The sequence below is a fragment of the Tripterygium wilfordii genome, chromosome 9 (genome assembly GCF_013401445.1).
Source record: "Tripterygium wilfordii isolate XIE 37 chromosome 9, ASM1340144v1, whole genome shotgun sequence".
Lineage (NCBI taxonomy): Eukaryota > Viridiplantae > Streptophyta > Magnoliopsida > Celastrales > Celastraceae > Tripterygium > Tripterygium wilfordii.
Genome location: NC_052240.1, coordinates 11,171,816 through 11,238,563, shown reverse-complemented (window position 1 = coordinate 11,238,563; position 66,748 = coordinate 11,171,816). Strand labels below are relative to the sequence as shown.

Sequence of the window (66,748 nt, the reverse complement as noted above, 5' to 3'; positions counted from 1 at the left end):
GTAATCTGATGCTCCTGTTGCAACATTTGTGCCTGAAAGGAACAGTAGAAGAAAGAAGTATGTTATAGTTTTTGTCTTTAAATAAAATAGAAAATTACTTTTATGGTAAGAATCGAACATTAGACACACATATGTTTAACAGTCGATTGCCAACCAAACCAACTCTTTTTCGTTACAAACGTTATAGCTTGTTATGCTATAATCGCACAAGTTCATTTACTTGGACACACCTATATAAACTCCTCCATCCTAGTGACAACAAAATTCTCCACACAATCTCTAATTCTAACAACACCCAATCAGAAAGCACCACGTAAATGCTATGCCTTTATTTAACAATATCAAGAGGAGTTGATTTTTTTATATAAATAATATGAAAAGTAGTTGGTGTACTATCGTACAGCTTTGCAAAGTTGGAATTAATAGGTCTGCACTTTGGAAAGTACTAGATTGAACGATTGCACCACGTAATTGTTGGCTCTCTTTGCGTTGGACAGGAGATGTGCATGTTCTCGTTCGCGGGAGCATGAATGTTTGATCTTAGACTGCGATGATATGTGTTGCGAGCGTGTTAGGACTTGTTATTAGTATAAAGATGTTTTTGATATGAGAATTTGCATACCAATCTGACCTGTCATCAAACGAACTGTGTGCAATTCGAAAATGCAAAACTATTGATTCAAGGATTGCCTTCCTGAATCCTGACTCACCATTGCCTGGAATGGCTAGACAAGCAAAACCCAACATCAGTTGTGTACATAAGTTTTGGGAGTGTAATACAACCCCCACCACAAGAGCTAGCAACACTCGCAAAAACACTTGAGACAACTGGTTGTCCATTTCTTTGGTCATTCAGAGGAAATCCGGACGAGAAAGTTACCGAAAGGGTAGCTCTGTTAAGAATTTTGAAATTTCCAGGTGGTAGCTCTGTTAAGAATTTTGAAACTTTGGTTGAAGTATTCAGCAGGATTAGCACTTCTTGAAGTCTTTGTAATTGTTAAATTAAGCCACGCCACAAATCTGTATTTTTGGTCTGACTAATCTCCTTAACAACGATGCAATTACTGCCCAACCAAATCCACAGTTTCAATTAAATAACAGCCTTTTAATTGTTGTACAAATCATCAAACAAACCAAACCTGCATATAATTCAATAGATGCATAAAGAACCCCATCCCAATATCTTCTACATTATTCCGGATAAATGTCAGCAAAAATTAATGCGACCAGAAAAAATAAAAAAACTTTTAAGTTAAAATCCGGGTCATTCTTCTACTTCATAAAATCTTGCAATGTAAAATGTTCATAAAATCTTGCAAGGCATTCAGGAATTTGAAATCATTCCTGTGTGATTCAATGCCTCTACTGTCATATATATCTCAAAGCAGCCAAAAAGATAATACAAGGTCCTTGCTTGCATAATTATCATATACACTTTGCATCTTGAAGAGCATAATCATCAAGTTTGTGGTATAAAGATGGAAGGAAAATGAATCAACAAAATAAAATATAAAGAATAATTTGGTTCCAAGTTCCACCAGAAATTCTATAGCATCATAGGACAAGTTGAATACACCAAAATAACACAACCCTATATACAGATCCCCCCCCAAAAAGACTGTCTGGCCTCTGATAATAATCAGCCATGACAGAGTTTCGTCAACATCAAAAACAGCAAGCTCCTGCAACCAGTTAAAATCTCCATTTCGATTAAATGAAGAAAAAAAAATCAGCAAATGGAGTACTAATGGCACAGAGTAACAAAACAAGAGAACTCACATTTTGATTACTCATCCATAGCCCTCGGTATATTCTGTAGCTTCAAGGTATATCTTAGTAGAATGCATTGAGCTACATTCAATAAAGAACAATGGCATCTCATGGCTTGAGGAGATAAAGCCAAGGCATAGTGTAAATTATTAGCCTTATTCTTCAAAACTAGCAATTGATTATAAACTGCTATATATCCTATGCTTCCTCTTATTTTTTCTCACATTTACCAAGGAAGATGCCAGCAAGGGTGAAACACCTGCTGCTGTGAACTAAAATCATTTCACATTGATTGCAGCAGCCATGTTCCTCAATTTTTGAGAAATTTCTGAAAATGATGGCCTCTCAGCTGGATCAGAGGCCCAACAACTTTCCATCAACGACTTCCATTCTGGATCACACCACGATGGAATTTGCGGACGTAATGTGTTATTCACAATTCCTCCTGCATATAAGGAAGGATACAAATACGTGGAGAAATTAACGTCATAATGAGCCCGGGTAAAAGGAATATTATCCACATTTATTTACCGTTTTCCCCTTTTAGACTCAATTAAGTATAATGGAATGCCTCCACTCATATAAAAATGGAAAGCGCATTTCACATCACAAATCAACACAATAGACAGTCTGCGAAATGTATTGTTTCTTACCAATTATGGAAGCACAATGCATATCAGCATAAGGTTCTTCTCCAGTGAGCAATTCCCACATAACAATCCCAAATGAGTAAACATCAATCTACAGCAATATAAACAATATAAGATGGTATCGTACGGGGAAATGTGAGAGAAAAACTTAGGGTGAACATTTGGAGTAAGAGCGTGTTACCTTCTCTGAAACCATGTGACTTTTTCCGCTCAGTAACTCAGGTGCCATCCAAGGTAAAGTTCCACGAACACCCCCGGACACTAAAGTGTGTTGTTTCACCTTCGATAAGCCCAAATCACCAATCTAAGAAAATGTGCAAAACTAGGTGAGTTGGCAAATCCATGCCCTTCACGAAGATGCTGTCATCAGTCATCATAACTCATAAGGCTGAACTTCAAATGTCACAAAAATCATTAGAAGAAAGAATATTGGCAGGATGGATCATAAGCCAAAATTCTTAAGAAGACACAATGAGACAACTGAGGTATGAACAGTTATGCTACCATTAACTCTTATTCAAAACACCAAAAAAAGGTCATCTGCTAACATTGTTGATTTTGAGAAAAGGAAATAAAGTTATAAAGGAAATACAAAATTCTTAAATACAAACAAAGCAAAAACGAAAAATATATATGGTCAAACACCTTTGTCAAATGGAAACCCAGAGGGGTACATGTCCCCCAGATTCGTTTAGCATAAAATCTTACAAAATAGCAGGATTTTCATTTCACAACAGAAAACAGAATAAAATTGAAAAACATAACTTCATTTAAAAGCATCAAATTCAACTTCAGTTACAGACAAGAAGTCTGTCTCGCTCTGCATATTTGCAGCCACTCCCCACCATCCCCTTTCAATCACCTGGTATACTTAACTCTGCGTAAAGCCTTTCAAAAAAGAACCTGCCCAAACCCTTTCTCCCAGTCATATGCAAAATAATCAGACTTATTCTCCTACTCTTTAATTACACTACAAGCATATTATGCAAATTGTGAGAGAGGAATGATGCATTCCCCCTTGTTTTGAGTCGTTACAGATCTTGAGATGAAAGACAATGATAATAAAATAATCCCAATGGCCATAATGTTTATGTCTTGGCAAAGAATATGGTTGTGGAGTCGGATGAAATAATCCTACTGGCCATAATGTTTATGTAAATGTATTGGCAAAGAATATGGTTGTGGCATTGAATCCCTTCCCATCCACCATCTAAATCTTCTTTTGAGTCTGAAACTTAAGTAGAAAAATTGTGGGGCCCTACCTGTGGGGAAAATGAAATCTTGTGGTCAGTACATTTGGAAAACGCAAGGCAAGAATGGAAGGATAAGTTCCTCTATCGACTTCATTGTGACGGGAAATGGGGAACTCGTAGAACTTCTAGCAAGATCTTTCATGTGGTCCAGGTCTTCTAAATATGCAATTTCTGATTCTTTCAAGTGGCAAGGAGTAGTTAGATGGATAATTTCAACAATTTATTTGACATTCAACTTAAGACATAATTTGAATGTAGGGACTTCTGAAGTCATAAATTACAAAAGTGTTTCTTTAGACAAATTACATGGAGGGTCGGGGGTGGCAGGCAGAAAGGATTTTCCTTCAAAAGCCAATATGAAAGCAAGAGTGCTTACAGAATTAGCCTCTTCACTTGCAAAGACTTAAAGAACTTTAACAATTGAAAAGCTCCAATGAAAAAGGAAAAAGTATGTCACAGAAAAAAAGATTTGGTATATCCCATTATCCTTCATCACAAATTGGTGAGGAGTGGGATTTAGCTTTAACATAACTAGTCGGGAGCCCGCGCAATGCGAATTGCTAACAAAAATACAAATTTTAAGTTGTAACAAATACCATATATAGGATTTCTTTTTTCAATAAATATATGTTATAGGAATATAATCATAATCAAGTTAGTATTACCATGTATAAAAAATTCTTACTGGCTACCGGCACTTTGCTCGACGTATAAGCTTTAAACGTTTCAGCTTTTAAATATTGTATATAGATGGGCATATTTAGATGGTGCGTTAGAGTAGATGGAGTTAAATCCTTCAGCATTCAATCCAGTATAAATGGAATGGAAAAGCATTGGTTTGATGATAAAGAGGGCAAGGACTAACAAAATATTTTTTGTAGAAGAATCCTTCATATGAATATAAAGAATAGACTTTTATAGTTTAGCATAGTTGCTTGAATTAAATGAAGTTTGTATGTTTCTTTTTTCCAGAAGGCACATTTCGTAGTTAGACGTAATAAATTCCTCAATCTTGTAAGTGTTTGTAATTAGGTAGGTGCTTTTGTTCAATAGATTTTGTTATCTTCAAAAAGGAAACTTATAACTGTGCAACTATTCTAGTAATGGTACATGTTTCAAGTCCTGGTTTCATTGTACTCCTGCCCTGAATGAAAACCTTTACTTCGATGTACTAGACTTTAATCTCACGTCGATAGTCCCTTAGTTCTCTAAAGTGTTGGCACCCCCCTTGGCGCTCTTCTCTTTTAATAAATTTATTTTTTTATCAGATTTTTTTTTTAATGAAATCGTAACAAGAACAAATTGCTAAGTTGCTTTTGTATAATTGAATCAAGCAATGCAACCACATGCTCTCTTAAAAAGTCCAGTAACTAGACAAACAAACTGCGGATCAAAATGCACTTAAGAAATTTCATGACCAAAAACTTATGTAACATATGATAAGGAGACAAAATATAAATGCAAAGTCAGATATGATCCCCAACTACATTTACAGCTAAGCATACCTTGCACACAGGGCGCTGTGGATCTCTCATATTAACCAACAGGTTCTCACATTTCAAATCAAAATGCACTATATTCTTTCCGTGAAGATACTCCATCCCAAATGCAGCGTCCATAGCAATGATAAGTCTCTTGCGGCGATCAATAGTTCTGTAGAGTAAAATTAAGTTGTGAACCAGAGCTTTTAAAACTGCTTTCTTTTCTATTCCTCATTAACCGGATACTCAAAGAATGCTCCCCATGTTCTTGATCAGAGAGGCAAACATTTAAAACAATCTAATCTAGAAAGGTCCAAGAAGCAATCAATTATTACACGCCATGAACTTCATTACCTGTCCTTTTTCTTCAGAAACTGTTTCAGAGATCCGTTGACCATAAATTCCGTCACTGTTGCTAAAGACCCATCTGGGCCATCCCGAACGATACCATAGAAAGAAACAACATTTGGGTGATGTAATGAACTCAATATCAAAGCCTCCTTCCAGAAATCTGCTATCTACAATGAAAAATTTACGGCTATTACAGTTACAGAAGGTATAATATCAATAACAACTTCTTGCAGATAACGTTAACAGAATCAAGTTGAAAGATTCCATATTGAAAGGACCTGATATAATATACCTATGGCCCTATCAAGTGAACATCAAATCTGTAAACATAGTATCATACACAGGTACTTACAACAAAACGGGATGCAATGAAATCATAAAGCAAGTGCAATAGTGTCATCTAAGAGATTCCACCATGAGAAACCACACAATAAAAATCTAAAAAATATAAACTCGCAGTAAGTTTGTATACTTCTAAGAGCTTACAACGCTAAGGGGGCTGAGATAAAAAAAAAAAATTGTCTCAATTGTCATTGTTTGACACATAATTAAAAAAAAAAACATATACAAAAAACATTATAAGCTAGGCAGCACCGACACGCGAAAATGTCGTCGGCAGAATACATATCGGACGCGGCAGAAGAACAATTTCCGTTGTATGGGATTTATCTGTCATCTCCAACAAAACCCAATAGCCATATGTTATCTCCAAAAAACCCAATTGCCATGTCATCTCCAGTAGAACAATTTCAATCGACTCATAAATATAAGACAACTTTATAGACAATTTGATTCTACTTAAAGTAAACTCCTTTAAAGACAGCAATTTAGGACACAAACTTTTAGAGCTTGAGCTTGGGCTTGAGCCTGCCTAAGGCCCAATACAACTAATAACTTGAAGTGGATTGGATTTGACCCACACCAATATTTGACTTCTTTTGAAGGTATTTTTGCGATTAATATAAAAAAAAACATTTTTTTTATTTGCCGAGTCCCCCACATCCGCATCTTGGATTTGCGAATAGTTGTGTCCCAGCACCCGCATCCCGTGTCACAGTATCCGAGTCGGTGCTGCCTAGATTATAAGTGATTATATGACCTGAAACCATATAGATTTTTCTCCACCACAAGGCAAGATGATATGATTGGTAAAAAATTGGAAAAGTAGACAGTACCAGCCGTTCTCTTTCTGAAGGTCGTCCAGCAAAGCAGCTGGCTTTTATTCTCTTTATTGCCACATCAGAACCCTTCCACTTCCCGTAGTAAACAGCTCCATATGTTCCAGAACCTAGTTCTCGTATCTCCTCCAGATCATCAGTTCTTATTGTCTGTAAAAACAGAATGACAGTGTCTAAGACCAAAAAAATGAAAGAACCACAGAAATGAAGAACTAAGATGATAAATAAAAGTGGCCACGGCACTTATATATATACAAGATAAGCATATAATTTATGTGGATAGGACAAGAAACTGGAACCTGTAGGCCCCTAGCAATAGCTTCTTCCTCGGCCTTTGTTGGCTCAATTTTGCAAGTCTTTGGGTTGTCAACATCAGAATCCAACTCCGCCTCAGCATAGGAATTCTATAAAACAAACACGTCATTAAAAAGTAGACTAAGTTAATATAAAATACTCACCCATAAAAAAATTCAAAATTTTTCCATACCACTGTTTCAGGTTCATTTACATGTGCTTCTTTTGTCACTGGAACAAGCTTTATCGAATCAGCATTTTCCTTAACTTTAGCTTTCACCTCCTCAGCATCTTCCAATGCTGCTTTCTTTACAGAAGCAATTAACTCAGGCAAGAAACTCATGCGGTCAACTGACAGCTTTGAATCTTCTGGAGCGGCAGACAGGTCTTTTTCAAGAAGTTTTGCAACATCACTATCTTCAGCAGGTCCTACAAAATTTAAATCTCTTGATTCATGCGATATCTCCCCATGTTGGTTATCAGCAATAGTTGGAAAACATCCGCTTGGCACAACCACGTTTTCAGCCTTTTCAGTATTGTTAGCTTCTCTCTCTTTTTCAGTAAAACTGATAATATTCTTCTGTCTTGGGCTATAACCAGAAAAAGTTGGAGAGACCACTTTATCATGAACTGAAGTGGAAGATGAGTCCTGTACCTGTACTGGATCTCTAGGGTTTGGAAAGCTTAGTATCTCAGGGGTGGAACGGATAGGGTCGGGATGAAGTGAGCTATGGTTTTCCAGTTGATGAGGTTTCTGGCGTACTCTAAGAGATTGTCTATAAGAATATTCTGGGCCAGCCGTCCCATCAAACATTATTTTCTGAGAGGAATCAACCCAAAGATGTTGATTATCTGCTCCAGTAACAAATCCTGGATTACCCTCCGCTGAACCCCTAAAAACGACTGGACTAATGGAACCATTCAGTGGCGGGGTTGCACTAGAGACTTCATAGGAGGGAACACCATGCACTGGGTTCTGAACATTTCTCCATGAAGTTTGCATGTGCATATGTCCATGTGAGACCGGGTAAACAGCATCTGTTCCAGAAGCATAGGGGAAATTTCCATGTTGGACCCCACGTTCTTCAGGGGGATGAATATGCAGGTGTGGGGCAGCATGCACAACCTGATCATGAAACACTTCACTTCCTATTTGAGACCCAGCTCGATGATAAATATAACTAGACGAGACATGATGACCTTCCCCTAAATTAGTATGGCCAATAGGAAAATTCATAGAAGGACCATCCATAATGTAGTGCTCATTTAATCTTCCAGCTCCAGAGATACGTGTTCTTGCTTCCTCAACTCGAGAATTCAATTGATGCTGCGTAATCCATCCTCTTTCATGACCATGTACATCATTATAAATTGATCGAGGATCATTTTGATCTTTAGGAAAAATTCCAGGTTGTAGCTTTGGCTCCACATTCAACATGAAAGTTTCCATATTGGCAGGGCACTCAACACAAGTGGTGCCAGCCTGAGGATGTCCATTTGCAATGTTGGGCTGCTCTAGATGCAGTTGATTTCTTGGGAAAGTCACACAGCAGTGCTCACAGAAACTGTTTCCTTCAGAAATATTGGCATCATGAAGTAAATTTCCTGGAAAACCACCCTTATCATTAGACATTGCTCCAGCCGGCATCCATGCTACATTATCAGAAAATTGGGGCTGGTGCTCATAAGTAGCATGATGATTGACTTGCTGCCTGGCATACTCTTCAGGCATTCTGTCCATACATTTATCAGGTAATTCCCCAAATGGCATACGGTAACGGGCCGAGGATGGAGAAGATGGAAACTCCCACAATGGTCTTGGATCATGGTGATGCCTAGGCGAATAGCATGCAGGACTCCATTGATCTTCCATTTCATTATACCTAACAGGTTGCTGGTGCTGTCCGGATCCCAAATGAGGAATGGTAAGGTGCGAATTATAATGTGGCGGTGGCATCTCCAAACCCCTCTGACCGTGAAGGCTAGCCTCAAGACTCATTGGATTAAAGTACCGCTCAGCCAAATAGATATCGTCTACTAGTCTAGGCACAGGGGACTCAGGTTGCTGCTGCCTCCTAAATTCATTACCATCATTCAAATTATTTAGTGCATCCACATACCGCCTCTCACTTTCCTGATCATCCCCATCAACATAATGCAATGAGCCATCTAGGTCAGGATGTGAAAAGAGGAAAATCCTGAGTCTAGTAAATCCATCACCAGAACCCAACTTTTCGTATTCCTCCATCATATTAGTAACATCATCGTCATTGACAACTGAGACCAGAGCATCAAGATCCTCATCAGGTTGTTGATACTTCAAAAAAGCTGCCTCTTCATAAAGTTCCCTCATTCTGCTCATCAACTCCTGATAACTGATATCCCTAGGGACACTCACAATCCTTGTCTCCCCACCAACATAACGCAATTTCCCATCTTGGGGACGAGGCATTATACGACCTAAAAAGCTACATAAGAACTTTACACGCGGAGTATCATCATTTGAACCCGGTGTCGAACCAGTTGCAGACCTAGAACCAAAAGTGGGGGACGTAGAAGGTGTATCCATCAAGTACACAGTTTGAAGGCCTTGCTGATTATGGATTGACGTAACACTACCAGACTGGTTCAAGCAAGCAATTCTTTTATTACACATGGGAGAATCAATGACACCATATGCCTCCCAAGCTTTTGAAAATCACATCAAACCCCAATACAATCCACTCCACCATTAAACTTTGCGGAACAAATAACAATACTCATCCAATAACTTATCAAAATCCCCGACAATACGAATCATTGCCAAAAAAAATTCCACACCAGCAACAAGAAACTCCAATCCTCAATCTATATTGTTAGAATTAAAACCAGAATCCGCAATGATCCAATAGAAAGAACAACAAGAATACCTCAAATGACGCTACGAAAGAAAACAGCAGACCCAAAATCGGGAATCTTCAGTCGTTAGGGTTGTTCTCTATATTCCCAATTTCGGTCCGAAAGGGGTCGATCTAGATTCTAGAAGAGCAGTACGTCAATAGAAGAAAAGATGATTCGATGAATGGAGAAGAAGGAGCGGCGTAGACGAAAAAGAACGAAAAGGCATTTGGTTATTTGATGCGGTGTCTACTTGCCAGAATGCCAGGTAGTGTCCCACGTGGCACTACCTGCTTCTGTGCTCTCCTCCTTCCCTGATCCCTCTCCTCCGGCATATTCTATTTTATTATCTCCTCTTCTCGTGGATATGCTCCTCCTCTTCCTTCACGCTCCTCCACTGCGCGTCCCGTCAATTCTAAATCTAGGCTTGTCTTTTTCGAGGTTTGATGTCAAAACATTCTGTAGTCTGGATTGAATTTGTCAGATCCTGATTAAATTAAAATTAAACATAAGTTATATGTTAAAAATTCATATCAAAAAAAATATTTTTGTCCGGTTTAAACCGGATTCGTATCCAAACATAAAAAATCTTATTCGATTTACTTGTTCAAACCTTAATCCGGATTAAGTTATTATCCAGTGTACTTGTTCAAATTTAAATTAATACTTGTTTAATCAATTAAATATGTCAAAAATTCAATTGGAATTAACATCCGGAAATGTACATATTTCATAAATACATGATACTATCCAATCAAAAACCGACTTGGAACCAAACTTTTGCAACCTCTAGTTTCAATTAGCGTTTGAGGTTAAGACACTCCAGGCGCGTCCACTCATCCATGGGACTGAAGTCTCATGACATTCACGTGGGCCAGCGGCACGTTCAACCGATGATAAGATGGCAGGTGGCCCGAGAGACTATTGATATCTTGGCCTTTTTGTCCTCTTTTGACTTTGACAATTAATTGGGCTAAAGTAAAGATAACTCGTTAAGGATTATTGATTAAGAACTGGTAACTAAGATGAAGCCCACATTTACAAAAACAAGCCCAATCCAGCGAATTCCAGCAACTTGGGCTCTTCATTACTTGAAGCCCATAATAACATTAAATACTCGAGATGGCCATCGATAGAAAGGTCAGTGTTTTTTGTTTGGATAATGCTTGATACCCCCAAAAAGTGATCTCAAAAGTCCCCCATTTAATGTGGAGTATTGGATGTGAAGTGGGCCCTACATGTGTGTTTTTAATTAATGGTTATTTTAATGCCACATAGATTTGGGGGACTTTTGGGGTTAAATTTTGGGGTCTCTAGTATTGTCCTTTTTGTTTTTTGTGTATATATATCTCCATGCTTGACAAATGATAATTTTGTTTGTACTACAAGTTTTGGAGTATTAATTCTCGCAACTAAAAAAGACAAACAAACAATAACAGGGGATTGAAGTCTGAAGAGATGAATTCTGATAATATTTTTATTAATTGTTGTACAACTTAACTTGCATGTACATGAGACATACTTTCTTTTATACAAGACATGTAACAAACTTTGAACGATGACAACTATACCATGTTAACAGATGACACTAAAGGAGATAGAGTTGGCTTTCCTAGATCACATTTGTTACTATATTGAATCCCTTTGTGGATGTACCGTGTGTGTATCATCATTGTTGATTTTGACGATCTTATCACTTAGTTGAGAGAGACTTGAGTGTGCTAATCCTTGTATCAACCCAAGAGAGTATTGAATAAATGTTATCCATAGATGAATCACTTTATTGATATGGAGCTATCCCTTGACATGATTGAATCTCACTTGAACCATATCTTTTACCAAGTTTGTTTGAACGGACCGTATGACCTCTTTATTTCTCTTAATCACCTTGTTACTCCTCTTATCTTCACACATTAGATGTAGAATAGCACAATTTGTCATGGCAGCTCGACCTTGTTGGCCATTACCCTTCCGCAAATTATGGCGAGGCTCGAGACATAGTTTGGGTAGAAAATATTTGAGGGTGGCCTTGGACATCGGTTTGGTGAAAATGTCTGCTACTTGGTCAATGGTCGGAACGTACTTAGTAATTAGTTGGCCAAGTGCTACTTGCTCACGTACAAATTAAGTGATAGTCCAGCTCAATGTGCTTCTTTCGTGCATGGAAAACTGGGTTGATACTCATGTAAAATGCACTCAAATTGTCACAGTGTGAGACTGGTGTAGAAAACACATGAACAACAAATCTTTCATGAGGAAAGTAAGTCAAGTGAGTTCTCCAGTAGCGTGTGTCATGGCTCTATATTCAGCTTTTGTACTTGATCAAGCAATAATTTTCTGTTTTTTTTTTTTGCACACCAAGAGATGAGGTTGTTGCCAAGAAATGTGCAATACCCAGTTGTTGAACGTCGTGTTTTTGGACATCCTACCTAGTCTGCATAAGAGAAAGCACAAAGATCAAGTGTAGCATTGGATGTAAAATGTAAGCCAAAATGCATCATGCCCTTTACATAGTGTAGAATTCGACGTGCCATTTTGAGATGTACTTTCGTTGGTGCATGTATAAATTGATAGATATAGTTAACACTATATGAAATGTCAGGACTAGTAAGTGTTAATATTGTAATGCACCTACAATGCTACGGAAAAAGGAAGGGTCAACGATGTCCATGTTGGTGAGTTCTGCAGTAGTGTGTAATGGCTCTATATTCAACTTTCGTACTTGATCGAGCAACAATTTTCATTTCTTTTTTTGCACACCAGGAGATAAGGTTGTTGCCAAGAAATGTGCAGTACCTAGTTGTTGAACGTCATGTTTTTGGACATCCTGCCCAGTCTGCATCAGATAAAACACAAGTGTAGTATTGGATGTAAAATGTAAGCCAAAATGTATCGTGCCCTTTACATAGCTTAGAATTCGACGCGCCATTTTGAGATGTACTTCCATTGGTGCATGCATAAATTGAGAGACGTAGTTAACACTATATGAAATGTCAAGACTAGTAAGTGTTAATATTGTAATGCACCTACAATGCTACAGAAAAAGGAAGGGTCAGCAATGTCCATGTTGGTAAGGACATCTTTGGTTTTGGCCTCAATTGGGGTATTCATTGGTTTGCACTCACTCATACGAGTTTTCCCCAAAATAGTTAGAGCATAATGAGTTTGAGAAAGATGTAACCCGTATATCGTTTGAGTGACCTCAACCCCTAGGAAGTGGTAAAGTGGACCAAGATCCTTCATGACAAATTCTTTGCTAAGAATGTGGATGAATCCATCAACAAGCTGAACATTGGAACTTGTAAGAGAAGTAGGATCAGGATATCATTGCCAGAGTCAAAAATAAAATAGTGAAGGATCGGCCAAGCTACAATGAAAGCCAAATTTACATAAAAAGGTGCTAAAACGATCAAACCAGGCCCTTGGCGTTTGTTTGAGTTCGTAGATTGCCTTTTGAAGTTTGCAGACATGTTGAGGGTGTTGAGGATCCTTCATTCCAAGAGGTTGGTCCATGTAAATATCCTCAGTGATATAGCCATGTAAGAATGCATTTTTTAACATCCGACTGCCGAATTGGCCAATTTCGAACAAGTGCAATAGTAATCACCGTTTGAATGGTCCTCGGTTTAATGACTGGTGAAATGTTTATGTGTAGTCAACACCATCAACTTGATGAAATCCTTTGGTAACTAGACGAGTCTTGAGTCTGTCTTGTGGACCATCAGCCTTTAGTTTGGCCTTAAAGACCCATTTCAAACCAATCACATGTATATTGGGTGTGCATGGGATTAATGTCCAGATACCATTATCGTTTAGTGCACGCAGTTTCCTCAGACATAGCTTGGCGCCAACCATCATGAGATAGTACATAGCGAATAGAGGTTGGTTCCCTTTGGGATAATGAGAGTTGTCATGCTCAAAGCATATTTGGGATTTGGTTTGACTATGTTATCATTGAGTGGTTGGGTTGGGTTGTGTTGATGGTGTTGTCAATGGACCTTCGAATAGCTGCAAAATAGAGGAGGTAGTATTAGTGGCTTCAACAGTTGATAATGGATTAGTTATTAGAGACATAAGTGGAGGACACTCCTGGACATGTAGTGTCGGCAAAGATATTGCATGTGGGCTTGAGCTTATGGATTCTGGAGGAGTGGGTGATTGAGCCGAGGGTATTGGACTGAGTAACTGGGCCACTAAGGCCACTATTCTGTTACGAATCCAACAAAATAAGGATAACTTCAATAATTGGTTTGGATTATTTGAGCATTTTTCTGGGTTCCCTGTTTTGTTGTGCCTTTCTTAATTTCTTGCACCCCATCTGGTTAATTCAGGAAGTGGCCAATGAAAATACGGGTTAGTGAAAAAAAGAAGGGAAAAAAAAACCCAGAACAGTAACAATAAAGTATGGTTGAATGGGCATCACAGTAGATGGAAGTGTGTTTGTGTGGGTGGACTAACTCAAAAGCACGGTTATTGTCCTTAATTGCCGAAAGATTGTCTGTCTAAGTCTTCAATGATTTGACTGACGTTGCACTACACAGAAGAAGACGAATGTGTTCCTTTCCAAGTGCCGTCCTCTCCTCCTTCGTGTCTTAGCCCTTATGATTTGCCCACTTTTTATTTTGTTAGTGTGCATGTAGCTTAGGGGAAAATTCATGCTTTAATCTTATAATTCTTTCTCAAAAATTTATTGTTTTAATATAGATTTTATTGTTTTTTATAGCACAATATATCATTCATTGTTTTAATTCCGAATCCATTATTTTTGAAATTCCATTGTAATAAAATAATAGAATTCAGATCCACCCGATAAAACTCATCGACAATGAATCTTGTTTGAAAGAGTCTTATGCGTTGATTCTGAATATGTAATTTTTTAAAAAATCTAATATATATTTTGAGAGTTAAAACATTTTAAAATTTCGTTTAACAAATTTTTACTCCCATGAACTATAATTATATGTACTGCCTAACATTACAGTAAATATATTGTTGAATATTCAATATTATATTTGTTAAAAAAAATTTGGCTACATTAACCCTTGCAACGTAATCCTCTGGGCTTTTGACACTTAATGGACAGATCACCAATGCATATTTGGTTTTAGAAACAATAAATTATCCCAAAAAAAAAAAAACAATTGTCAAGAGCCGAACAAAAGTGGAGTGGAGTTTATCCCAAACATTATTATCTGTTTTTACATTAGACATCACATGATAGCTTTTCAATTATTTTAAAGTTTGTCGGAAATGTTTCTGGATAAAAGACTTTGATTGGGAGTTCCCAAATCAATAGGATTGGCCGACCCACGGTCTGCCACATCTGATCTGGCACTCTCACAGTGCGGTTCTAGATTTCTGGGTCCGCAATCTCCTCTCATTTTATAATTCAAGGGCAATATTGTCCAATCATTTTTATTATATATAGCTATATTCTCACGCGCTTGATGACGTCGGGCCAAAACTAACCACCGCGATAGGGAGAGATCGAACTAACCACCGTGACGGAGCGTTGGCCTTTTTTTAACCCAATATTGTTGGACATATATGTATGTAAAAAGGCTGATAGCCACCAGTAAGCTACAATCAATGTCTTACACCTGTCCGCTAAGTCCGTGGGCCTGTGTAATCTTCATGCCCAGGCCGCGGGTCTGTCAGGCTCTTCTGGGCCATGAGCCTGTGTAAAGCATGGTCTGGAACGATGCGGATTCTGGCTGATACATGGTAAAAAGCCTTTTTGGGTACATGGAAGAGCAACCAAATTAAAATGGCTAAATTCAACTGAGATGAGAATTCCAATGAACTCCCTATCGTGGGACCGATGTCGGCACAGACCAATGACAACTAGTCAACTACTTCTCCTCAAAAACATTAAAATGTCAAAAATTAACCAAAAGCTAGTTGTCCATTCTGAACCCGTTTTGTGTGGCCAACGATCGTCCACGTATTCCTCTCCTACTCGTCAGCATCCAGATTTCCTTTCTCCTTCTCCATAAAAAAAGAAAATCAATATATCTTCTAAATCTTGAACCCAAACTCCCTACTCTTACTTACTCACAAGCTTCTCTTCTCCCCCGCACGAAGAATCCATACATAGCCTCTCATTAGAGTCTGGAGAGCCCGAACTAATGGGAATTGAAATCAAAGGGTTTTCCGTCGGGTGGAGCGTGGCGGCGAAGCGGTGCGATTATTGCAAAACAGCAGCTGCTGCTGCGTTTTGCGGATCCCACTCAGCTTTCCTGTGTCTGAACTGCGACACCAAGATTCACGGAGTGAACAAGCTGTCGTCGCGACACGAGCGCGTGTGGATGTGCCAGGTGTGCGAGCAAGAGCCTGCGGCTGTCACGTGCAAGGCAGACGCGGCCGCTCTGTGCGTCACTTGCGACGCTGACATACACTCCGCGAATACACTCGCGCGACGCCATGAGCGGGTCCCAGTGGAGCCGTTCTTCGACTCCGACGAGTCTATTGTGAAGTCATCCTCGCCGTTAAATTTTCTAGTTCCCCACGAAACTTATTTTATTGGTGCCACGTGTCAGAAAGACGACCCTGAAGAGACTTCCTGGCTTCTGCCAAATCAGAACCTGCCGTCAAAACTCGGCAGGGAAAATCATGACGTTAAGCCGTCAACGGACCTGTTCTTCTCGGGAATGGATCCGGATCCTTTTTTGGATTTCGAATACCCGAATTCCATGGATGCCAGGTTCCGCCAACAACATCACAGTGCAGGTACCGATAGCATGGTACCAGTACAGACCAAAGAAGCTCCCATTCCGGTAATGAACAACGAGAATTGTTTCGCCATCGATTTATGTAGATCGAATGTCTCTCCGTTCAACTACACAACTCATACACTCAGTCAAAGTGTAATTACTTCAATTCCTTGAAATTAACTCATCATTGCGACTGAAAATTAGTTGAAAAGAAATGCTAATTAATAATAAATTGAAATTGATTTTAAATTTTCAGGTTTCATCGTCGTCACTGGACGTTGGAGTGGTTCCAGACGGCAATTCCATGTCCGAAATATCATACAGTTTTAGCGGAAGCATGACAAACGGGGTTGACCCCAGCATAACAGTCTCGACGGCGACCCAATTGTGCGGAATCGATCGGGAAGCGAGGGTTTTGAGGTACAGAGAGAAGAGGAAGAAGAGGAAGTTTGAGAAAACTATTCGCTACGCTTCACGCAAAGCCTACGCTGAGAGCAGACCGAGAATAAGAGGCCGGTTCGCCAAACGAATCGAAGTCAATAACGACCGCCTCTATGGTTCTCAAGCCTCTGTACCGTTCATGTCCGATACTCAATACGGCATCGTTCCATCCTTTTGATGACGTGACGTGAGGCTCTGCATTGTTGTGATCCATTCCTGTACTCTCAGAACTATTACTATTATTTTGCAAGTAGAATAATCGTTTATGTATATATTAATGGGTTTTCAGCCGTTGACTTTCAAAGTTCATGTTGATCTTATATGTCAAAAAGCCGCTGATTACTCCATGCAGTTAGTCACAGTGGTAAGTTGTCCATGATAAAAAAAAAGAAAAAGTTGTCCATGATAAAACTACGTCACGAAAAACAACGAGAGTTATGTGTTCAAATTTTCGCTCACAAGACACCCGAGTCATTGGTTAGAGTGATAAAAATGATGTGTATCACTATAATGATCAAGTACGAATCCCCCTCTCCTGTTTTTTGATTGGATGACTTGAAGGATATTATTGTAACTTTATAATATTGATTGTCTGAAGACGCCAGAACTCCTTCCTTGATTTGAGAATTCAACAAAAAAAAATGTTGGGAGGGGTTGGATTCGCACATGCTACTTGCAAAAGGCAAGAAGTTGGCATTAGTTGGGTTTCTGGGGAACTCTCTTTTATTGACGAGACTCTCGTGTCTACCACAGCGAGGCTTCGGTGAAGTAGTACCATCTTGCCTACTTTTCCAAGCATGAAAGCATATATGACAATGAATTTCTTTGGTTTTTCCACATAAAGAAGAACATGCACATTAGGGAGTATTTATAGACAACTAATGCCCTTTTAAATGGACCAAACCCTTCTTTCCGATTTTGCACAGAAAAACGTTGTACCAGTTTGGATTCTGGTTCTCATGCTTCTCTCTTGGCCACTTAAATATTTGACAATACAAGAGATACATTATAGACCAGCAATAAACCTTGTTTCTTTTGGGAGTCACATTTTTAATTACATAGGATATTTAAACGTCCACAAATATGTTAAAAAGAAAAATGTTTGAGATCCCAATTTATGCTATCCATTTTACTCTCAATTCATACGGAGTGTAGGATGTTAAGCGAGCTTTACGTGTGTATATAAAATTCAACAGTAATAGGGATCCCAAAAATTAGTATCTCAATTGTTTCAAAAAAATGATCTCAAATTTTTGATGTCTCAAATACGTGTTGTGAATTTAACGACAAAACTAGAATATTGAAAATATGCGGAAACAAAAGAGAGAAACAAGACACAAGATTAAAGGGATTTTACACAACTTGCCTATGTCCTCGGGCGAAGAGCAACGAAAGATTCCACTAACATGAAGAAGATTTACAAAAGAGATGAGCTCTTGAACTCAAAAACTAACCAAAATCTCTCTCTCGGACTATCACACTCTCAAACCCCTCTCTTTGGTTCTAGATGGCATTCTTCCAGTGTTTGTGTTTGCAACTCAACACAACTATCACCCAACACCTACAAATAAAATCTATTTATAAGGAATTGTCCCATAACTCAAATTGAGACTCCTGTCCAAACAGCATGGGTCCTGTCCAGACAGGTCTTTAGCCATCCTCGAGCAGCTAGACCAAGAAGCATACTCCGCCTCCAATGTGCACACCTACTGTCAACACAATGACTTTTTATGTAACAATAAATATATTGTCTTTTTAATTAACGAGTGCCCTAAGGATATGTCATTTATCCAATGTCCTAAGGACACTGAATAGCATTTCTCATAATTAATTAATTATATGCTAAAGTTGTTTATAAACATTGAGTTAATCTAGTCCTTAGCAACTTGGGCTTTTGATGTTGTTGTCCAAGTCTATTATAGCAGACTTCAGTATATAATATCTCTTCATTTTGAAGTATTACTAGTAAAACACCAAAACATGAAATCCATTACTTGATTATATCAAAAGCAGGTATAATAATTGTATAGAAGAAACAAATAATTTAAGGAAATCTCTCATCACTCCATATTGACAATCAATGAGTGCAAATCAAAGCTGTCACACATGTTTCACCATTTTCTTGTCTCCATAGCGATTGTAAGGATCCTGCATTTTTTGCACCTCAAGCGCGCTGAAAATACCGTATTCACTCTCATCAGGAACACCAGTATAATCATCTACATAATCGTCGTCATCGTCGTCGTCGGTGGCTTGGTCAAGCGCCAGAAGTTCTTCCTTGTACTTAACACTTCTAATCCTCAAATTCATTTCTTTGCCTCTTGGATCATACCCTTTAAGCATATTGACAACTTCCTTCATGTTCGGTCGCTTCTCAGGCTCGCTTTGCACGCATAAGGCTGCAACATTGACGCCTTGCTTCAATTGATCTTCATTGAAATTCCCTCGAAGTTTAGGATCAACAAGTTCCTTGAATCTGCCTTCTGCGATCAAGGGCTCCGCCCATTCGGTTATAGTCCTCTTAACACCACCAGGTAGCTTGTCTATTGGCTTTCTTCCAGTTAGAATCTCTAACAGCAGAATCCCAAAACTGTAAACATCGCAACTCCCAGAAACCTTCCCCCACATAGCATATTCCGGCGCTAAGTAACCCAACGTTCCCTTGACGCGAGTAGTCATGTGGCTTACACCTTCGGGGATCAACTTAGCGAATCCAAAATCTGCTACCAGTGGCTCAAAATCTGAATCCAGAAGCACATTGCTTGCCTTTATGTCCCTATGAATGATGTGGGGTGCCACCTCATGATGCAAGTACCTAACATTGTTAGAAAGATTGACATTACATTACAATCTATATAAGGCCAGATAGCGTGCAGACGAGATTCAACATATAAATGGATACTCATCAGAACCAAAATATTTAAGCCTCAAGGTTTTCGACGTGTCAAAACTAAAAATCTTACATCGGTATGGTATAATCCGGCCGAATGTTTTAGTGGTTTATAAGTAAAACCCATCTACTCTTATTGAAAATGCATTTTTGAGCCTAAGAATCGTGACGGTTCATGAATAACAAATCCATGCGGGTCTGTGACCCAAACGGACAATTCTTTTTCATTTCAAACACCAACTACTTTAACTACTTAGTATCTACTTAACCCGATAGGAGTTCTAATCACGACAAGTATTACAAGAAGTAGTGAAACTTACAAAATTCCTTCTGCGGAGCCAATTGCAACTTTCATTCTCTTCTTCCAATCCAATCGAACCTCGCCGGCGAATTGACCGTGGAGATGAGACAGCAAGCTAAGATTAGGCATGTAATCATACACAATCAACCTCTGATCACTCCCAACACAATACCCTCTAAGCCCCAAAAGATTCTTGTGCCTGACTCTACCAAGAACTTCAACTTCCAAAGCAAATTCCATCTCTGCCTTTGAGTTCATAGCTTTCAATTTCTTCACTGCTATCTGGATTAATTCATTTCACAAATTCAAACCCCCCAAAAAAATTGAATTTAGACTTTAAGAACGGAATATAAAAAGGGGTTATTGTATAATTACCTGAAGACCATCACTAGTTTTCCCCCAATAGACACTCCCAAACCCACCTTCACCAAGCTTGTTATCCTCACTGAAACCATTAGTAGCTGTTTGTAGTTCTTTGTATGTAAATATTCTCCAAGAATTGTTGCCAGCGAGTGCAGAAATTGAGTTCACCCTACACAAAACATAAATTAGGGTCAAATGTAATTGAATCAAAAGTAATTAACTATGTTAATCACATAATTAATAAAGGGTTTAGGTTTAGTTTACTAACCTTTCATCCGGGTTTTCTGAACAACAGCAACTCATGGCTGATCCCATAGTTTTTTTGCACTAATGGGATGACTCAAAATTGATGATTTTGAGCTTGGACAATGGAGTTTGATGTTTCAATTTAAACATGAACAACAACGTGGATTGTGACATTTTCAATCCTTTTGTTTTTGTTTTTTGTTTCTAGCCGACCTTGGCCGGCTTGTATGTATTTTTTGTTGACCAAAATGAATACAACCAAGAAGAATATGTTAAAATAAAATTTTCATTTATAGATAAGGAAAAAATGATGTGCAAGGTACGTAGTAATTGTCTTATGGATGGAAAATAAATAAGTTTGTGAAGATCATGAAATGAAGTCTACACACTTTGAAACTCATGGAATTGTCCGTCATGGAAAACAAACTAGTTAATATCATTCTTTAATAGGGTTGAACCGAGCTTAAGCTTGGTTGAGCTGAGCCGGATTATTTTGACGTATCCAAGCTCAACTGGCCGCTTCTTTAATAGGGTTGAACCGAGCTTAAGTTTGGTAGAGTCTAATAAAGTTATAATAAAGTTAAGTTCGGGTTCGGCTCATTTTAATGTCAAAACCTAGCTCGACTTGTTAAAAGCTTGTGTTATGTCAAAATTTGAAAAATCAAATAATTTATCTAATATTTTGAAATAATATATATTGCAAAAAATAAAAATATTCAAAAAGGCAAAGTTCAACTTTCAAATACTTATATACGAAAAAAAATATATTTATATTAATATCTTATAAATAAGTAGACTCTCAAGCCCGTGTATGAATGATAGGATTTTATTTTTTGATGAACGTGAATTATAAATAACTCATGGTATATAGGAGATCCATTCCACGTGTACCTGTACCGTATAAACCCCTTGAAAATCTAATTGACATCTATCTATAACAAGATAATATGTGAGAACCACTGGTAATTCAGATGACACTCATGTTTATAATATTTCATAGAGGTTTCGAGTTTAAACATCTCATTCCTTTTCCCTGTATTAAAAAAAGAAGAAGATAATATGCAATAATTAGTTAATTTCAATTTCTAGAAGAATAAGTCCAAAGTGTTTAGACTGCATAAGGTAGCATTTGGGTCCACAAAAAGAGTCCCTAAAGATTTGATTAATTCATGAATAATATGAATTTAAAGTGGTGATCATTGTTTAATTATGCCAATTAATCCTGTTTATGATGATACTTTGGTGCATAGTCAACTTATGTCATTTTCTTTGACTTCAACGAATGCATTGTTTTTTATGTCCACCAAACGAATCCTCCAAAATCTTTGTCTGTTTGCAATTGGCTTCGGTTTAATGAATGCATCCTAATTGAGTTTTGGGCCGCATTGGGCTTGCTAAACATGGGCTAAGCCTTTACCAAGACTTTGGGCTTTTATTTTCAAATTTTATGGTTTTGGATGTATCATCCTACATTTTTTATTCTCCATAATACCTTTTTTTTATATACGATGAAATCCATATCTCAGTGGCAACTGAGCCATATCCAAATCTCGTGTCACTAGTTCACTCTGACAACGGACCTGACTGGGCTCATCTACCATTTTTGTAGTAGCCCTATGAGAATATGCCTTGAGGGAGCACTTAGTGGGAGTAGAACTTGTGACCTCTAGATTTGGTAGAATTACACACCTTATCTGACATGTACCACATCGGCTAAGACAGGTGTGGCAGTGTAGTATATAAGTGGGATGGTCTTCCTTCTCTAATAGCCAAGGTTTTCAAAAGGGCACTGGACCTTGGTTACAACCGACCCATGGGCAGGTGGTCTGCCCATGCGTGGGTAGGAGAGTGTCCCTTACTTTAGATGGGTATTGGTTGGGCCTTAGTTGTTAGTGGAGGGGTACAAGAGTCATAACATTATCACGAAGCTACACCTCTTCTCCAAATGACGTTTATGAATTTTTGAGCACCTTATTTTATGTCAGTTTCTTTCATTCTTGTTCTCAATGAACATTATTAATTGTGTAATGAGGCAGCACTTGAATAGGTAATTGTGACTAAATATAATATTGAGATCACTACAAAACATAAATAATTAGGAGAAAATATTTAGTGATCCTAGTATACTATATGTCATATGTTGATATTGTAGTGTTCGCACGAGAACCAACGGGATGGTGGCAAGTGACAACCATGTATTATGCATATAAGAACAAGAAGGCTAAGTAAGCATGCATTAATGCATATAATTTTCAAGGTCATGATCATATTTTTGTTGAATTAGTTTACCTAAAAGAGGCTATGGTTTGCATGCTATTTACATCAAGAGGAATTCTCCTATCTATAAATAATAAGATGGAGTTAATTTGTAAGTACATGATTGGTGATGGTGATGGTGATGGTGATGGTGTAGTAGGACCATTCAATATTTTCTGGAATATTAGTGGGTTAAGCTTCATCATCATGACTTGAAATGTCTCAGTTTATGGACAAATGATCTCAACTTGACCAGTATGCCACTTCCAATACATCCATTATTAGCTATTCAAACCTCAAAAAGCGAAGGCTGTAGCCTGTAGGAGCCACATTTACACATCAACTATGTATATATGGTGCAAGTGTGTGTGCCATATATATATGTGTGCGCGCCCGCGCACTAAAACAATAATACATTAGACATGGACTATTTATGGCCAGATACGCTTCTAGATATGATATCTATGCTATGCGTATAACATGAATTGCAAATTTCACAACTTCACGAAAGAATAAGAAACAAAATTAAGAATTGAACCTCTGCCACCTTTGTTGGAATGCTGTGATTTAACCACAAATTAGGGGTGGCAAAACTATGTTAAATTGGGAGATCGAATTTGTTTGACCCGGATTAAATCAAGTTTGCACATAAGTGATATGTCGGAAATTCGAGTTCAAACACAAATTTTTTGTTCGAATTAAAACTAAGTTTGACCACACAAGGAATCCTTTCTAGAACCTAACTCGGATTTTGTTATTGTTTGAATTTAAACCAATCCGGGTTTGGTTAATTAAGCACGTCTGAAACATGTAAATATTTCGTAAACACGTAAAGTTATCCGACCGGTAAACAATTTTTTTTCCACACTTAACCTCAAACTAGTATTTCTTAGTTACAAGACTATCATGAATATTCGTCTTCAACCACTATAAACGACAAATTAATGGGAATTTTCAAAGGGTCTCAATTCATATATATGGCAAGTAGGACCAATTTAGATTGCCAAGGTAAGGCTAGTGAGAAGTCCACAAGTTGGTCAAGTGACAAGTGGTATTCAATTTAAGCAACATTTATATGTGTGTGTGTGTATATATATATATATATATGTTGAGCTATATATATATATATCTGTATATGTTCAAAGTTTATGTGGATTTTGCTTGCGTTTTGTTTTCCTTACAATAATTTATACCTATTGTGGGAGTTGCATTCTTTCTTTTTAAGCCCTATAAAGAACATAATAAGTCTATGAATTGTACCAATCAATCCAGATTCACTTATCTTGCTCAACTTAAGCAATACACATCTATCATCCTGTAAAACTGGCAATGATTGCTCTTCACCATGGCTTGTCCTATATTCAAAGATACCTGGGTAGAGCTACTATATGGTATTGTTTTTTTCTAAAGTGGGAACCGGCCGCATCCACTACGTATCTTTCGGATGGGCATTAGATAAATTTATTAGTTCGTCAATAACTCACAAACTATACGTGTCAGACAAACACATGAAAATTTTGGCTACGAACTCAATAAGAATCGGACATGTAATGGTGACAAAAATTGCACATTAACCAAGTACAAAAATCTAAAGTGGCTTACATACATATCATGTCCTAATTGATCAATATCTTGAGTTAATATTTAATTTAATCCGACCACCTCGATCATTCATAATTTTTAACATATAGCAATGGAATAACTTGTCACCCCAAAAGTAGCATTATGTGGGTTATTATAATTATTAATTTTTTTCTTCTTAAGCTTTATGTCATTTTCTGTATCTAATAACTAGCATTTCAGCTCTACTTGACAAAACATTATGATAATACTTTATGTATATTCAATAAGCACTACGCACAATACACTAAACCACCCAGGGGTGGTTGAGTTGGTTTCTTCCATCTTGGGGCTCAAATTTAACTCTCCACACTAACATCATGCGACTTATCCAGTAATTGAGAAGAGTGTGAAGCGATCCAAGTATTGGGGTTTAGTTGTGTAGAAATAACCCAAAACGTTCATGATCAATATGATAAGCAACTAACTAATGCAGAAAAGAGAGAAATCGAAAATTAAGATCAATCTCACACAAGAGACAAACGATTTTTACGTGGTCTGATCAATCTTGCCTATATCCACGAACGGAGATGATAAATTTTATTTATGAAGCACTCTCTCACGAACTCTCTCTGAATACAAGAAACTATTTGTCCCTAGGATAGCCTCTGAACTTTCGTGAATGGATCAATTTAGCCCTTGAACTTCATTTAGAATCAATTTAGTCCCTGAACTTTCAAGACTGCAATTCGTTACAATTTTTGTTTATTTAGCTGATGTGGCAGCAAATGTGAAAACCACATGTCATAGAACTAACGGAAAACATCTGTCACGTCAACAAAAATAGACGGAATATACACGTAGGGGCTAATGGTATACGAAAGTGGAAGTTCATGAGGCAAATTGATCATTTCATGAAAGTTCAGGAGTCATTTCATAACTTCTCCCTTTATATAACGACCAATGATCAAAGATTTCCCATACATTGATACATAGGGCTTGTTTGGGAATGCTGTGAGGTGCTGTGAGTTATAAAACTGTGGTGCTATGAGGTGAGTTGGAACGCAAAAAACTGTTTGGCGCATCACTTTTAAAACTGTGGTGCGGTGCGGTGTGGTGCTGTGAGGTGCGTTTGGCGTATCTAAATTACTATTATATTAGATGACTAAGAGCATCTGCATCAGTTTCTCTTAACAGATTCCCTAAAATACAGACAAAATGTCACTTTCCCCTATTTTACAGATTCCCTATCCAATCAACACTGCATCAGATTACCTATCATATTCTCTATTGCATTAAAATAATATTTATTTCTCTTTCCTTTATTTATTCTATTCATATAAACTACTTCTATTTAAAATAATAAATTAATTACATTTAAAACAATATATTAATTAAAATAATAAATTAATGTTATTAAAAATTAGAAAAAAAAATTGAGGAGAGAGAAAGAAGAGAGAGAAAAAGTGAGGAGAGAAAGAGGAGAGAGAAAGAAAGGAGTGAGGAGAGAGAAAGAAGAGAGAGAGAGAAAAAGTGAGGATAGAGAAAGGAGTCAAAATGTGAGGAGAGGAGAGAGAAAGAGATGAGAGAGAAAGAAGAGAGAGAAAGAAAGGAGTGAGGAGAGAGAGGAGGGAAAAAATGAGGAGAGAGGAGAGAGGAGAAAATAAAGTAGTAAAAAATATTATTTTATGTTTAGGGAAGTGAATAGTGGTTCTCTAGATGTAGGGAACTACTGTTCATATTCTGTAAAATAGGGAACCTCTAGGTAATCTGATGCAGAGCTCTATTTTGACAAAATCTCTAAATTTTACAGACAGACTCATGTTTAGGTAATCTGATGTGGATGCTCTAATAATATTAATATAAAATCACTTAATGTTTATATTGTATATTAATCTAAAATAAAATAATTGACCTAATTTGATTACGTAGGACAATTCAATATACATTGTAAGCGTTTGGGAGTGCTGTGAGGTGTGGTGAGGTGCTGTGAGGTGAAAAGCTGTGGTGCTGTGAGGTGAGTTGGAACGCAAAAGTTGTTTGACGTGTCACAAAAAACTGTGGTGCTGTGAGGTGTGTTGCAATTGAACGCAATGCAAACGCACTGCCAAACACCCACATAGTTTCCAAAGGAAAATGTTTGGTCCCTCAATTCCTTACTCCATTTTAAACCTCATCCAGGTGACACGTTGGATGTTTGGAGGATTCTACATCTGTGTTCATCATCAATCAACGTCATATGAATTAAGGGTTTAAATGAGAAAAAATATTATAACATTACTCATCCCGAAAATCCACAAAAAATATTGTTCTTTTATACGTATCTCTCACCAAAAAAAAAAGAAAAAAAAACCTGCCCTATTTCTAGAATCCAAATTCCAAACCCGCCTTGATAGACAGGAAAAAATAAAAGAAAAACTAAAAAAAAGGGAGAGAAATTCAATGGCTTCGATCTGATGACTCATCATGGTTTACTGTACTCCTTATCCGTACCTGAACATCGCCCTCCTGGTTATTCAACTCACCCCACCCCCACCCCCACTCTCTGCTCTCTCATTCTGGTCACTCCCATCCTCAAACGACGACGTTCTGCTTGTCATTGGCGTAGCCAAATGAGTCGGCTTCACTTGTCCCGCCATAATCACCAATATCTTCATCTCCATCACCGCCGGCAACTTCTGGACGTTGTCGCCCTTACCAGCTCCTTCTCCGGCCTCCAAATCTCTCTCTCCGCCACTTCCATCGCCTCTTTCTAGGTGCCCGGACAGCTTCCAGTATGAACAAGTCAGAATCAATAGAGCAAACGCAATTGAACCAAGCATCGCCGCAAATCCGCCGAACAAGTACGGCACCGTCGAATGCCACGGGGAGTGTTGGGGAGCCGCCGCAGCCCTCTCCCTCACGTAGTACGGCTCTCTTGCCGCCATTTTTGCCAATTTACTGGGTGCGAGAGATTAATTATTTAATTTAATGAGATTAGAGAAACGATGTGTTTTGAGAGGTGAAAGATTGGAAACAGAAGGTATTTATAGAGACGGAGAAGAAGACTGGGTTTTTGGTTAATTTTCGGTGATTGATGTCATCATTTTAAATAGTAGACAACATAACATAGTAGCAACTCATAAAATAAAGAGGCATTTGCATTTGCATTTGCATTTGCGTTCCTTTTATTTAATTCATTATTCCTATCCACTCAGAGCCAACATAGTATATGTTACTCAAATGGGGTTATATTATGGGTTCTCAAATGTTATTCATTACAAAAATCATTAAGAAGTTTTTGGTTCAATAATTCTATTAGCGCCCACAGAATAATATTGTACTTGTGAAACGGTTTTAGTGGGTAGTTTCTTTAAATAACATGGAACTATAGCACTAGCTAAAGCCAAGTTTGGTGCATTTGGAATGGCATAATGTGATTCCTATAAGACAAAAGACCCCTATTGTAGAAATCTTTTGGATTCATCATAAACAAAGACTTTGATCCAATTTTATTTATTTGTTGAGTGATGTAATAGAGATTATGACACTCAATGGATCCACTAAAATAGGGCATGTAAAAGCATATAGGTAAGATCTAGGTCTTTTGATGGGTATATATTTATAAAGTCCCACCATTTAAGAGGAATAAACCCGTGAGGATAATCCGATGTATCTACGAGAACCGAAATCCCAAAACGGATAATATAGTTAGTTGTTTGGGTTATGAATTTATGATATCTCCATTGAAGAAATATTTCATGATTGCAAAGTGAGTAATATCACTATATCCGAATAGGCATTGCATTACCCAAAATTCAACCCTATATCACTTACACCAAATAAATCACAACACTCAATTAACAGTAGTGTTAGGTAGCTCATGAGAGCCCAAGTCTCTTAAACGAAATTTTAAAACGTTTTAACTCTCAAAATACATATAGGATTTTTAAAAAAAATACATATTCAGAATCAACACATAAAACTCTCTCTAACAAGATCCATTGTCGATGAGTTTTATCGGGTAAATCTTAATTTCATTGTTTTTTTCAATGAAATTTCAAAAATAAATGAATTCAGAGCTAAAACAATGAATTCTAAACTGTGTTTCAAAAAAAAATATAATCTATATTAAAACAATAAATTTTGGACAATGAATTCTGAGATAAAAGAGTAGAAATAAAACTATTTCATTGATTAAATCAATGGAATAAACATGTTGGACTACCAAACTGATGGGCTACATATCATTTTCGCTCAATTAAATAAAGCGAAGATGAATAATAATCTAATCCTTGATATGGAACTAATCAAATAATTTGGCAAAAATTTTGTTTAAAAATTTTTAAACACTAATTAAGGTCTTCGGTGGTGGAACGTGGGTCCCCCTCCCACGTACGTAAACGGGCAAGGACAAAACTGCATATCCTTTCCATCCAATACGTCCGCCTCCACATGATTACTTTTATTACCATTATATAAATATTATTTCTTAATTCTCCACTCAAAATTATCTTTATCTTCTAAATTACTAGTATTAAAAAAACTAAATGGATTCGTTAGGGAAAATAATGTTCCATAGTAAAAAAAAATAAAAAAAATTTAAGAAAGAGAATAAATGGAATCCCATTCTCTTGATTATTTTAATTGATTATTAAGCTAACTAAACGTATCTCTCTTTCTCTCAATAGCTTAAAACATCTTTTTCTTTTTCTTTATTATTTAATTCGAATTCCTTTAGAGGTATTGGATTATAAATTTGGCATCTTGAGTTGACAACTAGGGATGGCAAAAAAAACCGATCTGAGCACTATCCACAGGGTACCCGGTCCGTTTAAAACCCGAAAACCGATCCTATAGGTTTTGGAAACGGTTTTGGTTTTTGTTTTCAAACCCGTCATGTTTTAGGATCGAGTTTGGTTTTTGGTGCCGGGTTTAGGGTACCCGAACCGTTTAATAAAAAGATTCATTATAGTAATAATATTATAAATCATCTATAAAGATATACTATTAGGATATTAAATTATAACATGATAAAGCATATTAAAACGTATATATTTATAGAAGCATACTAATAAAACTATAAATTAGACTAATTTGAATTATAAAATCATAATTAATATAAATCATACTCAATATTAATTTATATTAATACAATCTTCAAATAAAAAATTAAAAAATTAAAAGTTAAATGGTAAATAGGTACCCGATGATAAACGGTTATGGAAGGGTTCCGGTTTTGGAAATTTAAATGGTTTTTTAAATGGTTTTGGAACGGTTTTGGTATAGAGTATATTAAATGGAAACGGTTTTGGTATTTTATAAATAGAAGGGTACCCGACCCTTCTATTTATAAAACAGGTCATGTTAGGTCATACTAAAACAAAAAAAAAGGGTCTTAATTAGTTGATATTATTATAGGGTTGTCAAAAAAATCGTCAAAATCGAAATTGACCGTAACCGAAATCGATTGGTCGAATTTTAATAATAAAAAATTGAAATTGGGATTGCCACCACCATTCATTATTTGTTAATGTTTAACCAATCGGGTAGGTCCGGTGCATTATACACTGAAGTATAAATCGGTGCACCATTTTGGTGAACCAAATCTTTATTATTATTTTTTTACAAAATTTATAGATAAAATATATTTACCATGATGAATTTAATGATGTAGTTTATTATTTGAAAAACCACTTAATTATTTTTTAAAAAATAAATATGAGCCGTAGAATGAGAGTTAGGTAACATATATATTTTAATTTTAATTTTACAAGATTTAAAGATAAATTTAAAATCAAACGGTTAAAATTATTTACATTTTGAATGTAATATATTTTTTGTAAAAAATAAAATAATGGTTTGGCACCAGTTAATAGATCGGACGTACCCCTTGATCGTCTTTTAGCTGTATACATTTATATATGCTAGCAACAGATATATTGAACAAGGCAATCACATCATTTCAAAACGCATATATGCTATCATTAAAACCAACAACATATATGTTAGCATATAGTTAATTATTACGGAGCCATGATTAAGCTCCGGCTGCTCCTCTTTTTTCAAGCAGGGCATTCGATTGCTTACAGGATTAGTTTCCTAAAGTTGATTAATTTTTTGTCACATTGATTGATAAAGAAAAGTTGGTCCTAATACATTACAATTAATTAATTAAAATATGGTGGGCTGAGGCACCTCAAACAGAGAGCTACAGGTTGGTCCACATGTTATATAATCTCACTTTTATCATGCAGGGCTGCATAAATTATAAACACATGCACATATAGTCACAAAGACAAAAAGAAGTAAAGATAAAATGGTTAAGGTTGCTTTAGTTTCTATTTCTTTTATAAGGAAGGTTGCTTTTGTTTCATACCGTAGTAATGTGTGATTAATTAATAAATACAATGTAGATAAGGCAAAGGCAAAGAGTTATGGTATCAGATTTGGCACAAAAGCACTTGAAGATTTAGTACCATTTGCGTTGTTTAGTGATACTGATACACGGACAAATGCATGTACGTACTAGGTTTCATGACAAATGCATGGTTGCTCAGAAACCAAACAATCAAAATGTTAGGTTAGCTTTCCTTCTCTAGGATCCATCAGTAAACATATTAGATTCCTAGACTTCTTAGGCTCCAGACTTGTGATGAGATCTCACATTGGTTAAGTAAGAAACGTGTGGTTAGTAGATAAAGAGTTCTCACAACCTAACACAGTATGACTGATTTTCTAAACTTACGTGAGAACGTTGGGCGTAGAAGAGCAAATCCATGAGGATTTCGACCCATAACGAACGATATCAAAATGTTGTTGGGCTCGTAAGCTACATCCACAACCCCACCCAACAAATGAAGACGAGAAGCCCAATAGTTGGAGAATGGTTATCTAATTCCTTGATTCCTTCTAAAGTCGTAAAAGGGCGAAATTTTACAAAAAATGACACCAACATTTTTCATTATTGGTCCGCGCAAAGCCAATCCTAGCACACGAGTAACAGCCAAGAGAATATCAGTGCAATAACATCGTTTATGTTACTGAAAGTTGGTGCCCTAATAACATTGTAAACACCCAACGGGACTACACTACATGATAACAGAGTTGTGGGGAGATATCCTCCTCTCACAAAGTGTTGGTATTTGAGAATAGGGGGAGAAATCCTATTGTTTGAGCAAATTGATAGTAGCTCATTTCACAAAGCTAATATGGAACAAAAGATCCAATTTGGATCAATGGTGTCACTAATTGGCTTGGAGAAGTTTCCATGGGCAGCCCCCTGGCTTAGATATCAGAATGCATAAACTTGCTATATAATACATGAGTACACACAATCACAACCAATACTAATTAGCATATAGAATTCGGGAAGCAAACCAATATAGCAGCAGCAAAAATACATCAATATCCAAGTGATTGACACAAGTCACTGTGCTTAGTGGAAATGATGGCAATTACGTTCCCCTGCACAGTATAGAAAAGAAACATCATTCTCTGATAGAGAGAGAGAGAGAGAGGTCTATTTCAGTGCACTCACGTGTTCATCATCAACGTTATGTTGTCTCCTTTGAGAAGAATCCTTCCTGAAGAAAGGAAACAAAAGAAACAACTTAGAGCACGAATGCCACAAGGGGAAGAATAGACATGAGGTTTTTGGACCATGCACGGCATGGGGATTAAGAAAGTTATTCACCTAAAGTCTTTCTGCTCTTTTTCTTAATGCTGACTTCTTCAGCATCATCCAGGACTAGATTCATGTACTCATCAAAACCCTGTAAGAACCACAGTAAAATGACCAAAGCGCTTAATGAAATAATAAAACATAATCCAGAGTCCAAACTGCCATTAAAAGATGAAGCGTAACCTTTTTTCATTGACAGTGGACCGAGAAAAGCTAGAAAATAGTAACTGAGAATTTGCAACATCATAAGCTAGCTGTCTAAAGCACAGATATCATACTGCTCACCAAGAATGCCTAGGTCCAAAATCACTATACTTTTTCTGTCGATTTTTTTTTGATCTCTAAGTTATTTCACGATACAGTGGAGAGGAGACTTCAAAGAATTGCGTACGCTTTTACATCTGTGCGACTGAACTGATATTTTAAATGGTTTTTCAACAAGACATGCAGCAGACTTCGGAATTGGTGTTTGATGATCAAACCCATAAATCATAACTAGTTCTCAGATTTCAAAATCTAAATAAACAAATTAATCAAATAATTCCACAAAAAATATAATAATACAAAGTTTTAGTTTGCTAGGTATTCTAATATGATAAATCTTTGCCACTATTCATTCAACTATGCCAATTATTTAGTGTGTACCTAAACTAAATTCTCACCAAGCAGATTTTTGCACAAACTCAAATCCATCTTATTATGTATTTCATTGAATTGATTTCATGAAATAAATATAATGATGTGAGGCTTCACCAATTAGAGAATTTTGAAACTGAATCACTCTAAAGTTGGTTAGATGAAGTTGACGAATCTGAAATTTGGGAGTGAATGGTGCCCTTAAGTCAAAAGCTAAATTACATGGGTCCTCTAGTGGTAAGGTTGGTGCACCACAACCTAGAGACTATGAGTATGGGATCAAATCCTAGAAGCAGCCTCTCCAAATTGTAATGATAAGGCTCCGTATATCTTGCTCTTCCCCAACCTTGATTCTATAATAGGAGCCTTGTGCATGGTAGTTGTTAGCCTTTATACCTACCTACTTCTATACAGCACGTAATGAGGCATCAATGGGAACACTGCTAAGGGGGATGCCTTCTTGGTATCTTCATTTCTATCCAAAAAGTCTAAAAAACAAAACTTCCTCTGACATCTATCTATAGTTCTGCATTGTTTAATGGCATTTTAAAACATCAGAGTTTTGGAAAGTTCAAAAGAACCCAAAGAAGTTTCGAATGAGTAATATTTTGAAATAAGACATTTGAATATTTGATCCCTCTATTTCCTAACTTCATCCCACATTCTCCCTTACTCTATCAAGGGGCAGGGTAGCCATCTCTGGCAGGAAATCTACTAATTTCTTTCTCTTCAGCAAACAGATTAGCTTAACATTACAATGGTATCAAAGCAGGATTCACGCTACACATCAACACCAATTGTCATCTTCTCTCTGCCAGATTCATGGTAAAAATAAAACCAGATTCAAATCCAAACACACACCAGATTCAACCTAGTTTCAGTAACTCCTCGTCCAACAATTGCATCACACAATGAAGTTGACGTCCCGACGCTGTCTTCTTTGCCTTCATACCTATTCACCAAACTGATTTTCCTCACATTAATACATTTAACCGTTTCAAGGTTCTCTAATGCGTTCTTTTACTACATTTTAAAAATCCACCACAATGAGATTTCATCCCAAATATAGATATATGAACGTCGCAGAAAAAGTGATAAATTGCCATATATGATACGAAAATAACAAGCACGAATATCACCTTTAACAAATAATAAAGCATGGGCAGAAGTCACAACTATTGTTTGCAGAAGTCATGGATACATATAGGTCACCAGCATATATTGCAACGTCACTGATAAATAATAATTCTCCCAAGAGTCGAACATTAACCTCATCACAATTCGACATTTCTAAGGAGAATTACAAAGAGCTAGCTTGAGCATGAAGTTAATTAGACAACACATAAACCCTAAAACCCACACAGCCGACTCAATCACCATCCACAGAAGACAACTATAATCTATGCACTTACATTAAAAGATGTAAGACAAACGTATGCAAGAAACTTACAATTATTCGGCCCTCAATTCTCAAATCTTTCTGCTCGAAGAGCCAAATCTGGATGCGAGCTTTCTGAGTCAAAATACCAAACAGAAAGAAAAATCAGCCGAAAAATCTCAAAACCTTTTGTAAGCAAAACTAAAACGGACCAAGAGAAATAAGTAAGAGGACTAAGATATGAGCTTACACTTTGTAGAAACCTGAAAATCAGGTTCTTGTGCCGCGCAAAAGCATAGAACAGACAGGAAAGTAGGAGAATTAGTGATCAGAGGATAAAACAACGAAAAACAAAAGAATAAAGCGGTAGAAAAGAAAATAACGTACAATGGGTTGGGTCATAATCCTTTGAACTTTAGTGCTCGCCATGGCTGTCAAGCTCCAAGTGTACCTTGGTCAGTGACGGTGTCTAGGTCGAATAGGAACTTCAGAAACCTAATTAGAAGCGCAAGGCACCAGAAACTCTCCGTAATTCTATTTCTATGAAGAACCACAAATGGGCCGGGCCGGATCGAGCCGGGTCAAGTGTCAACCCAACCTACTTCATTAATGTGATATAACCTCGTTAGCTATTGGGCTGCGCTAACTTTTTGAATTCTGTTTTGAGATAATGATATGCCGGTACTCACTATTGGACTTTTGAACATTTAGCTCCAATAAAAAAAACACATGAACATAAAATATTTATCGACTAATCATTTATCTTTGTATCCCTTATAAAAATAAAAGAGCAAGGAAGTTTATAATGTCTTTGCACAAAGTGATTTCTTCTCTTTCTAAATCTATTTTTTCACAATTTAACGTTAAAAAGTTTTAGATATGTTGTTTTTATTTTTCCTTCATTTCATTTAAGTGTAGATGTTGGGTACGTAATTTTTGTTCAGGATTTCTTGAGTTTTATGAATATTGGATCTGAAACAATCTGTCAAATCATTCAGACATGTTACTGTTTCAAACAATAACATAATGAACAAAACATTTGTCATATTTCTTACTGAAGTAAATGACCTTAAAAAAAATATTTGATCTATATTACATGATTCTGCATCACAATGACAATACATTAACATGATAATATAGGTAAATATTAGTATAATATTAATTTTTGCAACAATAACATGATGATGTTACTATTTCAAATTGTAACATATGATCTCATATTTGAACTGATACTATGATCTTGGATCTCATATTACATCTTAGATTTAACAAGATGAAAACGAAAACTAATAAAAATAATAAGAAGAAGAATAAGAAAATGAAGAAGATGATCGTGGAGATGCGATGGTGGTAGAGGAGCGACGGTGGCGGTGTTGGTATCTTAGATTTATGTATTTTTTAAATCCACGTCTATTGAAGAAAAAAAGGTAAATATGAGATTATGTAATTATTAATTTTTAAAAAATTTACTTATATCGAAAAAAGGTACTATATGGAAAAGAGAATTTTTGTTGAACCTATATGTTCAACATTTGTCAAGTGAGTATTCAAATGACATTTTCCGTTCTATTTTCTATTTCTAAAATTTCTAACACTTACGAACAAATGAAATTTAAGAAATTGATATTATGGATATTTGATGAATTCTCTATTTAACTCTGTTTTAATAAGGACAAAATTTTCTACAAGAAGTATAGTACATTATTTATTTAATATAATGAAACTGGGAAAAATTAAAGCATTGGTTCAGACGGCTGAGAAATCCATTAAATCACCGTAAGCAAAGTCTTCTTAACAACCACAACAGAAAAGCAGATTACCTAATAACTTGACCAATAAGGATTTTGATACAACAAAATATGCATTTACCTAATAACTTGACTGTATAAATTTACAAGCCCTCTGGGAGGAATAAGCCATTAAAAAAAATCAAAACTCAAGGTTATGGCTAGGGCAAAAGGAAAGCAGAACTATTCTCCATTTACCATGAGTGAGTGAAAAGGTACTTTCTTAATTTCTACAAATGTTGAGTAGTCCTTGTTCATGGGTTGCTTCCATGGTTCTCCGTCCATCTGCATATAGGCATCTTTCCATTCCCCACCCCTAAATTCTAATCGAATTGCGGCAGCCTGAACGACAACAGCAATGTACATAAATACACAACTGTAGCGTTTTGATAATTCCGTTCTGACAATAACCCAAAAATCATAACATTTCAGTACCTGAGCAATGTGCTTGGCAGAGATAAGCTCAACCATAACAAATGATGCATGCCAACCTTGCTTTAAGCCAAAGATTTCCAAAAGACCATCGTCAGCATGGGCCTCAACAAAGCCTCTCTGAAAAATAAGAGTTCATAGTAACCATACTTAGCTCGGGATGTCTAACATTATTGTTTTAAGCAAACATAAAGAAAAAAGTTTTGATCTTCAGCAAGAGGAAAGACATTCGCCTGCTGGTGAATCTCTCTATGGTCAAACCGTATAGACTCGGGAGGTCTTGGGAATTCCCATAGGGAATAATACCCTTGTGGTCACGCGCTGGGCTTTGGCCTGTCGTCATGTGTGAGACTTCTGTGCGTGCGGGCCTGATCGTCTAAGTTTTAGCTCATATTGGATGTCCAAAGGGCAAACTTGTATGGTGTAGTTCTAGGTTACCAATAAAAAAAAAGAAGACATTGGTCCATCAGTGGATATTTAGTACCTTTTCCAAATACCGTGGCTTCGGACTACCCCATGGATTTCTCCCACTTCCATAGCTATGGAGATTTAAAACAACAATCGCCCTCACACTAAAGAAAGATGACAAATGTTAGTGGGAAAAAAAAAACTGAATATTAGGGTAAAAGGACTACGAAGATGGCAGGGCACCAAGAAGAATGGAAGACCACTGTGACATCACATGAAATTCAGCAATTTAGATCACTAAGGAAAAGAAGAAAACAAGACAAAAGGTAAAGTTTGCATCTGCACGTTTATATATCACCACAAATAAAGAAAAAAATAAAGATAAAATCATAAAATCATGTGTTAAAACCTACCTTTTAGGGACTGGGACCTGCTCCCATTGCGAGCAGTTAACCTTTTTTACATGCATCCTCAGGATGTTCTTAAGTCCCCTACACGAATCAAAATGGTTTCATTCATGTTATTGTAGAGAAAATCATGACTAGAACTTCATCTAGAAAAACAATATTGAAGTTAATCAAAGCATAAACCATATTATAGAGAAAAATAACAAATTGGAAAGGAAATTAAGAACATGCAATAAAGATAGCCTTATCTATGATCCCTAATTTAATTGTAAATCATCAAAGATCCTGAGGAACCTATAAGTTCTGGGATTTTTGTGAAAATAAACAAGCATCACAACGAGATTATTTTTCAAATGGGTCCATCACAAAGACAATAACTTGTTCGATTATAAGATGTCTAACCTTAAACTTGGCTCACTTATGCAAGGTGTGAGGAACCAACCCTGAGTGCAACTGTAACCAGAGTATATTATCTGCAGCGGAAAGTAAAGTAATTGCAAGTTTCTGTCATTATTTACCCCAAAATCGCAGATTGTCTGATTGGGAAAGCAAAATTAACCAGCACATCACCCAACACAAATTTTTTTTTTGAATGAGAATAATAAAAAATATATTAAATTTCATGCAGATCATAATATAACAGGTTTTACTGTATTGACCAGAAATAAAATTTAAACTTCGAGTTCATACAATCTGCTAACTTAAACTCAACAAGATAAAACATCTTATGGTGATTCCAGCAATCCATGATAGGCAGCGAGAAACATAATTGTGAGCCATTATCAGTCATTTCTTTGCTACTGGAAAAACAGGTATTTCACAATGGAAGATGTAGTAAAATGTTGTTTCAACATCTTCACATTTTTATTCAAAGAAACAATGCTTCTCCAATCCCAAAAATAATAATAATAACAATAATAAAACCTTCATTAATCCTTAAATTTTAATAGTTTCCATTATTTAAAGTTAGAAGTCTCAATAAGAACAAATTGAAGTTCCTACTTGCTGCAGGGTATGACGCACGGAAGAACTAGTTAAATATATTTGAGAATTATCAGTTTATCTCTATGACTATAAAATTTTAACCTTCTGCTCTTTGTCCGCATATTCTTTTTTTCATGGGCAAAAAATGTGATTACCAAGAATGATCAATAGATTATCAGGATTCATGCAGAACAGATCCTGGACTAGCGTTAATAGAAGGTGATCTAGTTTTATTCAAGCTGACAAATTGTCAAGCCACCAGAATTATCTCGCTTTACTTTATGTGGAAATTATTATAGATCATATTCCACCCACTTTTGATTTCTATATTTTGGGTTTTGATCATCTGCTACAGCCTATAAAAGATTTCAATATGGCTGGTAAACTTAAAAAGCATATAACCACTCTATATAACAAAGAAGGTGATTAATAAGTGGTGAAATGAACTTTAATATCAAACTATAAGTCAATAGTCTGTGTCATGCACAGGAAATTAAAACATATGAACTTATAGGACTAAGACATTCCGTCAGACCTTATTTGATATTGGGCCTTGCGCAAGGTAAGGTTTTTCATTGCGTAAATGATGGAAGCCATATGCAACTTGAGCATCCATCCCTGTATGAGCAATTAACAAAATTTAGAAGCATATTTAAAAGAACTAGGAGTAGAGTATAAGTGAGTGTTTAAACAGTTATATGTTGGGACAAAATTGAAAGAATCTATACGACTGACAAACTTCTGACTAATTAAAGTTCACATATTCCGGACATAAATTTTCTTAAAGCATAGCACATTATTATGAATTAATAAAAGGAACAGAATTAGATCACATATGCTATATAGTCAGGATAAGAAAAGATAGGTTGTCCAAATCTGCCTTGGTGCAAAATTGTTCTTGCAAAATCTGCCAACAATTGGACCCAAGCATCTCTGACAAATGTCATAACTGCACAAAATTAAATAATATCTAAAACTTGAATGAGCATACCTATGCTAAAGTAATTGTAGAATACTCCATCATAGCCATTCATTTTGTCAGGCAATGCCCCCTCAATTTCTAGACCCTGTAGTCATGAAAAAGTTCTTTCCAATCATATAAATGACAATGAATCTGAGCACTATGCATCAAAAACAAAAGATAACTCCATCAAAAGAACATACTTTCAACAAACAGTAAGAATACGAAATATCTAAAAAATTTGCATCTAAACAATGTTCTTCAAGACATCTTTGTCAGCTTTTGCCATTCATAGTTTTCTAAAAGCATTCCTAACAGTTTCATCATAGTGTGAACTGTCAAGACTTACTATTGTGCAACAACACAATGTTCAAAATAACACAGGTTAAATTGTTTGCAAATAGGATCAGTAATTTACAAATCCTAGTAGAGTATAAAGGCCCAGGTTGTAGTTGAATGGAGGAAAAAATTCATCGAGCCCATGAAAAGCTCAAGGAGGCCTTTTGTTTGCAGTGTTAATATTCAAACCTGAATACGCTTGTAGAAATCCTTATTAATGCCACTAAATAGTTGAGCAACAATATGAACGATACCAACTGTCAGCCAGAATAAACCACAATACGTTTAGATACCAACAGGCAACATTAACAAACAATTGCATATATTCTGCATTCATAGCCAATGAATGATTGAAATATATGCCATTCACCACCAATTACAAGGGAACTAGAAATGAAATTTGTGAAGAAATGGATCTTTACATTAGTTACACATTATGCCAAGGATTGACTGGTGCCCAGACCAAGGTTGTGCTGGATATCTAGGGGATAAGCGTTTTTTCAGTGTGGACCCCTCTTTGTTCAAAAATAAATAATCATATTTAACGGTTAATTTAGTAGTTTGGAAAACCCATAAATCTAATCTACAAGAGCATCTGAGAGACACAATAAAATGTGAATTAGCAAGATAAACTAACCTGATCAAGTGAATACTCTTCTGTAGCTTTCAAAGAATGGGGTAGGTCCACAACTTCTCCAGATGGCATTGAGATCAGAATATGCCAGCTGCATGACAAACAACCATCAAACTAGTACCCAATTGTATAAGCAAGTCTAAATATATTTCTTAACAAGTGGGGTCCCATAACAAAAAAAACCCCTTAAGCTAAACGTATGCTAGTCAAGTTTAAAACATTAATTCTCTTGCAAAGGGTGAGTCTTGCAGTGTTAATGCCCTCAACAATTTGTCCCATGTGTGACAACAAACCCTCAGGAGGCAGAATCCACAAGGAATTGCCCCACAGCTATACCGTGGAAATAACCTAGAGGAATAGGCCTCAAGACACATGCTTCACACATCCTCAAAACTATGAACACTTTGGAAGTCTATCCATAGCAAGATCCAATGAGGATGATAAAATAACACTGCCAATCTCATACTTAAGAAGATGGCTTCAACCATTAACTATGAAGAGAATGCTTACCTATCTAGACGAGCAACTGGACCTGTGATAGCCCTGTGAAGACTCCTTTTGACAGCTGATTTCCAGGCAAAAGGAAATGAACCACCCTAAATAGAGCATTCAAAACAACAGCTCAACAAAGCAGGGTAAAGTATAAAGAAAGAAAACATTCAATATTTGCCACAACGTCATCTCACCCAGCCAAAACTCCGAGCCAGGTCGTTGCCTGTACCAAGTGGAATAATTGCTACTGGAGGGACGGACTCTCGACCCTGCTTGTTGAGTGTTCCAAGGCATCCAAGCACCCAACCAACTGTACCATCACCTCCTGCAACCTGCTCAAGCATCCTAGACTCTCATTATCTCATGAACGAAACCATGAGTAATTATGTACGCTAATTGGTCAACAAATTACTCTTGACATCCTCACAATGATCATTCTCAAATTAGGTGCAAGAAAGGTATCATATTTATACTTCAAAATCAGCTACAACATGTTTTGTGCTGCCATACGCTCTTTTAACGTACCACAACCCGGAGCTTTTCACGAGTTTCTTTGGCGCAATGGTCGCCAAGATTGGCCAACTTATCTAGGCAGGGCAGTCCATACAGGACGAATTCATGAGGCTTCACATCTTGTAGGTCAAAAACCTGTGTTACAAAAAATTGTCAAATTTCAAAATTCACTCACAACTCCGCGGGGAGACATGTGCATACAAGTAAATACCTGTTCTTCTCCCATTAATTGCTGGAGGCGCTCCTTGAGGACAGGTCCGTGGCGACCACCGCTCCGGGGATTAATGAAAACAACCATAGGGCCCTCGGGGGCAGTGTAGTCCTGGATCAATCCAGCGCCTCCATCGGCGCCTTTATAGTGAGTCTCGGCGGCGGCGACTGCGTCCTTGAGACGAATAGCATCGCGGATGGCTGAGCGAAGGTAAAGCGGCATGGACATCTTCCGCCTGAGTTCCTCCTTATCGATTCTTGTTCCCGTCAGGCCACACGCACGAATCGATTCAATCATCGACGATCGCGACGCGTTCCGCGTCGTCGAGGGCGAGTCCATTTCCTTCCTTGACCTCTCTTAACGGTGAATCGGAGAGGGCGGAGTTTTGGTATTACTATTAATGTACGCTCTCTCTCGCTCTGTTTCTCGTATTTGGAGTTCCAAAAAGTAGAATTCATTCACAATGAAGAATCAAAGGCAAAGGTAATCGATTTATAAGTAATTAAAAATATATTCGTTGTAAAACAGAAAGAGAGTTTTGAAATTAGATTTTTTGCCTCGCCGGACATTTTTCTGTTTCAAATGCCCTTGCTTTTGGTGTTAATTACTTAATTAGCAGAAACTGCCAGCTGGACTTAACGTATAAACTATTTATCTAATTTTCATAAACCGCCAGTGCCAGACCTCATGGGTTTTGGTCTTGTACTCTTGGGCCAACCCTTCGTTCCCGACCAATTTTATTGGCTCTTATGTGCACATGGTCGCTTGTGGATTGGGTTTGGTATTGCGTGATTTGCTGTAGTCGGGATTTCGGACCTTTTTGATCGGCTCGTTCTGTCTGTAATGGCATTACACGTGCGTTCCAAGAGGCCGGCAGCTTTCTTATTGGATGTTACAATATTCAAAAGATTCGAGCAACGTGCTTCACATGAGATTCTTGTCCTCCTCTACTCTTCCTACTTTGCTAAGGGAGGTTTCAGGACTCTTCTCTGTTTCTTAAGATGAAAAACAGACAAAAACAACACTTGAAGACCTAAGGAGCACGCCCTGTATGATGAACACTCTCGACAAAGTTTTTTAGAGTCCAATATAGTTTATTTTTGAGATTACAAAACACATTTATTTAATGCTACCAAATACTAGCATTTTTCAAGAAATTATTTATGTTGGGGTGTTGTGATAAATTTGTAGATAAATAGGGGTAGTTTTGGAATAGCAACTGATATCTCATTAGCGCGTAAAACTAATGGTCCACGTTGGAAATGGAGTCGACGCGGTGGATGTTGACAAAACGGGACCAAAATATTATGAACAGAGATGGCTGTCTCTGTCTGCCGCATACAAGTCGTTTCTTTGAATGGTTTCAATTCTGAATCTTCTATTGACGAATGTCCGATTTGGGTCTAGAATAACGTTTACTTGTCTACACAATAATGTGACACAAATCACCTACATATATTTGAATATTGTAGGTGTGTAAAGAGGATATACCGGTCCAGCCCACTAAAGCCCAGTCCAGTTAACCGTTATATATGTGAAGCCTAGTTTTTTTAGTCCATTAATTTAATTTGAATTGTATCTTCAACGAGCACCTGCACAGCTCTCTGTTACTCACAGTGGCGCATCCATAATTCCATATCCATAAAAAAGATTGAGGCAAAATTTGCCATTCCAAGCTAGATCATCAAGTCAACATAGCCCAAAGGCCCCCAACCTGAATCAACTACATATATTTGTTGCTGCGACTTTTCTGTAGAATTTGGGGCTGCAAAAGCGTTGCCTGCAAATTGCAATGCAAACATAACTAGCTACCAAAGAACAATTACAATGGTGGTTTTTTGCTTGGGGTATAAGTAATATATAAAAATTTATGTTTTGTTGATGTGATTGTATTATGAGACCTTTTTTGCTGATGTGGTTGGGAATTGAAATAAGATGGCCTTTTGTATTAGTATAATAATGTAAATTTGTTGGCTCGATTTTTATATAATATATGTAGAACCCTGAATTTATTAAGAAGTAAAAATGTGTGTGTTGAAGTGGGTCCATTTTAAAGTGAGCCAACATATGAACAAGGCAAACAACATGCTCCCCTCTCGACCCCAACAAAAATGGGTCAACAAAATCCAACTGTTGTACCATGAATAGTGTTTGCTGACCTAACAAAAACAACTTTTTGTCATCCATGAGCAAACAAAAATTGACCATTGTGAATGCTCTAATTACCGCATTGTGAATGCTCTAACTGATCTACGAAAAATTGGCCTTAGCACGCTTAGCTGTTGGCAGAGGAGGGATTGAAGAAGATCAGAGATGGGGGGACTGCAAATCCTTTTTCCCCAGTTCAAATCTGTTTGCCTAGACAAGATATACCTTATTTGCAAGATGGAAGACCTAAATTAAAAACATGAATGAAGGAGCACAAGAAATAAAGATGGCCGAACTACAGAAAGCTACGATCACCACGACAAACCATAGCAACAATGGTGATAATACCAAAATATACAAACAGTAATTCCCTAAAATTTATTGAACAATAGAGTCAGCATCAACAAGATTAGCTATTACATACGATAGCGCACATTGTACATTCATCAAGAGTACCAAGGGACGTAATCACACCAGACGAGCTGTAGTTTGCTATTCTTGTTATGGATCTCACAAACTTCCATGAAATTTTACTCTTTGGTTAGTTGCATGCTAACAATTAGCTTTCAGTGTCCTTCCGATAGGTCTTGCCTGCAAAAAAACGTAATCAAATTCATTGAAACGCATCAAAAGGTGTTCAGGAGCGGGGAGATAGAAAACACTGACCTGTTCACACTCGTTGATCTGCCACCTAATGATTTTGATTGCCATTTGGAATGTTTGAGGAAATTGTGACATCCTCTACCACCACGTTGCCATTGGAGTCGATTCGGTATGAGATATCCAACCCTTCCAAATTAAGGTGATAAACTAAGTCTTTGCAAGAACTACGAGCCTGCTCAGTTTCAGAGTCAGAAGCCTCTTCATCTTGGTAATCATCCAAATCTAAACTGTTCTGTGATGCTTCGTAATTTCCTGTTACAAGGGAACCATGGGGTCGGTTTCTTTGAGAGACAGATCGAATATCCCAGGAAAGGACCTGCTTGATCAAGCTCAGGAGTTCATCAGGTGATTCATAAAGTGTCTTGTTTTCCTGTAAAAGAAAAATTAAATAAAAAGTGAAAATCATACTGTCATGCATATTGATGAAATATTTAACAGAGTTTGTTTTATTCTGTTCATTTATACATCACTTTTTGACAGATAAAACAATGAAACTAAATAAGACAGCAAAACAGTATAAATATCTGGGTTAGAAGGAACTTCGTCCAACAAACGCGAAATCTGCCTTTGCCAACGCACATGTATGAAACATATCTGATACTATAATGCAATGCAATAGGTGTACTGACTCGAAATCTGCCTTTGCCAACGCGCATTATATGAAACATATCAGATATCATAACTTTTTAACAATTACCAAAAATCTTCTTGGGTCAAGCCAACAAGCTTGGAAAGAACTTCATCATTCTCAAGTAGTGAAGTTTGATTTGGTTTGAGTTATTATGAACTCCGCAAAATTACACCAGTCTAAGTGGAATTCAGGCTGGTAAACCCCTGAAGAACTCCATTACATCAAGAGAAAATATCAAGTAAAGCCCTATAGAAATTCGAAAAGTACCCCATTAGAATGTACTAAAATCTCTCCATTTATCTTCAATAAAGATCCATTTGTGAGTTCACCACATGAACTTCACCAATCTCATGTTGGCCACTGAGACTCAGATTAAGTTTTATCAAAAGAAAAGGATACTACTCTTTAAAGAATATTTTCCAGAGATTATGCCCACAAGTCGATCTGATAAATAGAGTCTGTCTCATTCTTTCTAGCTAGTATGACAGTTGCTTGATAAATTCTAGAAGAATGGTTTGAATCAGTCAATATGGCAAATTCAGTTGTAAATGAACTTCAAAATTTCCAATCTAAAAGGGACAAATTAATTGAGAATTGGTTGGAGATAGTTCACTGTAACGTGTGTAAATTCTCAAAGGTAAAAATGTAATTTTTCAGGTGATGCACTAAAGAAAAGAATGGTGGCATAGTCATCTAACACCCGGGGATACCAACATCTCAGTGAGGCTAACCCTTTTACTTGTGTTTGCCCCACCCCTGCTATCTACGCATGCACACAAAGAGAAAGGAAAAGCAACATCAACAATCCAGAAAATGCCTCTCGACTTCTGGGTCTCTTTTGCTCTAATCGCAATGTATTCCCTTTTATAAGCCCTTTAACCACTTCATAATACAAGGCAAGTGAATCAGCAAAGTGGTGAATATAGCAGATTGAAAATTATGAAAAAAAAAAAAAGCAAAGACGAATGGGTTATATACGAAACATGAATAAATAAAGAACAACACAATGATAACATGCTTATTCAGGAAAAGAAATCATTGTTGCTTTACTATCGAGTTGGGATGGCAACTCACTCTTGTTTGCCAACAATCAGACAGTGCAGAAGAGAATCCATCAGAGAAGCTAACAGAAGTCACAGTCAGCATATTGTCAACCTGTGCAAGCATTTGGTATTATATCACAACAGGAGAACAAAATATTAACAAACATGACAACAAAAAAGAGAACCTAACATTACCTATAAATATTCAATTTCTATCACATGAACATTGGTTGATCCCATGATTTATTTTGAGGGCACGGCACAGAAGATTGATTGCATAAACAATCTTATAGGCTATAGCATATCCTTCAACCGGAATTTCTTTTAAAGTTGTTCATAAATGATAGTTAACATCCCTACTTGTAACTTCATAATAATCAGAATCATACAAGTACCTTTTCTGTTTGTCACTTATAATCTCCATCGCCAATAAAGGCCTTTATCCAACTTAATCCCACTAAAGCTATACTTTCCACTAATCTTAGAGATTACATACTTTCTTATTACTTCCACACATGTTATTTTGGGTCTCCCCTTTCCCCTCTTTTTTTTTAATCATTTCCTACTTGAATTTTCTCAATCTCATCACTGCCACGACAATATCTATACATTGTACATGTCTATCATAACCAAATCATCTTAAACGGCCCTACCCCTACCCCTACCCTAGACCGATAATCTCGTTTCTCATCTTATCCTTGTGTTGTATATCTCCAATGCAAAATCTCATTCTGCTACATAAATATTATATAAAGCACAGTATATGGCTATGGGTGAAATATAAATAATTAAGAAACTGAATTATCTTTATCAATTAAAGCTGTGCACAGATACTTCTGCAGGCAGGCCACTTGGCGAATTCTCTGGTGTTTCGTCTATGTGTGGGAGGAGGGTGAAAGAAGGGAGGGGACAGAATTATAAATATATAAAATAACATAAACCCCAGTTAATATCTTTCTTTCTATTGTGTTTCTATATTGGTGACTTCTCTTAGCGCATTATTTCTTCATACTCTTGATTTTAGCACTGCCCATTTAACGCCAGTCTTCTTTTGATAGTTTGAAATAAAAAATATCAGAAACATCATGGCATGCCCCAGCTACTGAAAACACATATATTCCTCCCTCTTAACTGCATGGCAGCTACCCCAGACAAAATTACGTCACGAGTTTCACTGAAGGTGATTTGCAATAACTAATTTGTGCATGCTCTAATCTAGTTGAAACATATCTTATCATGTAGAACAAAATAAGTCTGTGGTATATTGCCAACATGTCACAGTGCCTGCACTAGCAAACAAATCAGATGAATTGCAGTATATTTTGCCTTTAAACCAAAGTAACATAACTTCGGACCAAGAACTAGAGCATTCTCCCTTATAATGCTTGATCTAAAAACTCACAGTTTAGCAACAATGCTTATTCAAGAAGAAAGCAAACATGAAATATACTCTAGCTTCTTTAAAACAACATAGAAAAGTTACAGTTTGCCAAAGAATTATGGAAGTAATACCATTACCCACTTTGGCACCGTTGCTTCTTGAACGCTGTCGCAATATGGGAGATAAGGTTTGATATCAAGTACTGGCTGTTCATGAAACATGAATAGTGAGGGAAAGTTCAAGAAAAACTCAAAGTAACATGTTTTTGCATATGGCACATTGCAATGCCATACGAGCGTGGACGGGTGATGGGGGGAAGAGGGAAAGACGGATCACGATCAACAGTGGCAAAATATAATGGAATTTGAAAAACTTACTGTTCCATCAACCAAATCCACACCAGATAGTAGAATCTTGTTTCCCTGGACTGCCTCCACCTAGATTGCAGAGGGCAAGACTTTAATGAAAAACATTTTACTAGCTATATGCGTGTACAATTTCTTTCCACGACTGTGATTGAAAATAGGAGCAAAAAAATATGGGATTAATTCAATACTGGCCATGAACACAGAGGTCAAGGAACAGTCCGGAAGTCAACTATTGATAGATAAATCCAAAGTCAAATCTCTATGTGATGCAGAGAAGTGAGAAGGGAGAAAGATAATGTTCTATCAACTTTTTTTATCCAGGTTGAGCCATAAAGGGGACACTAGGATCTCAGAAACCCAGAACATTAGAAGATCATGCTGCTTTGAAGGAAAGATGCAACCTGCCATTTATAAAAAAAATATTTCTTGAACCAATATTTTCCTAGAATTGTTTGAGATCGTAAAAATGAACCTGAAACACATCAAATGAAAAAAAACATCAACTTGTATACATTTCATAAAAAGTGTATTAGAAGTTTCTCCACCGATTTTAGGTAAAAAAAAGTCTTCCCCATTTGCAATAAGTAAATTAAATTAATACCCATCTGGGGAAATCCTTCGAGCAATTGTTTTACTTTGCTAGTATACCAGGCACATCTAAAGGCAAGTAAATTTTATCCTACCTTTGCAACAGTTAGCCCAATGGGGCATGGTCGATGTGGTGATCGTGTGGCAAAGACTCCCATCCGTCCACCTTTAAGTCTTGGGACTCTCACCTATCCATCGAGCCTTAGGAAATAATTATCAATAGCAGTCAAACAAGATGACATAAAATATAGAATAACACGTACCTTAGCCTTGAACTTTGAATTAAAATGTGGATTCCATAATTTATCCAAATCCGTATTTAGATGAAACACATATAGAATCCAGCAATGAGAATATTCTTCAAGACCCTCAAGGGAAGCTACAGGTACCCGAGATGGATCAAAAACCAAAGATGCCTTTGCAAGTGGGACAAGTAAAGGTTGCCTTGGAGTGCCATTTCTGCACAAGTGATATGTACTAAATTCAAGGGTCCTCACAGAGTCGATTATGTTGCACAAAGAACATACAGATGCATATGATTCTTCTGCAGATTTCATTGTATACAACTAGACAATATTAAGACCTAGCGGATCCCACTGAAAGGAACAATTAATTTTTTAACATAAACTGTCATGATTCTTGTTACTTGAACTGATATTTTCTCTTGATTGTGCTCAAATAGCTGCAAATAGTTCAATACAAAAACAGCCAAAAGGAAAGTGAAGAGGATTGTGCTCACATAAACTCATCTCATAAATCACAAATGTTGCTTTAAGAAATAAGAAGCTTCAAATCAACCAAATTTACCTACATAGCAAACCCAGAAACCTGACATCAACCTTGTTAACCTATTAACCATCATCATCATCAAAGCTAGTCGCAGATAATTGGGTCAGTGACATGACGCCAAAAGAAAAATTAGTTGAAATTCACAAAGGGAATCCTCCTTTTTTCCATTTATTTCAATCTAAGGCCACTTTCTCTGTTATCCTATATATTATAACTCCATTTTTATCACTTCCATTGAATTAACCAGTCAATTAAAGGAAAGAAAGACTAAATGACTCGTTAATCCCTCGACCTAAAATCAAGGTAAAGTCACTTTTTTGGGTTATGGGGTGAGTGAGGGATCAAGACAGGGCATGTGTGAGAAAGAATAGCTTTGATCTGTTTTTCTGTTTCCCTCTTTTCTGAGTCTTCACCTTATTTTTTTTGCAGGTAAGTTATTTGCATTCTTATCATGTTATGTACTCAAAAGTTTGGCCTCTCTCTTATATTAGATTGTGATTTTCTTTAGAGAATTCTACCGTTAGTATCAAACAAAAATTGAGGTAACAAAGAGAGCAAGCGTTTCCTAAACTTGACTACATGTCTTCTTCACTGCTGCAGAATAGGATTTCCTGATGTTACCAATAATTAAATCCCAATTCCTCCTCCGCTTGCAGCCAAGCTCGGATTGAGGAAGATGGTTGAGGTAGGTCGGAGCCAGCGCAAAATTTTGTCAAACCTATGAGCATGAGTCAAAATGAGAAATTTGTTGGACGTTCCTTGCACGTGACACGTTGCATTCGAACCCAAATGCAACGATAAATGAGAAAGGGCTAGCATGGGCGAACCTCAATAGCAACATGCTGCATTGGACCCCAGGTGTAGAAATAAATGAGCAAAGTCATGCTAAGGCATCCCTCGCAAGCGATGTGCTGCATCGGCGCCCGGATGCGGTGAGACATAGGCAAGGGTTCCCCTGCTATGGACAGGTGGGGGTAAAGAAACTAGTACATCTGTACATGTCTACATGATTATAGGATTATGATAGATACTCGGAATATAGGGTCACTCACAGATAAATTAACTAAACTAGTTAACACCATGATTAGACGTTGTGTTAACATAATGTGTTTACCGGAGACAAAATGGGTGGATGAAAAATCTAGAGAAATTGAAAACACAGGTTATAAATTATGGTACATCGGAATGGATAGAAATAGAAATGGTATTAGCTATAGTAATGATAGAGAGCTAAAAAAAAGAATGGTGGAAACGAATACACGTAATGGATTCCCGTTGATTTTCTCATAAACTCATGTAGCATACCCAAAATTTTGGGATAAAGGTTCATATGATGATGATGACGATCAATAATTGAATCCCACAAACAACAAAATATTTCCAAGCACATTCCATTTGGTTGTTAGAAATCCTATGGCATTATCCATATTCCATAACTCCTCACCCCTACGGCCATACCAATTATCTATCCTCCACAATTAATTTCATGGTAATCTAAAACTACTTAACTACCAGTCAACAACTTTTAAAAAAGTTTAGTTATTCACAGCTAAATATGTAATCTAAAACTACCTGGTAGAGAAGCAAGAGTGAACAATACCAATAGGAGTCAGAGGATAAGAAGTCCGCTGTAAATTCTCAGACTTGGATTGCGTCAGAGCTTTCCGCAAACCCTACGTGCACAAAATCATTCAGAGAACACGGAACCAGGCGATCCCAAAGGGAAGAGAAGAGGACGAAAGTGAAGGAATGTTACCTGTTGAGCCCTAATTCGACCTTTTCTTTCAGCAGCGCACTTTTTGACGGAGGAATTAAGAGCAGTCTTAAGTTCTCCAACCTTCGTTTCCAAATCTTTTGATTTCTTCTTCCAAAAGTAAACTGAAAGAAGCAGAGATCAATCAATCACGTATAATACAATCTGACCTTTCATAAGAGAGAAACAGAGATTGCACTGTACGAGAAATGGTCGTGGAAGCAGAGATAGCAGCAACTACAAGGGTCAAGGCTGTTGTCAACCATTTGGGGTTTCCATTGCAGGTCATCACGCCATCCACTTCCTCAACTCAATCATGTAATCTCAATTTCGACACACATCGTATTCCATTGTGAGCTTATTTTAACTTGGAAAATGAGAATTAGGGTTTTGGAAGGAGGATTTGGGTGTCTGCTAGGCTTTACAGAATACGCAATTGGGAGAAGAAACGACGTCGTGTAGTAAATTCGACCGCGTGCCAAACACGGCCTAATTAGATATCGCTGTAGTTGAGAAACTGTTAAAAGAGAGGTAGCAGAAGTGCGAGTATAGCAGCAGCAGTAGAAGATAATAATGGTGATAACGGTCAGAGGAGATTTGTCGCCTTGCTTCAACCTCTCAACGCTATCTCATCTCAATCACAAACCCTGTACAAGGCTGAAGAACTCGACTTGCAAAGCCTCCTTCTCTGTCCAGAGAAAATACAGTAGTAGCAGTACCAAACCATCTAATCTTGGTCTTTTCTCCAACAGGTACCCGTACTGCATTTCTATTATTAATATTTTTACTTCTCTCTTCAATTCGCATTCATTTCTCTGCTTACTATTCAAAATTGAGATTCACGGCCTTCTCTGTAATGGGTCTCGCTAGTGAATTAGGTTGTTAAAACCTCCTTTCTGGGGAAACAGATAGCGTACTTGGTTTAGAACTGGAGGTTTTTTTTTTTCCTGCTAAGGCCATGCTGATTAGTCTTGTCTTATTTTCTTTCAAAAACGAATTAAAGGACAACTGGAAAATGCCTGAGGATGGAAAAACAAGTAGTAAGAGTAACTGGTTCAAATGACTGAGTAGGATTAAACCCAGAACCTATATGAGGAATTTTTTTAGATTGGAGCCTTGATTGATAGGCATTTTGGTTTAATGATATTTAATATGGTTTCTGGCAATATCTTGCATCAATTTTGTAACAATACTTATTTGCTTTTGTTTTTGATTCACGGTTAAAGGTTAATTGTGTCTCCTATATTTCATTAGTTTTACCAACGTTATGTCTCCCTTTATTTCCCCCTTGATTGTGTGTGAGGCTCTCCTTCAGGATAGCCATTTGTTTTTGGGACATTTATTTGATATCTTGGGCTGGATTTCAAGTTAACACGACCTGTTTCATGATGTCCGAAACCTGAGAAAGTTCTTGACAAGAAAAATATAGGTTTGCAAATGTGTTGTCAAAAGGACTTGGGACTTAAGTATGCCAAGATTAGTGGATGTCCCCAAAGTGATTCTTCCAGTGAAAAACTGGCCTATATTGTTCCACATTTTAAGTAACAAGATGTTCCTCAGTTCTCTTGCTTCCCCACAGTTTAGAACAATTGCTTAAATTGTGTAAGTTTTATTTCGGGGATGTAATATTCACCATCTTGCTTATCGAGTTCATTTTCAGCTGTGAAGGCTCGGTATTTGATCCTTTGGGCGTCAATCCGGATCTATCCTGTGGTCTGAATTTTGCATGGGAAGGTTTCTTAGCCTTGTTATCACCAACATTTGAGAGTGCCTCAAGTACAAAAAAAGATAAATCTTCTTCAACTCGAGGAGTGGCAGGTTTTGTTTCTGGGCTTGTAATATGTTGCTTAAAGGTTTCAAAGTTGCGAATGATGTCCTCAGAAATTTATTAGGATACTTTTGACATTGGCAGCTGCAATTGAGGACAGTTCCATTGATTTTGGAGACTTCTTCAAAGGCCCATTACCAGGGAAGTTTCTCAAGCTCTTGGGGTATTTGGCCCTTTCTCGACTAGGAGTATATGTGCCTCTTGGAGGGGTAAATCGAGAGGCTTTCACTGGAAATTTGGATCAAAATAGTTTATTGAGCACTTTGGACTCATTTTCTGGGGGTGGAATTGGTAGACTTGGAATATGCTCCCTTGGTATAGTTCCCTTTATCAATGCGCAGATTGTGTTTCAGCTTCTTGCCCAAATCTATCCCAAGTTGCAAGACCTTCAGAAAAGAGAAGGTGAAGCAGGAAGAAAAAAGATTCTTCAGTATACGCGATATGCATCAGTTGGGTTTGCCATAGTGCAGGTAAAGAATTCTACATGTCACTAAATAGCTAGGTGCAGTGATTGAGTCAAGATTTTTTTATTGTCCCAAGAAATTATTAATGGTTTTTTTGGGTAACATGGCACGGTGCAAATATCTTAGTATGTACACAAGAATCCAAAGTTATTCAAGGAATCATTTATCAGGCAAAAAGGAAAACCTTATGATGCAGGAAGCCGTTAATTCTAGCTGATTTTATCTAATTTTATGTTTTTATGAGTTAGTCTAATATAGGGTCCTCTTAGTTTTCGTAGTAAGAGTATTGTCAGAATTTCCAGCTGTGTTATTAGTTATTTGTTTTATGAGTCTTTTATTAGGTTATTTTGTTAAGTCAACTCATTGTTAGAATTGGGGTCTTATTAGTTTACTTTTTTAGGAATCCTAGTTTTATTTGAAGGAAGTTTTTATGTTATACTTATTAGGATTACTAGGAGTCTATATATGTGGATGTAATTTTGGAATGAATATTATTGAGAGTTTTTATGCAAATCTGCTATAGGAGAGATTCCTTGCACACACTAGGTGAGAGTTTGAGAGGGGAAGGTGAGTTTATCCAACCCTACCTGAGAAATTCAGGATTTCAACCCAGAAGTTTAAGTTTATATTCTTCTTGTTTGTCGAAAATTCTGTTTCAGTTTTAAGAAATCAAGGAATTGGGAATTTCTGCCCTAGGGTTCTTCATTTTGGGATTCATTTGGGGGTTAGGATTTTTGGTTTACTCAATCCTAAACAAATCCTACATCAGTAGTTTAAAAACTACATCACCTTATGCTTACATTTATGTGGAATTTTTTCCCTAATCATTATGTGGAAGATTTTAGTTGTAGCCTTGTAGGCGCCTATTAATTATCAGAATTTTGACCTAAAAATTAAAGCTTATGTTTAGGCAGTTTCAGCAAGCTGATTTCGATAGCCTGGGTAGGAAAAGAGGAAAAGAGAAATTATATTGGATGTATCCTGGATATGATCCTATGTCCCAACTTATGTGGTATTTATATGAAGAAGCCATTCTCAAAGACAGACTGAGCACTTTTTTTTCTGGAAGAAAAGAAATTCATATATTATGATGAGTCTGGTCAAAATCATGCGAACTGTTACAATGTCTCCATGACATGCTGAGGAATTTCACCTATAATTTTCTCTCATGCTGTTTCCATTTCCCATGGCAGGCAATTGGCCAAGTACTTTACCTCCGACCCTATGTCAATGACTTTAGTACAGAATGGGTTCTCTCATCTGTTACTCTATTGACTTTTGGTGCTGTATTCACTACATTCATTGGTGAACGGATCTCTGATCTAAAACTTGGAAATGGAACATCTCTTTTGATATTTACAAACATTCTCTCGTACTTTCCTGCGTCCATTGGTAGGACAGTTGCACAGGCATTTCAGGAGGGTAACTACATCGGGCTTGCTACCATTATTATCTCATTCTTCCTATTGGTCCTCTGCATTGTATATGTCCAGGTAATTGTTATTTCTTAGGTTAATATGATGTAGGTCACTTGAAATGTTAACACATTTATCAAACGAAGGGTTTCAGGAGGCAGAGAGGAAAATTCCACTCAACTATGCTTCCAGGTACACGAGCCAATCAGGAGGGCTTCAAAAGTCTGCTTACCTACCCTTTAAGGTTTGTATTCAAGGTTTTTGCTTTGTTCTTTTGAAATTTGAATTGATGTTCTAATGATTTTCTGAGCTCATATTTAATACTAGTTGCTTTTTAGTGAAAATATAGGAAAATTGAAAATGCTATTAACTTTTTTCTGTCTATGAGTAGTCATTCGCTTGGTATCTCACAATTAAGATCATTGTAGATATCTGTTTTTTTTTCTTTGATTCCGGAATTCATCAGAGAGCCTATTGTTAACAGACCAACAGTCCAAGCCCAGAATCACCGGATAGGTGAGTAATACCCTTATCGTACCTATATCCAGTCTGGATTTGATCTTTCTCCGATCAAACTTGACATCGACTTGGCTTCTACTGTACGCGAAGGTTTCCATTATGTTTTTTTATCGGAACCACATGAAACCTCATGTACTTATGGATGATACATGCTATGTATAATTGATATTTGAATTGAATGCATCCAGAGGGAAAAATCTTATCTGGTTCACTTAAAGGTCTAGGAAACTTAGCCAACTGTCATCCAAGTGATGCAGTTGGATGGCAGTCCAGGGAAACAAGGTTTGTAGTGCAAGTTAACACAATAGGTTGTGAGGTGGAAATTATGTCATCACTTTGTTTGCTCAGTGCTGTCATGGAACAACCTTTTTCACTTGGAGGCATCACTTGGGCCTTTGCAAAAGATGATTCTTCTATGTTGTCGAGGTTTTAGCTTGGATGGCTTCATTACTTTGTTTGGGATGGAAGCACTGGATCTATTTTTACATCATTGTACTTGAATATCATTATTTTTTTTATTTTTTTCATAGTTATATACAAACACATATCCAAATTCTTTCGATTGCCCAGGTTAATAGTTCTGGAGTGATGCCAATCATATTTTCAACATCATCTTTGGCTCTTCCCGGCACTCTAGCACGATTTACAGGTATAGCTGCACTGAAGAAGGCTGCAGTGTCTCTAAACCCAGGAGGTAAGACTTCTAGATGTAATTGACATAAGTTTTAAATAAAACTGTGAGTTCTGAAACATTTCCAAATTTTTTCAGTGTGTTATAGGGACATAAGTTTCAGTTTATTGGTGAATCTTAGTGCTGTTTCTTTTCCCCTCGCACTGCTCCAGAAAGATATAAGAATCTTATTGCGCTGCTTTAGAGGCTTTAACATGCCCCTTGAAATGACAACAAATCTTTGATATCACTTAAACTCTCCTCACTGTTCTATTTGGTTTGTACGCCAGCCTTTACTCTTTGTTTTGGTCTTGTTATGGTAGACTGGTAGTTAATGCATCATCTTCTTATAAGCCCTGTTGTCAGGTAACTGCTGTGGTTTTCCTCTGTGGTAACAAAACCATTTGCAGTACAGATGAAAATAATAAAAATGACATGAAATGTAGGATTTTTTTTATGAACATATATTGATTTTAATATTTGTTAAATTTAGAATGTGGGAGGATTCGGACCTTCAACCTATTCAAAAATGTAGGATCTATTATCTCTGCATGCACGCTGTTTGCCTTTTTCTGCACATGATGGAGTACACGAAATATAGGATATAGCTCAATTTTTGCAAATCAATTCTCTGTAGGTCCTTTTTATCTCCCTACCAACATTCTATTGATAGCCTTCTTCAACTACTACTACACTTTCCTACAATTGGACCCTGATGATGTGAGTGAACAGTTGAAGCGCCAAGGTGCATCAATTCCACTAGTTCGGCCTGGAAAAAGTACAGCTGCATTTATTAAAGCGGTAACTTCATTTCCTCTAGTATTGCTATTATTCTTGTTATTTTGATCATTCAATCTGTCATCTTTACTGGATCGAGTTTTTTATTTTGTTGTTTTTTGGCTACCAAAAAAATTTCTCAATGGAAAAATGGAATCTGGGCCATGCTATCCTGACAGCTGCAGATTTAACTGTTTTTGCTACCAACTATATTTTTGCTCACTGCACTCTATATGATACAAAAAGTAGAATTTGGCATAAGAATCATCAAATTTGCGCCATTAATTAGTTTTCATGGTTTTTCCATCAGTCACAAACATCATTTTGAATGTAGGTGCTCAGTCGGATATCTGTTCTGGGTTCAGCGTTTTTGGCAATTCTGGCTGCTGGACCTGCTGTAATTGAACAAACTACCCACCTGACAGCATTCCGAGGTTTTGCTGGAACATCTGTTCTCATTCTTGTTGGATGTGCGACTGACACAGCAAGAAAAGTTCAAGCAGAAATAATCTCCCAAAAGTACAAGAGCATTGAGCTTTATGACATCGATCGATATGGCCCTTGAACATGCTTTGGATGATGAAGAGAGAGACCGCAGCAACGGCTGTACTTTTACCTTATTGTAAACTCAAGTTTCATGCATTTGTTATGTTGGTTGCTAGAAGAACTTGTACATAACATCGCTATGCGCACGAACTTTCTACACTTCAATGTCTATGAAGATACCTGGAAAACATATTATTCTCCGACTCTGTAGATCATTTGTGCAGTTGAATGGAAAATTCTGGGGACAGGTTTTTGTTCATACTGTATTCATATTCTTCATTGGAAAAGGGTTAGTGACACAAAGGAGGAGATACACAAGAAAAGAAGAGAGGAAAGTGGAATTTTGTAGCAACAATGGTTTTTATGATTATAATTATAATTTCAAATTTTCAATAAAAATATATTATCATTACAAAGTTATATTTATTGGAGTGTATGTATGATTAAATTTGTTTGTATAAAACAAATGAACACATTAAAATGACAAACAAATAAGTTTATAATGTTGTTACAAGGAATAAGTTATTATTAGCACACAAACAAAAACAACAAAATAAGTTAATATAAGGTTGTGATAAAGAATTAGTTATTATTAACAAACAAACAAAAATACGAACGAATCGTTCGTTGGTTGAACAACAAGAACTATGCATATGAAGGACAGTTCATCCTTAGGGTGTGAGTTCGAGTCATGCCCCCTCTCCATCCCCTTCTGTCAAAAAAAAAAATAAATACAATCCCCAATTAAACAGATTTAACATAATTTTACGATGCTCTTATAAAAAATTATTATTAACATAAACAAAAATGTCAACCCTTCCTAAAGGCTCATTTAATTATAATTTAACTAACTATAGTCGGTTTAGGAATTATTTCAGTAGTTCTTAACCGTTGTGGGTTTCCGAATCCGAATGTGTAAAGGAATAACAGAGCACCTCCTACATCTATATAACTCGCAGACTCGCAACACAAATTCTTCACAATCAACAACACCAATTGATTAGTTTCTTGCGAATTTTATTCATGGCGTTCTACAGAGGCGATAAGGTTGAAGTTTGTAGCAAAGAAGAAGGCTTTGTGGGTTCATTCTATGAAGCAAAAATCTTGAGGAAAGAGGACATAAACTCATATTCAGTGCAGTACAGGAATTTGGTGACTGAAGAAGACTCTTCAATTCAATTGATAGAGAAGGTATCTGCTGGTGAGGTTCGTCCTAAGCCTCCGAGAGCTCCAATGCCGACAAAGTTATGTTTGCACGACGTAGTTGATGCTTTTGACAATGATGGTTGGTGGGTTGGGAGGATTACTGGGAAGAAAGGGACTGATTATTATGTCTTCTTTGATTCAACTGGTGATGAGATAGCTTATCCTATTCATAGGCTGAGGTTTCATCTTGCTTGGGTTGATGGGAAGTGGGTTTCTTGCAAGAACAGAGGGTTTTGATCCATCTTGTCTTTAGAGTATTGTGTTAATGCCAGTTTTTATGTTCTTTGCATGATAGTTTGTTCATTAATTTCTAATGAACAAGACATTCTTGTAACTCTCTGTTGCTTATAATGTCCTGATAGGGTTTTCATGACCCACTAATTTTTGTTCTATTTTGATTACCAAAACCCATTGTATCAAGTTCCATTTATTCATGTAGTGAACTTAATTATACTACTTAATGGTCGTCTTTTTTATTGAACCAGCTGGAATCAGCCTTCATTCTTGAACTTGAATCAGATTTTCTGATAATCTCTCAAAGGGCTTCTTTTCTGCTTTGACAACTTTTGACAACATGATTTCCCGTTCGAACCCATGCGTACACAATGAAGAATGAAGTGTTTACCGTCATTGGAAACAAAATATCATGTTCCAGAATAGGGAAAGAATATCAATCAGGCCATGCCCACAATGTCTTGTGTATTGAATTTTGAGATGAAACTGTAAAAAACTTGATATACAAGGCTATTTCTATCATTAGCCCTAAACCATTACCTCCTCCTCATCACCAAGGATGAGATAATGGAGCAACAATACCGTTGCAAAATCAAGGTTCACTGTCTTTCACTATTGTTTTTTCCTCATGTTGGTGCCTAATTTCATTTACAACGGTTTCCTGAAAACTCACAGGCTTCAGTCCTACGGAATTATTGGCTAGACTATCAAGAATCTTCAGGACGACATCAGTATCATCGACAAAGTATTTTGCCTTGCTTGGTTTCTGACCAATAGTGCAAGCATACACTTCAGCATTGGCTGGCAAGGAATGGGTTGTGACTGAATTATCAATGGTCTCGAACATCTCTTCATCAGAACGATCATCTCCTATGCACAACAGAAAATTAGGTGTCTTGCCCTTACTTTTCATAGCTGAAATAAGTTTTTCCACTACCAATCCTTTACTGACCCCCTGCAGTTAAGCAGAACAAAAGATCATTAGAGTCCAAGCTTTCTACTCCAGTATATGATTTGGGAATTTCAGTAGAGCATTGATAACAGCACACACTATGATTTTGTTCACAGATATTTGGTTCATTGTAAATAAGTAGGAAGGTGATTGTACTACCTGTGGTTTCACCTCCACTATTTCTTTGCCACTCTTGACAACAACAGGTTCATTGGCAAGGACATTCTCCAAATGATTGAGAAGTTCATTCGCCTGCCAAGAGCCAAAGTCACTGTCTGCATCTTGAATGTGCCATACAATTGCACTCTCTTTCTCCTCTATGAAAGAGCCATCAGTTCTCTCTGTGTAAATCTGCATCACAGGTTCTGCAACCTTCTTCCACTGCAAATCCGTCGACAAAGAGCTGGTTTCCCATGGAGAATGCTTCTTCCATCTATAAAAAGGAATCAAGAACCACCATAAAATAATATAAAAATCAAATGCTATCGACATCTCATTACATTTTAATGTTTTTTTTTAAAGAAAAAAACAGTTACCTTGTGAAGTAGCCATGCTCAGCAGAAATACCCAATCCCTCGCATTGAGAAAACCACTTGCTTAGAGTATCCTTACCTCTGCCACTCACAATAAAAACAAGGTTCTTGGGATCGCTACATAAACGATTCAAGACCGAAATAACGCCCTTGCCTGGTGTTTTGTCTACAAAATCCCCTGCCGTCATAGTGCCATCATAATCTAAAAGAATCAACCGGCTATCTGTCTTCTTATAAGCCTCGACAATGGTACACTCCTTGAGCCTTCTAAATTCAGGTGGCAAAGAAATAACCCGGAATGAAAGGCCAAGCCCCATGCTCCAACACCTCTTGCTGTCATGCTCCGCACAAGCTTTCTCAAGGTCTTGATGGAAACTTCTAGTCCAATAAGTTATATCATGAGAGCTAATATACTTATAATGCTTCTCATGGCGTAATTGTTTCTCATTGTCCTTCATTGTGACAGCTTGATGCATAGCATCAGCCACAGCTTCAATGTCCCATGGATTCACTCGAATAGCCCCGCTAAGAGAAGGGGAGCAACCGACAAATTCAGACACGATGAGAACACTTTTCCTCGAAGCTGTGGATTCCTCATCGATGCCCAATGCCTTGTCCAAAGCAGGGCTACCCTGCCTGCAAACTGTATACTTGTAAGGCACCAAATTCATTCCATCCCTTATAGCATTGAGCACACAACAGTCAGCAATAGCATAATAAGCAGCCTTCTCTATTGTGCTGTAAGCTCTATTAATGAACACAATAGGTTCGTAACCCGCTTTTCCATACTTGCCATTGATCTGTTTCGCAATACTGAATGCCTCAGTTCTCATATCATCCACATCCTGTCCTGCACACCTAGCTGGATTCACAATCTGGACTAAAACCACTTTCCCTCTCAATTTCGGAAATCGGTCCAAAAGAGTTCCCATTGCTTCAAACTTCAAAGTAATCCCCTTAAATATATCCAAATCATCCACACTCACCATCACAATCTTTCCTTCAAATCTCTTCTTCAATTGCCTTGCCAATTCCACCGTAATCTCCGAGGACAAGGCTGATTGAAGCTGCCCCATATGAATCCCCGCAGCCAGAATCTTAATGCTCACATTCCTACCATAGTAATCTAAACCAATGTAACCCCTCTTAGACTCATAATCAATCCCCAATATCCTCCTACAACAAGACAAGAAGTGCCTAGCATAGTCATATGTCTGAAATCCTATCAGATCACAATTCAATAACCCCCTCAATATATACTCACGCACCGGAATCGTCTTGTAGATTTCAGAGGACGGAAATGGACTATGAAGAAAAAACCCAAGCTTGACCCTATTATAGTCTTTCCTCAGAAAAGTAGGCAACAACATAAGATGATAATCATGAACCCAAACGAAATCCTGGTCACCATCCATCACCTCCATGACCTTGCGAGTGAAATCCATGTTCACTGACACATACGCCATCCACTGTTCATGCTTGTAGGCCATGGTCTGGCTCTGTGTCATGGGCAATAGAGAGTGAAACAGAGGCCATAAATAGTGCTTACAAAACCCATCATAGAATTCGTGTTGAATTCTAGGATTCAAAAACACAGGGTAGCACCCAAAATCGTTGTGCAGAACCTGAGAAACCTCATCTTGATCTTCCGGATCAATAACAGCCTTCACACAACCCACGTAAAGAACCTCCTCGTCGTCCGGGAACCCATCTTTCAGTTGTAAAACAAGACTGTCCTTGTTATATTGAAAATCCCATTTCTTTCTCTCCCCGTCGTACGTCGCTATCAACGGCAGCTCGTTAGCTACAATGATCCGGCGCTTCGGGTTTGATACAGAGTCAGATTCGAATTCGGAGTCGGTTATCCGTTGGGGCACCTTCATTAGTCTAGAGATCCGGTCAAGCGCTTGGAAATCTTCGTCGGAGGCGAAATACAGGCTGTCCATACAAGACTTCAACAACATCTTTTTACAGAAATCGAACGAATTAACAAACGAAAATAACAAGAAATGAAACGGATGAGGATGAGGATGAGGATGAGGATGAAGAGGGTCTCTAGATATTTTTGTATTGGAAGGGAGAGAGATTGAATTGAAGCAGCGAAGAAAAAAATGGATAGTGATAATACACCTTCTATAAAACAGAGGAGCGTGTTTTCTTTTATGGGAAGAAAGAAAAAATACAGGATAAGAACGAAGAGTAGTAATTTATACGAGTTTGGTCTGTTTCGGGATCCAACGGTTCTTGATTGAGATAGTTTTGGAGTCCCGTGATTGTAATTAGTGAGGACAACCGTACTGGATTATTGCTTTCTCACTGTAACCGACTCTTTTCACTGTTTAAATTTATTTCCTGTAAAGCTCTATTAGGATAAGATCTAATAAATAAGGTATAAAAATCACGTGTTAATTTTTTTGAATTATCCTTTTGCATTAATTTTTTTTGAATTATCTTTTTGTATTAATTTTCTTTTTTTAAATAGCGTTGAGAAATAGGACTCCGGAGACGTCCGGTACAGGATTTACCGGACTAACGTCCTGTAGTGTAGACCGTTGGATTGGATATAGCCAATCCTACGATCCACTTTTTTAACCTAAATTTTACTTCTTTCCTAGTTTCGTCTCTCTCCTTCCCCTTCTTTCCTCTCTCTCCTTCCTTCAATTTGAAGTTGAAGCGTCGGTAACAAGAACAACGAATGGACTTGTAAACTTAGACTCCGCTCTTGGGGTCGGATTTGGAGACCATTGTCGTACTCTTGCTGTTGTGATTGTTTGTTGCTGGTAATGTTTGTGTGATACGAAAATATTGAAGAAGAAAAAATGGAGAGACTGGGGAGAGTGTAGAGAGGCTGAGTCAGGGAAGGGCTACTTGGTAGATTAGATCTAGATCGATGGACTTTGTTTCAGCATAGATAGATGTGTTTCATCTACTCGTTTAATATCAATAATACATAAATCACAAATAAAAATTGAAGTTTTTTTTTTTTTTAAATTTGCATTGCCTTGATGGAACACGATTCCTTCTAAATCTGAAATCTTTTTCTCTTCCCGAATCTTTAAGTTACCGCATTCATGTTGGGATTGAAGGCTTGACCACAATCTTGTGAAAAATCTATCGATTCCAATATCCCATAGAACACTAATTCTAGTGGTTTCTGGTGGTGGGTAGCAGCGGTAAGAGCAGACATCCCCGGTGAAGCTGAGAATTTTGGGAAAGATGAGGATGAAGAGAGAGAATTAACTTTTGAGATATATTAGGGCAAAAAGGTAGATCGTTGGATAGGTTTCTAGCCAATCCAATGGTCCTTAATTTACACAGGACTTTAATCCGATACATTAAACATCGGACGCATCCCTAATCTTGAAAGATGTGTTTTTAACTCAATCGATTTTTAATAGTCACCTCTTTTGTGGGTCCTTTGTATTAATTTTAGATTAGTAGAAAATCTTTGAGTTCACGACTATTTAATAAAGGCAAAACAAAAATAAAAACAAAAAATATTTGATATTGTATTATCTTTTCTGTTTGGGTGTTGAATTAAAGTGTGAAATGGTAATTGCCGCATGTCCGATCCCCCGATCAGCGTGGGACACGTCCACTTACGTAAAAGTAGTACGTTTTGGCATGCAAAAAGAGCATGAGCACAAAAAAGGTTAGAAACGCTAAACCCTCATTTTCATGCCACGTAACACTTGTTACGGGATAATTACAAAAATGTCCATTCTTCACGGTTATAGTACCATACAAGGATGTCCCACATCCACATACAACCGTTTGTCCGCTCTGAACCTATTAAAATTGGGTCCTCATGGATTTATCCTTTTTAGGTGGGTCAGGGAGATTCGGCCCAATTGATCTCCTATATTTATTTAGAAAATCGGTGATTGTGTGTTAAAATGTGTGAGCCTTCTTATATGTTGGATTACTATCCCACAAATTATCGATGTGGTAGTTGTAACAACAACTTCTTTTTGTGCATGAGCTGGTGTATTGGGGTTCGAACCCAAGTCACCGATTCACTGAGTTATGGGGGGTGAGGAATTTGTTGTTGGGGCAAGTCTTTATTCTCAAAAACATTTGTAACGTGTCTTAATTATATGTAACAAATCAAAAATAATCAAGGGTACATGTGTTTGCTTCAATAGTTTGTAAATGAAAGCAACTTTAGGTTGTAAGTTATTAGGTGTTTGATAAATGCGTAAGCAAGTTGTTAGGAGTTTGATGTCTAAAAAATTTCCTTTGTTGCTTCAACAACAATTACAAGACATTTGATTCATAATTGAATTAGTGTGAGATGAGCGTGAGATAAGTGTGAAATGAGAATGAGGTGATCAGTGTGAAGTGAGTATAATCATGTTTGGTATGAAAAGTTAGTATGACTATGAGAATTTTAATAGTATAATTTTCATATTACCCTTTTTATTTTTTTTTAAAAAATATTTTCTATTGTTTTAGTTTAATTAATAATGATAAATCTCTTTTGCATATTACTACTCATTCTCCCTTGTAAAGAAAATTCTCACCATTTTGGTGAGCTTGGTGGCTATTCTCCACGAATGGAGAATAGAGGGTGAAATGAGTTTGAAATTTCATCATCTCAAAATCAACCAAAGAAAGAAATTGTGGATTCCAACCATTATTCTACCCTCTAAATACCAACAAAATGCCGCATAACAGGAATGAGTAGACATTCTGATTTTATTGCCTAAAAAAAGTGCAAGTATGAAGTATCAGTGAAAAAAAAAGTATGTAAAAATAAACAAAACTGAAAATCAAATAATTAATTATGGTGTGGTTTTGTATTGAAGAACATGCAAATAATCTTATCTTAAGTGCATTTAAAATCATAATAATAATAATGTGTTAATGACATTAAAATCCTAATTATCACGTGTTAAACCACTTATTGAATGTCAAATCCTCTACCATTATTTTTTGGGTTTCACCACTGTCACTATACCCAACAGATAATAAGACAATATTAATAAGCTTCGGACATAATAAATCTCTCCACAATTAATATTCCAATATTAAATACTAGTAATCTTAAGTCTTAATTCTTGACACACAAAAACAAAATTCATAGTGGATAAGCGATAAATTTATATTAAAAAATTAAAATTATAAAAAAAAAAAGGCAAGAAAGAGAAGAAGTGCAGACCCAGAGGAACTCAGACAAATGCTCGAAAATTGTAGGTGATATGCATGTCTTGATATTTTGCTCCAAGATTTCGGGCTTCCTTCTTAATTCAGACCAGATTATGGGTGCTTACGTGGGCATGGTCACAGAGAGGGATGACGTGTCATGTGTCAGCGTCTATTTTTTTTTTTTTTAACGTCGCTTTGCGTTTCTGGTGGATCGTTATCTAAACGACGATGTTATTGAGGTGGGGCCATTGATATTAGGATATGGGTCCCACTTTATCCAATGCTAAGCAACACAGCTGACGTAGGAAATTTCGTGTTTAATGCTTCTGAGGAAGTCGATGCGTACGCGCCTTGAAAAGATGGCTATAAGTGTGTGTTTAGAAGAGCGATTGTGTTGATTTTCAACATTAACAGATAAATTGTAAAAAAAAAAATTTTAAAACTCTGAAATAAGTTGTGAGATGTTTGGTAGAGTTGTTAATTATTGTTAGCGGGTAAGTTGTGTAAATTATATGTTGTTTGTATTTTTCTAATTTTATTTATTTCATTTCAATATAAATATTATTTAATAATTTATTTCATTTTAATAAATTAATATATTTGATATCAATATGAATAATATGTATAATATAAATATGCACTATTTAAATATATAAATATATTTAATAATTAGTTATTGACTAAACAACAAAAAAATTTTAAAAAATAGAAATGGCGTGGGACCCATGCAAAAAGGCATGGGACCCACAGCAAAAAAAATTTAAAAAAATAAAGAAAATATGTTTTGGCATGGGACCCATGCAAAAAGGTTTGAGACTCACACCAAAAGGGCAAAAAAGGGAGTTTATTTTTGAGAGGGCGATACTGTCTAATGATATACAGGTGTTTAGTGAAGCGGGCCGCCTAAATTGAAATATTCAAATTCCAAATGCAACTAGGGGCATCCGGGGGCAGGCGACATAGGCGGCCGCCCAATGCTCTCGAATGTTTGTGGTCTCCTATTTTTTAAAAAACACCATTGTTATATAGTAGCCACATTTTTTTTAGGAGGACTCATTTTTTTTTAGAGTTTGTTTAGGACCTCTGAAGGCTCGGATACTCCATTGAATACAATGATTAGGGTTGTCCAAAAAAAACCATGTCAAAATGAATTGACCTCCAAACTATCGTTTGGTCAGTTATTGTGACCAAAAAAATCGACCAAATTGTCAATAACCCACAGAACAATCGGTTAAATTTATATTAAAAAATCGACCGTACACACCCCTAGCAACGATGCTACATGTCATGTGCTCATGTGGAGCAATAGTATCAATAACAATATTAATATCAATTCATAGAGTAGATAGTAATAATTTATCAACGATGTTAGGGATCCTAATAATAAGCATCCCAGCAGTGTATGATATGCATTCATTGGGTGTGCTGACATAATAGCAAGGGATTCATTGAAAACCACATCCAATGAATGCATGCCACATAATGCTAGGATATTTATAGGATGATTATCACTGGAATCTTTATCATTTTTGATAATTTATAGGTGCTTGAGAATAAAAATAGCTAATTTATACTTTGAATTTTAAAAATATTTTCACGACCCATGAATTGGCATAACTCGAT

At 36.9% G+C, this 66,748-nt stretch overlaps 10 protein-coding genes across 12 annotated transcripts; 3 read left to right on the top strand and 7 right to left on the bottom strand.

Moving 5' to 3' along the window:
- Nucleotides 1-1,287: 1,287 nt before the first annotated feature.
- LOC120005571 lies at nucleotides 1,288-10,247 on the bottom strand. Its single transcript, XM_038855276.1, has 9 exons — nucleotides 7,171-10,247; nucleotides 6,983-7,087; nucleotides 6,681-6,833; nucleotides 5,509-5,672; nucleotides 5,179-5,326; nucleotides 2,602-2,724; nucleotides 2,424-2,511; nucleotides 1,780-2,215; nucleotides 1,288-1,682 (listed from the first exon to the last, which is right to left on the bottom strand). Exons 1-8 carry the CDS (start codon nucleotides 9,631-9,633, stop codon nucleotides 2,049-2,051), a joined length of 3,411 nt encoding a protein of 1,136 aa, XP_038711204.1. The 5' UTR covers nucleotides 9,634-10,247; the 3' UTR covers nucleotides 1,288-1,682; nucleotides 1,780-2,048.
- A 5,620-nt stretch (nucleotides 10,248-15,867) lies between these two features.
- Nucleotides 15,868-17,355, top strand: LOC120004864 (zinc finger protein CONSTANS-LIKE 5-like). Its single transcript, XM_038854191.1, has 2 exons — nucleotides 15,868-16,720; nucleotides 16,824-17,355. Exons 1-2 carry the CDS (start codon nucleotides 15,983-15,985, stop codon nucleotides 17,184-17,186), a joined length of 1,101 nt encoding a protein of 366 aa, XP_038710119.1. The 5' UTR covers nucleotides 15,868-15,982; the 3' UTR covers nucleotides 17,187-17,355.
- A 1,633-nt stretch (nucleotides 17,356-18,988) lies between these two features.
- Nucleotides 18,989-20,956, bottom strand: LOC120006543 (PTI1-like tyrosine-protein kinase At3g15890). Its single transcript, XM_038856601.1, has 4 exons — nucleotides 20,831-20,956; nucleotides 20,575-20,731; nucleotides 20,219-20,481; nucleotides 18,989-19,823 (listed from the first exon to the last, which is right to left on the bottom strand). The coding sequence occupies exons 1-4, from the start codon at nucleotides 20,875-20,877 to the stop codon at nucleotides 19,109-19,111; spliced, it is 1,182 nt and encodes a 393-aa protein (XP_038712529.1). The 5' UTR covers nucleotides 20,878-20,956; the 3' UTR covers nucleotides 18,989-19,108.
- A 5,974-nt stretch (nucleotides 20,957-26,930) lies between these two features.
- LOC120006572 (protein GLUTAMINE DUMPER 3-like) lies at nucleotides 26,931-27,726 on the bottom strand. Its single transcript, XM_038856643.1, has one exon. The coding sequence runs from the start codon at nucleotides 27,549-27,551 to the stop codon at nucleotides 27,141-27,143; it is 411 nt and encodes a 136-aa protein (XP_038712571.1). The 5' UTR covers nucleotides 27,552-27,726; the 3' UTR covers nucleotides 26,931-27,140.
- A 4,049-nt stretch (nucleotides 27,727-31,775) lies between these two features.
- Nucleotides 31,776-34,821, bottom strand: LOC120005173 (small nuclear ribonucleoprotein E-like). Its single transcript, XM_038854665.1, has 6 exons — nucleotides 34,689-34,821; nucleotides 34,552-34,578; nucleotides 34,374-34,436; nucleotides 32,300-32,378; nucleotides 32,144-32,189; nucleotides 31,776-32,070 (listed from the first exon to the last, which is right to left on the bottom strand). Exons 1-6 carry the CDS (start codon nucleotides 34,728-34,730, stop codon nucleotides 32,061-32,063), a joined length of 267 nt encoding a protein of 88 aa, XP_038710593.1. The 5' UTR covers nucleotides 34,731-34,821; the 3' UTR covers nucleotides 31,776-32,060.
- Nucleotides 34,822-36,042: 1,221 nt separating this feature from the next.
- On the bottom strand, nucleotides 36,043-41,943 carry LOC120006153 (diacylglycerol kinase 7). Its single transcript, XM_038856077.1, has 12 exons — nucleotides 41,470-41,943; nucleotides 41,271-41,393; nucleotides 40,940-41,077; nucleotides 40,764-40,849; nucleotides 40,257-40,344; nucleotides 39,311-39,386; nucleotides 38,855-38,937; nucleotides 37,738-37,808; nucleotides 37,342-37,419; nucleotides 37,005-37,092; nucleotides 36,524-36,640; nucleotides 36,043-36,430 (listed from the first exon to the last, which is right to left on the bottom strand). The coding sequence occupies exons 1-12, from the start codon at nucleotides 41,806-41,808 to the stop codon at nucleotides 36,272-36,274; spliced, it is 1,446 nt and encodes a 481-aa protein (XP_038712005.1). The 5' UTR covers nucleotides 41,809-41,943; the 3' UTR covers nucleotides 36,043-36,271.
- Nucleotides 41,944-43,932: 1,989 nt separating this feature from the next.
- Nucleotides 43,933-51,260, bottom strand: LOC120005520 (putative S-adenosylmethionine-dependent methyltransferase RcsF). Of its 3 annotated transcripts, XM_038855189.1 has the most exons (10): nucleotides 51,038-51,260; nucleotides 50,837-50,958; nucleotides 50,653-50,753; nucleotides 48,555-48,750; nucleotides 48,387-48,479; nucleotides 47,713-47,772; nucleotides 47,467-47,541; nucleotides 45,986-46,066; nucleotides 44,284-44,650; nucleotides 43,933-44,208 (listed from the first exon to the last, which is right to left on the bottom strand). In XM_038855189.1, exons 1-9 carry the CDS (start codon nucleotides 51,120-51,122, stop codon nucleotides 44,309-44,311), a joined length of 1,155 nt encoding a protein of 384 aa, XP_038711117.1. In that variant the 5' UTR covers nucleotides 51,123-51,260; the 3' UTR covers nucleotides 43,933-44,208; nucleotides 44,284-44,308. The 3 variants fall into 3 exon arrangements, with proteins under 3 accessions (XP_038711117.1, XP_038711116.1, XP_038711118.1); XM_038855188.1 differs by having other exon boundaries at nucleotides 43,933-44,650; XM_038855190.1 differs by having other exon boundaries at nucleotides 43,933-44,650; nucleotides 47,473-47,541.
- Nucleotides 51,261-51,279: 19 nt separating this feature from the next.
- LOC120005519 (preprotein translocase subunit SCY1, chloroplastic) lies at nucleotides 51,280-57,311 on the top strand. The gene is made up of 8 exons (XM_038855186.1): nucleotides 51,280-51,585; nucleotides 52,494-52,651; nucleotides 52,746-53,131; nucleotides 54,319-54,618; nucleotides 54,695-54,784; nucleotides 55,630-55,753; nucleotides 56,367-56,530; nucleotides 56,841-57,311. The coding sequence occupies exons 1-8, from the start codon at nucleotides 51,407-51,409 to the stop codon at nucleotides 57,069-57,071; spliced, it is 1,632 nt and encodes a 543-aa protein (XP_038711114.1). The 5' UTR covers nucleotides 51,280-51,406; the 3' UTR covers nucleotides 57,072-57,311.
- A 642-nt stretch (nucleotides 57,312-57,953) lies between these two features.
- Nucleotides 57,954-58,739, top strand: LOC120005563 (protein AGENET DOMAIN (AGD)-CONTAINING P1). The gene has a single exon (XM_038855264.1). The coding sequence runs from the start codon at nucleotides 58,076-58,078 to the stop codon at nucleotides 58,493-58,495; it is 420 nt and encodes a 139-aa protein (XP_038711192.1). The 5' UTR covers nucleotides 57,954-58,075; the 3' UTR covers nucleotides 58,496-58,739.
- A 189-nt stretch (nucleotides 58,740-58,928) lies between these two features.
- On the bottom strand, nucleotides 58,929-62,155 carry LOC120005562 (probable alpha,alpha-trehalose-phosphate synthase [UDP-forming] 11). The gene is made up of 3 exons (XM_038855263.1): nucleotides 59,981-62,155; nucleotides 59,604-59,877; nucleotides 58,929-59,447 (listed from the first exon to the last, which is right to left on the bottom strand). Exons 1-3 carry the CDS (start codon nucleotides 61,939-61,941, stop codon nucleotides 59,085-59,087), a joined length of 2,598 nt encoding a protein of 865 aa, XP_038711191.1. The 5' UTR covers nucleotides 61,942-62,155; the 3' UTR covers nucleotides 58,929-59,084.
- Nucleotides 62,156-66,748: the final 4,593 nt, after the last annotated feature.

Coding starts and splice junctions, on each gene's coding strand:
- LOC120005571 (XM_038855276.1), bottom strand. CDS start 9,633: ATGTGTAATAAAAGAATTGCTTGCTTGAACCAGTCTGGTAGTGTTACG. Junction 6,834..6,982: donor CTATTGCTAGGGGCCTACAG/GTTCCAGTTTCT, acceptor CTGTTTTTACAG/ACAATAAGAACTGATGATCT. Junction 5,327..5,508: donor TTTCTGAAGAAAAAGGACAG/GTAATGAAGTTC, acceptor TTTACTCTACAG/AACTATTGATCGCCGCAAGA.
- LOC120004864 (XM_038854191.1), top strand. CDS start 15,983: ATGGGAATTGAAATCAAAGGGTTTTCCGTCGGGTGGAGCGTGGCGGCG. Junction 16,721..16,823: donor CTCATACACTCAGTCAAAGT/GTAATTACTTCA, acceptor TTAAATTTTCAG/GTTTCATCGTCGTCACTGGA.
- LOC120006543 (XM_038856601.1), bottom strand. CDS start 20,877: ATGGGATCAGCCATGAGTTGCTGTTGTTCAGAAAACCCGGATGAAAG. Junction 20,482..20,574: donor AAACTAGTGATGGTCTTCAG/GTAATTATACAA, acceptor GAATTAATCCAG/ATAGCAGTGAAGAAATTGAA. Junction 19,824..20,218: donor GGCTCCGCAGAAGGAATTTT/GTAAGTTTCACT, acceptor TAACAATGTTAG/GTACTTGCATCATGAGGTGG.
- LOC120006572 (XM_038856643.1), bottom strand. CDS start 27,551: ATGGCGGCAAGAGAGCCGTACTACGTGAGGGAGAGGGCTGCGGCGGCT.
- LOC120005173 (XM_038854665.1), bottom strand. CDS start 34,730: ATGGCGAGCACTAAAGTTCAAAGGATTATGACCCAACCCATT. Junction 34,437..34,551: donor TTTTCAGGTTTCTACAAAGT/GTAAGCTCATAT, acceptor ATTTTGACTCAG/AAAGCTCGCATCCAGATTTG. Junction 32,190..32,299: donor AAAGAGCAGAAAGACTTTAG/GTGAATAACTTT, acceptor TCCTTTCTTCAG/GAAGGATTCTTCTCAAAGGA.
- LOC120006153 (XM_038856077.1), bottom strand. CDS start 41,808: ATGGACTCGCCCTCGACGACGCGGAACGCGTCGCGATCGTCGATGATT. Junction 41,078..41,270: donor GTGAAAAGCTCCGGGTTGTG/GTACGTTAAAAG, acceptor ATGCTTGAGCAG/GTTGCAGGAGGTGATGGTAC. Junction 40,345..40,763: donor CCAGTTGCTCGTCTAGATAG/GTAAGCATTCTC, acceptor TTTGTCATGCAG/CTGGCATATTCTGATCTCAA.
- LOC120005520 (XM_038855188.1), bottom strand. CDS start 51,122: ATGACCTGCAATGGAAACCCCAAATGGTTGACAACAGCCTTGACCCTT. Junction 48,751..50,652: donor CACTCTTGCTTCTCTACCAG/GTAGTTTTAGAT, acceptor TCACTTGTGCAG/AAATGGCACTCCAAGGCAAC. Junction 44,651..45,985: donor CTGATTGTTGGCAAACAAGA/GTGAGTTGCCAT, acceptor TTTCTTTTACAG/GAAAACAAGACACTTTATGA.
- LOC120005519 (XM_038855186.1), top strand. CDS start 51,407: ATGGTGATAACGGTCAGAGGAGATTTGTCGCCTTGCTTCAACCTCTCA. Junction 52,652..52,745: donor TTCAACTCGAGGAGTGGCAG/GTTTTGTTTCTG, acceptor TGACATTGGCAG/CTGCAATTGAGGACAGTTCC. Junction 55,754..56,366: donor AGTGTCTCTAAACCCAGGAG/GTAAGACTTCTA, acceptor AATTCTCTGTAG/GTCCTTTTTATCTCCCTACC.
- LOC120005563 (XM_038855264.1), top strand. CDS start 58,076: ATGGCGTTCTACAGAGGCGATAAGGTTGAAGTTTGTAGCAAAGAAGAA.
- LOC120005562 (XM_038855263.1), bottom strand. CDS start 61,941: ATGTTGTTGAAGTCTTGTATGGACAGCCTGTATTTCGCCTCCGACGAA. Junction 59,878..59,980: donor GAGCATGGCTACTTCACAAG/GTAACTGTTTTT, acceptor TCCTTTTTATAG/ATGGAAGAAGCATTCTCCAT. Junction 59,448..59,603: donor TAGTGGAGGTGAAACCACAG/GTAGTACAATCA, acceptor GCTTAACTGCAG/GGGGTCAGTAAAGGATTGGT.